This window comes from Eleutherodactylus coqui, chromosome 7 (genome assembly GCF_035609145.1).
Source record: "Eleutherodactylus coqui strain aEleCoq1 chromosome 7, aEleCoq1.hap1, whole genome shotgun sequence".
Classification (NCBI taxonomy): Eukaryota; Metazoa; Chordata; class Amphibia; order Anura; family Eleutherodactylidae; genus Eleutherodactylus; species Eleutherodactylus coqui.
In genome coordinates, this window is record NC_089843.1 from 38,230,827 (window position 1) to 38,302,915 (window position 72,089).

The window sequence follows — 72,089 nt, forward strand, 5'->3', positions numbered from 1 at the left end:
TCTTTCGCTCTGGGACCATAACCTCCTCTCTTTCTCTGTCATGCTCCCTAACATCTCTCCAGACCCACCTACCTACCATACCTACAGGAACCTTAAGGCCACTCACACCCAGGAATTTGCTGAGTCCCTACAGTCCTCTCTGTGCCCTATCTCTCTCCTCTCCTGCCCCAACCTGGCTACCGCTCACTACAACACCGCTCTCAAACATGCCCTGGATGAAGCGGTGCCCCCCATGACCTGAGCCATCTGATGTAGAACGCACCAACCCTGGCTCACACCTCAAACACATTTCATCCGGCGGTGCTCTAGAAGTGCTGAACGGCTGTGGAGGAAGTTGCAAACATCCGCCGACTTTCTACACTACAAATTCATGCTCAGAATCTGCAACCTCGCCCCCCACCATGCCAAACAAGTCTACTTCGCCTCTCTCGTATCCTCACTATCGCACAACCCTAAACGGCTCTTTGATACTTTTCACTCCCTTCTCAGTCCTAAATCTCAGCTCCCTGTGACGGATCTCAATGCTGAAGAGCTGGCTGCCTACGTCATAAAGAAAATTGATGACATCCGCCAGGAAATAACTTCCCAATCCCAGACTAGCCCTGACCCTAGTCTTGTCAGCACTGCATCTAGCCCCTGCTCACTGTCTGTACTCAGAACGATGACAGAGGAAGAAGTCTCCAAATTGCTTTCCTCTGCTCGCCCTACCACCTGTGCTATCGACCCTCTCCCCTCACACTTCCTCCAATCCCTCTTCCCAGTGGTCATCTCCCATATAACCAGTATATTCAACCTCTCTCTGACCTCTGGCATCTTTTCCTCTTCTTTCAAACACGCCATCATATCCCCACTGCTAAAGAAGCCGACTCTTGACACGACTGACGCTGCCAACTGCTGACCCATCTCTAATCTCCACTTCATCTCCAAATTACTAGACTGCCTACTTTACTCCCACCTTGTAAGCTACCCATCAGAGAACTCTCTCCTAGACCCCCTACAATCTGGCTTCCAACTCCAACACTTGACAGAAACTGCCCTTACAAGGGTATCAAACGATCTACTGACAGCCAAATCGAGGGGCGATTACTTCCTACTGATCCTCCTCGTCCTCGCCGCAGCATTCGACACTGTTGACCACAAACTCCTCCTCAGTATGCTTCACTCCTAAAGGACACTGCTTTCTCCTGGTTTTCCTCCTACCTATCTGACCACTCATTCAGCGTCTCCTTTGCTGGCTCTACCTCCCTCCTCTTCCCCTTGCTGTTGGGATCTCCCAGAGCTCGGTCCTTGGCCCCCTCCTTTTCTCTATCTACACAGCCCCTATTGGACATACCATCAGCAGATTTGGCCCCCAATACCACCTGTATGCTGACGACACCCAGCTATACACCTCTTCCTGTGACATCTCTGCACCTTTCCTCCAAAACCTCACTGACTGTCTGTCCGCTGTCTCTAACACTATGTCCTCTCTCTACCTATAACTAAACCTCTCTAAAACTGACCTACTGGTATTTCAACCCTCCACTAACCGCCCTCATCCTGACATCTCCATCTCAGTGTGTGGCGCCACCATAACTCCCAGACAACATGCCCGCTGCCTTGGGGTCATATTTAACTCCGATCTCTCCTTTCCCCCTACATCCAATCTCTTGCCTGAACATGTCAGCTGCACCTCAAGAACATCGCAAGAATCTGCTCTTTTCTCTCCGTGGACACACTAAAAACGCTTATTGTTGCCCTCATACACTCTCGGCTCGATTATTGCAACTCATTGCTGATTGGCCTCCCCTGCACCAGACTCTACCCTCTCCAATCCATCCTGAATGCGGTAGCCAGGCTCATCTTCCTGTCCAGCCGCTACTCGGACGCCTCTGCCCTGTGCCGGTCACTGCACTGGCTGCCCGTTAAATACAGAATTCAATTTTAAACTCACTCCCTTTATCCACAAAGACCTCCACAGCACAGCGCCCCCTATATTGCCACCCTCATCCCAATCCATCACCCAGCCCGGGCTCTCTGCTCTGCTAACGAAACTAGACTGCACACCCCTCTAATTCGAACTTCTTATTCCCCCCTCCAAGACTTCTCCAGAGCAGCACCGGTCCTCTGGAACGCACTACCAAAGGATACCCAGGCAATCGAGGACTCACAAAACTTTAGGTGTGCTCTAAAAGCGCACCACTTCAGGGAGGCATACCGCATTTCCTAAACAAACCCCTCTGTACTCCGCCTGATAACATGCTCCCTGACCTACTGACTGCAATCCTTGCCAGCCACCATCAACTGCCCCTGCAGTCATACCGATTCTGCTATCATACAGCTAAATGTCTGACAATTGTCTCTGTGTATAGCATCGCTCACTCTTCCACTTCGCCATACCGGGCACATCTCCAGCCCCTTTACCTTCTGTATCACCCCATTACTTGTAGTATGTAAGCTCGTTGGAGCAGGACCCTCACTCCTATTGTTTCTATCAATTGATTACTATGTAACCGTGGTTCTGTAATGTTTGTCCTTTTGTCTTTCTGTATCCCCCCTGTCTATGTAAGCGCTGCGGAATATGTTGGCGCTATACAAATAAAGATTATTATTAATAAAGATATCAAGTTGGTAGTCCAGTCCTGCACAGACATATCCTGGCGTAGCCATTGTTATTGTTTGCAATGCAGCAATTCCAATCCATTGTTATAAGCCATCCTGTATCACCGTAGGAGCATTTACCCCAGAAGAACGCAGCCTATTTTGGGCTTAATGACGCAACAATATTTTTGGGATTTTTATCTCCAGTTTTCAAAAGCCATAACTTTTTTATTTTTTACATCGACATGGTCATATGAGGACTTCTTTTTCTGTGTGGCGAACTTTAGTTTTCATTAGCACCATTTTATGAGTTTTATTACATTTTTTTGGAGGGGGGAGATAAAAATACCTCAATTCTGCCATTGTTTTTTGTGGGTATTTTTTAAAATGAGATACATGCAGCATAAATGACAGGATACATTTTTTTTTTGCAAGTTGGTACGATTATGATGATACCAATATTATATTTTTTTCTGTGTTTTTCCACATTTGCACAATAAAAATCCTTTTTTTTAATTAATATTTTTCTTTTTATTGATGCATTTAAAGTTCCACAAATTTGTATTCCTCCATTAACGGAACCCTATGAGGGTTTGTATTTTTGTGTTTTATTTGGTGCTATTTTGGGGTACAAACAGCTTTTTTGATCACTTTTATTGCATTTTTTGGGAGGCAAAGTGAACAAAATAAGCTCCCTTTTGTCTCAGTTTTTTTACTTTTTCTTTTACATTTTTTGCTATGCCGCATAAATGGTGTGTTCATGCTATTCTTCAGGGCGTTACAGATTTTTTATTTTACATTTACAGGGAGGAAGTTGGAAAAAAGGTTTTCTTTTGTTACACATTTTTTAGGTACCTGTAAGGGACTTGATCCTGTGATCATATTATTGCAATGATAATACATTGCAGTACATCTGTGCTGCACTGTATTATCGCTATTGGCAGTGATCATATTTCATGGCAGACCCGACCGCTGGGCAATGGTGTGCAGTTCCCATGGTGTCCCATTAGACCTTTGTTGCAACATTGCGATGACGTAATAGGGAGCACGCTCCCTCTGCAAACTCTTTAAATGCGGCAATCAACATAGATTGTGGCATGTAAGGGGTTAAGAGCGGGGATCAGTTCTCTCACCAATCAACACTGGAGATAGTCGACTTCTGCTGCAAATGGCATGCATGGCACGTAAGTTTACGTCCTATTGCCTTAAGGGTGCATTCACACGAGCGTAGGCGTATTTACATTCGCAGCGTATACTCGCCGGAAAGAACGTTTTTCGGCGATCATGACTATAGCTAGAAAGTTTGTTCCTACTTTTCAAACTATTTTTCGGCTATCGAATATGCGTTGGCGCGTATTTCGGTCGCGTATGTTCTGTTTTCTGCAGGGTGCCATTTTTACGCGCCGTAAAATCGCCTATGCGAACGAATACATTGGAAACTAACGCCTCAGATGGTCACGTATATACGATTGGGCGCAAAAACACACCGTATATGCGCTCATGTGAATGCACCCTAAGTACCAGGCAGCCAGGACGTAAACTTCCATCCTGTGGCATTCAGTTCTTCTGTCTTTCCGTGTCATTCTGGCTCTTGTAGGTCACTTCACGTATGAAGAAATCAGCTTGGCTTTTGCCCGATTTTTGGTGAATCAGCATTCTATAGGAGTGGAAGAGGTTGTGCGCCTGCTGGGGCGGATACACTCATTACGCATAAGGGGTGGAGGAGGATTCATTCATTATATATGAGGGGAGGGGTGCTGAGCTGGAGGGAGGAGGACGCTTCCTGAGTCAGGGGGAGGGTTTTGCACACTGATAAACAGAGCCTGGGCTGCTCCATGCAGTGATAGTGGACTGCTGAGCACTGAGCAGGACAAAGAGACTGCAGCAAACAGGAGAGAGCAGCCAGGAGCAGAGGAGGAAGGTACAGAGCTGGGCATTATCTGCATAGACTAACCCTGTGTGTGCCAGCCCTGGGAGAGCGCCAGGGAACACACAGCCCCCTCCCTCTATTTGATACAATGTGTCCATATCAGTATTTATGTATCTTTTATGGTTGCTACATATTGGCTGTATTTCCATAACACCAGTGTCTTGTGCTGCCTTGTACCCACCAGCCACACACTCGCCTATTCTTCCTCTTCCCAGAATGCTTGCACACTCAGTTTCATGGTTACATGTTTAATCTAAGCCTGTACTTGTAATCAGCCCATTTTATTATGGACCCGCAGGTGTGTATTACGCTCCTGTTGACTGGAAAGCACTGCGGAATATGTTGGTGATATTATATAGTGATAGTAGGGTCCCAGTTGGGGGGCTGTTCAGTCGCTGGTGCCACTTGTAAGGCGAGCTGTCCAGGTAGGGGAGGGGGGAGACCAGGTCCCTTACTACAAGACAAGGGGTTGTTGTATTGGGGGGGGGTTCTCTGTTAAAATCCTGTCCGTCTTTTGTCGCCTCCCTTTGCTATCTCTGCTTCCGACTGAAGGATTTTATTCTTTCTGATTCCTGTGACCTCATTTTCTGTAAACTCAATGGTGTAAACAGCACTGCGCTGTTCTTTTGTCGGTGACGTGTATAGCATGATGTCTGGATTTCTCTTATTATATTTGACCTCTCCTCCAATTTATTATATAAATTTTTTTAAATTTTTTTTTTTTTTTTTTTTTTTTTTTTTTTTTTTTGTGAATTCCATGGTTCTAATCTTAATTTCTCGCTCCGTGTTCCCGGTTCACTAAGCTTCCCATTTCCTGAATATACAAGATTTTTGCGGCTGCCATTAAATGTTATAAAATCCATCGTTTAAGCCGCATCTGTAGTGTGAGAGTGATCAGATATTAATGTCAAGCGTTAACATCTGTTCCCGGCGGCCTGTATACCGATAGAGCAATCGTTAACATGACTGGTGCATCATGATAACTAACAGCGTGGTAGTGCAGTATAATGCATTCAATGTCAAGTTGACATTTGCTACATCTGTAAGGACCTCAGTTTTGTATCTTTGTGCAGCACAAGGGGATGCAGTCTTATCGTGGGGGTTTGCTTATGTAACGCTACCCGGGTGTAAAGTGTAGTAATAACCTATAGAAATTTTTTTTTTTTTTGCAAATATATTTTTGGAATAATTGGCCATTCGGGGTCAGATCTTAAAATGTGGGTAGAGTTGCCCCTATACAGGAGATGCTTCGTCTTTCACTGTTCCCGGGTTAAACCAGAACATGGTATTCAGAGGGGCCTTTGATTGGACCCATTGGCTTCCATTAGTCAAACATAAACAATAGGGCTTCTGCGCCTTTGTGTCAGACAGCATAGCGTAGTTGACTACACTGATGCCGGTAACGAGTGATAACCGCTTATGGTTCCGCTTGCATCTGGTTTTTGAACGTAGAGTGAAATGTGACTTTCATGTCCACATAGATGTAACGTAAGTTGGCTAAACCTGATCATTTCAGATGGATGTATATAGGGGAGTTGGGAAGAATAGCTGCATTGGCCGACTGCTGTCTTAGGCCAGTCTCACACGTGTGCTTTTTACTGGGGTGTTCTGAATGCTGCGGCAGAACTCTCCCATTGACTTCTAACACTGTAATTTGTAATTGCTGTCTGCTCTATTGTTTTTTTTAACGCACCTCATCAGCACCCCTCACACTTATTGGGCGTGTTAAAAGCCAGTGTTGGACGAAGTAAAATGCCGGAAGGAACGCAGCAAAATGCTGTGATCACAATTTACGGCGTTTTGCCGACTGTGTGAGAGTGGCCTTAAGTTACCTCTTTTAAACTGGGCCAAAATCGCTGGAAACTGCGAAAGCTGACCCATTTACAAGCTGCCACCGACAGCTTACTGAATGAGAAGTTACTCACTTGTTGGAGTAGCTTACTTTTTAGCTCCCCTAAAGCCCAGGTGACTATTGACCCGTGCAGGGGCGTAACTAAAGGCTCAGGGGCCCTGATGCAAAACGTGAGCTGGGCGGCTTCCCCCCTATCTGTATCTGTACCCATACCTAAACCATGCTGCACAGAGACATAACTTGAAGCTTCTGGGCCCCAATGCAAAACCAGTAACAGGGCCCCCAAACTCTAATGCTTTATTCATAGTACTGGACCTATATGGAGAAGAGAGGCCTTATGGGCCCCCTAAGGCTCCTGGGCCCGGGTGCAACCGCATCCCCTGCGCCCTCTATAGTTGCGCCCCTGGACCCGTGTGAACGGGCAGGTTATCTATGACTTGCTGATCAGCAAGTTTTTATTTTTGGTGACAATTGAGTCACAAAAAGACCACATCGATGTCCATTCCATTCAGTGGCACAATGCAACATTGTGAACTTCATGTTCTGCAGACCAAACCTTAATATATGCCCTCACCTGTGTTTTATGACCTGTACCTGAGCCTTCCTTGCGTCATATGGCAAAGGTTGGTATGTGTGACAACCCCAGTGCTGAGTCAGACGAGCAATCCTTAAAGTACAGTACGTGGCGTTTTGTCCTTGTATGACCCTTCCTCTGTGGAAGGAAGGGGCGTAGGAGAGGGGGGTTTGCTGGAAGATTACATGGTGCACATTATGTCATTCTATGGAGAACATTACACAATGCCCAGAAGCTTTGTTACTATTTGACCACATGTGTGAGATTAAGTATATTTTAGGACTGCAGGAGACCAACAGAAGATTGCACCAACTCTTCTTATTCACGTGGCGTCTTCTGAACTCCTTTCCAGATTTTGCACATGCAGTAGGGATTGTTTTATGGGAAGCCAATTAATCTATCAGTAAACCCTTGAGAACCTGCTGCTTAGAAAGCAGTTCTCTAAGGGACCTTTCACGCTGGATGGAATTAGGACGCATCTAAATCTGCAGCTTTGGAATTCCACAGGTCTAACTGCAGATTCTGATGCAGAATTGCAGGCTGGTTTTAAGCCATTTTCAGTTCTGCATCAAAATCGGTGGATAGCTGGCGGATTTTGATACAGAATTCACCGTGTGTGAAAGGTCCCTAAAAGGACCTTGGAAAAAGTCAGTGAATTCAGCTGCACTGGAAAGTGAAATCTGGACATTGATCCAAACTTCTGATTCCTAAAGCCTTGAGTATCTGCAAGTTCCTCTATACAAGGTGGTGGGATTCAGTAATCTAGAAATGCAGTGATGGGCAGTCTACTCTTCTACTTCAATAACTACCATATGTGAGGGGCTCAAATGATGATTTCTTGGATGGTACAAGTGCAGCATTCTCTGGCCACCATACATTACTGCATTTTATGTATTTCTCTATAGAGTATTGCATACTACTCCCCATTGGCTGCAGAGATCACATGGGATGTCTGGAGGACTTGGGATGATAGAGAAGGGCACAACCTCTGTGTTTGGGTGTAAACTGTAGGATTCGGTTACCAGATATGAGAGTGACAAGCTGGAGAGCGATCACAGTGGTACTCAGCCTTAAGAGACTGCATTGCAGGGAGAGAGCGCTGCAAAAGGAGTGAGAAAGCAACTGAGGGAGCCATGTGAGACTTGGCCTGGAGATTTTGTGCCTGCTAGAGAGGGCCAGTGGCAGGAAAAAGGATTGAGCCTGAAACTGATAAGCATGGCCTCGTAATGCATCTGAACCTACATTGCTTAAAGGGGTTGTCCCGTGAAATCAAGTGGGGTTATACACTTCTGTATGGCCATATTAATGCACTTTGTAATGTACATTGTGCATTAAATATGAGCCATACAGAAGTTATTCACTTACCTGTTCCGTTGCTAGCGTCCCCGTCTCCATGGTGCCGTCTAATTTCAGCGTCTAATCTCCCGATTAGACGCGCTTGCACAGTCCGGTCTTCTCCCTTCTGAATGGGGCCGCTCGTGCCGGAGAGCTGGTCCTCGTAGCTCCGCCCCGTCACGTGTGCCGATTCCAGCCAATCAGGAGGCCGGAATCGGCAATGGAATGCACAGAGCCCACGGTGCACCATGGGAGAAGACCTGCGGTCCACCGTGGGTGAAGATCCCGGCGGCCATCTTCGCAAGGTAAGTAAGAAGTCACCGGAGCGCGGGGATTCGGGTAAGTACTATGCTTTTGTTTTTTAAACCCCTGCATCGGGTTTGTCTCGCGCCGAACGGGGGGGCTATTGAAGAAAAAAAAAAAACGTTTCGGCGCGGGACAACCCCTTTAAGAACAAAGCTGTAGGGGCTTCAGCTACAGAGTGTGCATCGGCGTACTCCCAACAGACGTCCAAACACTCTGCGCCTATGCTATGGTACCAAACGCACTGGAGATGCGTAAGTGAGGTCGACCCTCAGAAAAAAACCAATTTGTGCACATGGACAGTGACTTAAGTGCATGCCTGACAGGTTAAAAAAAAAAAACATGCATGCTCAAGCCAACAGATTCTTATTCATCCGCCAGTTGCGGATAAGATATTATATAACACTTGCATTACTTCCGGACTGTATGCAGGTGACCACCACTGCTGGGGTTGAGTTATTCAGTAGTACGGTGGGTTCTATGACTGAAGCGTATTGCTCGTTTCTGTGACTTCTATAGGATTGCTATAATATTTCTGCGTACGACACACACCATCCTGTCCCGCAAGTAGTCAATCTGTGTTGTGACTGTTACGTTGTCTGTTTCTACCCATGTCTTTACATTCTAGATTTGCAATCTAGATTCTAACTTCAGCTGTATGCATAGGTGTATCTCGAGTTCTCACCTATCCAGGTCTAGTCTTCCTGAGTAACACATTACTCTAGGTTTACTTGGGCAAAAGAGTTGTACTCAAGAATCTCGGGAGCAACTCGCACGCCGCAGAGTGAAGCCCGTGAAAATAGGACCTGCTTCAGTTCATGCATGCAAATGTGTTACAATCTTTTAACTCGTCCATAGCAAATAATGGATGACTTTTCGCCAATCTTGCAGAAAAATAGAACGTGCTGCATTTTTATTTTTTTTTGTCTCAGAGCATCGCTGCAAGAGGAAGATTTTACATGGAAATGTATGTCTGTGCGTATCGCAATGCACAAAACTTGCATGGGAAAATTGTCCTGAATGTCTTTGGGTAGAGTTACCCCCGATCACAGATTATGGGAGCACTACAAAGGATTGGTAATTTCATACAGTAATCTGGTGGAGCTCCGCATTCTCTAGGCAGTGCTACTACACGTCTAGGGTTATATAAAGGATTCGACACTTTGGCAATGATCCCGGGTTCCTGTACACAATGCATCAGTGCTTCGTTTCATACCTGGTACACTCTGCTTTTATTACAAGTTTTATATAATTCTCAAACCTTCATTCAACTTTTTATATTTTTTTTAAGGTCCTGGGAGTGGCAGTTTGTAGGCAGGTCTGCCATACAGCTACCAACCTGCCCTTACTTGTGTAGCCATTAGATGGCAGCCATACTAGCTGGTAAATGAACATGCTGTATGTTCAACTTCCCCAGATAACTGGGAATATCCACTGTAGGTTTCAGGACATTTCCTCCAATTTTTTTAATCCAATACATAGATTTTGGATGCTTTCCTCGTCCAGTAAGACATTTGACGTTTCCCCGTTGATACTTTATGCCATGCTTAAAGGGGTTGTCTCGCGGCAGCAAGTGGGGTTATACACTTCTGTATGGCCATATTAATGCACTTTGTAATGTACATCGTGCATTAATTATGAGCCATACAGAAGTTATTCACTTACCTGTTCCGTTGCTAGCGTCCCCGTCGCCATGGTGCCGTCTAATTTCAGCGTCTAATCGCCCGATTAGACGCGCTTGCGCAGTCCGGTCTTCTCCCTGGTGAATGGGGCCGCTCGTGCCAGAGAGCTGGTCCTCGTAGCTCCGCCCCATCACGTGTGCCGATTCCAGCCAATCAGGAGGCTGGAATCGGCAATGGACCACACAGAGCCCACAGTGCACCATGGGAGAAGACCCGCGGTGCATCATGGGTGAAGATCCCGGCGGCCATCTTAGTAAGGTAAGGAAGAAGTCGCCGCAGCGCGGGGATTCGGGTAAGTACTAAACGTTTTGTTTTTTTTAACACATGCATTGGGTTTGTCTCGCGCCGAACGGGGGGCCTATTGAAAAAAACCCAGTTTCGGTGCGGGACAACCCCTTTAAGAAAAGAGACGTGTGTTTTCTCGAAGATATAGTCTATATGAAATCCTTGTCTGAAAGATGACTTCGGACGTCGCCACCTCCTGACCTCTGTTTGCCGTCCCCAGGCATGAGTTCACTATTATCAGCGATAGTGGCGATCTCATGGAAAGTATGAAAAAAAATAAATTAAAAAAAAAATCATAAGTGAAGCTTCACCTCACCTCCCCGATCAGAACGGTAAAGGGAGATGAAACGCAAAAGTGGATCCCTCCCTGATTTTCCTCACTGCCGATCTGTGTTCCCCACCCCTGCTCCAGCAAAATGGCAGGCGCAGTAAGGCTAGAGCCACATGGGGTAGATTTTCATCGGAATGTCAGAAAATCTGCAGCGACTTCCCTGCCTCGGAGTCAGCGCCACATGGCACGAAAGTAGAGGCAGGGAAGACCATGGTGGAATCCCCTCCCCCTCAATACGAGAGCATTGAGAGTAGGGGGGGGGGGATTCTGCATCGGCGGGGTCATACAAATTGTACCACCTAAGGCTTCCTGCAGACGGTCGGATCCGGCGGTGAGGATTCTCGCCGCAGGATCCGACCCAAGTGCCTGCAGGGACCAGCGTGTACTCGCCCGCGGCTCCGGCTGTTTAATGTGCAGACCGGAACCGGCAGTGGGTGAATGACATGCCGCGGTTTGTTTGCCGCACGAGATTTCGCGCGGCCAAACTGTGGCCGTCTGCATAGGATTGCGTTTGTTAACGCAATCCTATGCAGGCTTCCAGTGGCGGAAGTCCCGCCGCGGAATTTCCGCTCATGTGCAAGCGCCCTAAATGTGTTTGAAAAAACAACGTCCGGATTTACAGAGTTATTTTATGTTAATTTGACACATTAGATTTCTAAAACTTGGCCTGGTCATTAAGGTGCAAGCAGGCTTGGTCACTAAGGGGTTACAACAAGTGGCTCAGAATCACTTTTGCGTTTCCAATGCTAAGTGGATAACATCTAGGTTGGACATGGTGATCGATGGCACAAATTGAGATTGGACGAACCAATGAAAGGACAAGAAATCTTGGACCAACTACCCCCAAACCTGCTGTAAAACATGTTCATTGGTCCGGTCAATTGCGCCAATGAGATCTCCCCAATTCCACCCTCCCTCAGTCTTGATGGAAATAACACGCCATCTGGCAGATCTTCATTCTGCAGATCTCACTGGGGGTCAAGGCTTGGCTACTCATTGAATAAGTCTCTTCCTGCTTCAGAAGAGTCAGAGCTGGGTTCCATGGTAATTTGGGTTCCCTTCCAATACAGTAGCTCCGCTGAAGCCTCTGAATCTCTATGGTTTTATATATACTATCCTGCCGACAGTAATTGGACAATGAGCGAAGAGTCAAAGTAGTTTATTCCCATATGTTAATACTTAGTGGGGCTCCTTTGGCCCTAATGACATTGCATACTCTCCTTGGCATACTTTCTACTAACACCTGATACACTTCAGCTGGTATTTCCCTGTATTCATCCTGCAAACATCAGGCAAGTCCTCTCAAAGATCCATTCGTCTAGCTACAATGATGCATGTAGCGCCGACTGTTAAAGGGGTTGTCCCACGCCGAAACGGGTTATTTTTTTTTTTCAATAGCCCCCCCCCCGTTCGGCGCGAGACAAACCCGATGCAGGGGTTTAAAAAAAAACGGATAGTACTTACCCGAATCCCCGCGCTCCGGTGACTTCTTACTTACCTTGCGAAGATGGCCGCCGGGATCTTCACCCTCGGTGGACCGCAGGTCTTCTGTGCGGTCCATTGCCGATTCCAGCCTCCTGATTGGCTGGAATCGGCACACGTGACGGGGCGGAGCTACGAGGAGCAGCTCTCTGGCACGAGCGGCCCCATTCAGAAGGGAGAAGACCGGACTGCGCAAGGTAAGTGAATAACTTCTGTATGGCTCATAATTAATGCACAATGTACATTACAAAGTGCATTAATATGGCCATACAAAAGTGTATAGACCCACTTTGTTTCGCGGGACAATCCCTTTAAGCAGAGAGAACGTTCTATGCAGTGATTAAATAGCACTACTCCATCTTCATATCAGATGAATATACCTGGGTGTGGAAGATGCCTGGTGAACGCGTTCTGCGTATTGCACCAACCGTTAATGGGAAGATGAGAAAATACCTCTACAGCACCACCTATTGGAAGGCAGCATTCCTGCAAGTCAATGTCAGACTTTTTAACAAGCATTGCAATAACTGGGAATTGTGAGGCCAACAGTCTTTAGAAGTGGAGGATAATCATACAGACAGCTGTTTTGGGGTGATTGCCCCTTATCAGCGTGCAACAGGTTTTTGGCTTGGCTAGTGAGAGGCCTATAGATGTGGGTAAGGAAGGGTATTGTTCTTAAGGAGAGCACCTAAAAGGTGTTGAGACTTATAAGGCCATGCATGCTCCTCTGGGACATATGCAAATGCTTCTTAAAATGCCTGACACTGACTTGCAGGAATGCTGCCTTCCAATAGGTGGCGCTGTAGACGTATTGTTCATGCGTATATTTCTCAGAGGTGCATGCATGGTCTTAGAAGTATCCTTACACCTTCTGGCGCTCTCCCTAAGGAGAAACAATACCCTTCCTGTGCCAACAGTTAAGTACAATGGACATTCCGTTATGGTCTGGGGATGTTTTATGTGGCATGGTTTCGGTCCGTTAGCTGCAATGAGAAGAACCATGAAGCAGAGGTGTATCTTGACACTCAAGACAATGTTCTGCCGACAACCTGGGAATGCTCTGGGAATGGTCAGTCATGCTTCCAATTGGGACAGCATGTCTTGTCACAGATCCAACACTGTTTGATACTGGTTTGAGGATATGGATGTTCCACGATTGGATCAGACTGCAGAGTCACAACTTCAACCCTACTGAACATCTTTGGGATGAACTGGAATGTCGGGTCAGGATATATAATCAGCATCCATTTACTTTTGAGAGAACTCTACTGACATTTGCAGGATGAATGGAGGGAAATACCATAGCATAGTGCACTATATATTATGAGGATTTGATATTCCACCATATTTGTTAATCCGGCATTAAATGTTTTTTCAGCTTAGAAGATGATGGTATATCAGTTGGGGGGTCCAACAACTTCAATAGATCAGAGGTTAAAAACATGTGTTGGGATAAGTCGTACCATACCCCAAACCACAACTGCTTTTACCTTGGCCGGTATGCCTGATAGGTGGCAATCTAAACTGCAATGGTCATGCCCGCCAAATGTGTTATCTGTATCTCAATCACCCTTCAGGATTCCACATATGAATTCATGCAGCACCCCAATCCAGTGTCTAAGTACAGGGTCCTTCTCTCATCCCTCTCTGCCACACTGGGATGTATGCTCATCCTGAGCCTCCTGCTTCATAAACAGTCATAAATGGAGTGTGCCTTTACATAGGCAGGATTATTGAGGATTGTGCCTTGAAGACCCTTAGTCTCAGTACATCTCTAATCTTTGCCCCTTGCTCTCCCGTATGACGTGAGGTGTTCCTCCCGGGAAGTGATGTATGCATTATTCACAGAGTGCGTCATCCGACTGTTTGCTTTGGAGGTAATCTCTCAGCATGGCGATGTTGTAATATATCCGGATTCAGGTTTGTGCTATTAACTGTTAGTGTCCTGGTTAATAGACTTAAAGGGGTTGTACCAGAATTACAAGTTATGATGCCTTATCCACAGGACAGAGGATAACTTGGTGACTGGTGGGTTCTTACCACTGTGACCCCCAATGGTCTTGAGAATGGGGGTCCTGTAGCCCCATCTGCCTGTCACTTCGATCCCCCCCCTCCCCCTCACACAGTGACATCCGAATGGAGTGCTGGCTTTGTATGTGTGGTCAGCGCTCCATTCATTTTAATGGGGCTGACGGAAATACCCAAGTGCTTGGCTTTCTCTGCAGTCCCATTGGAGCACCATTGCGTATGCATGTAGGGGGTGCAGTAACCCTGCGGTGAGGATGATGGAAGGACACGGGATGCTTGTTCTTGGGACTGGTGGGGGGTCTCAGTGGTGAGAGCTGCCTCGATCACCAAGTATTCGACTCTTCTGTGGATTGAGTTGTATTTCTGGTAGAACCCCTTTAAAGGGGGTTGGGCAGGATGTTTGGATATAACTGAATCCATAGGGGTGGTCCATGAGGCTCAGTAGTAGCAGTTAGCGTTGCAGCGGTGCCACATCACAGGGCATCCTCTGACGTGGTAGCTCAATTTTGTCCTACCAATTGGTCACTCTTTCAGTGCCAGAAACTCGACAGATGTAGCAAAGTTAAATGTGACTCTTAACAGTGTGCCACAATTTATTTGGCCTTCAACTGCTCTACTATGACTTGTGGTAAAGACCCTTTATCGCCTGATCAATGGGGGTTTCACTGTTGCACCCTCCCCCCGATGCCAAGAATAGGGGTCCCAATTCCCCCTCTTGACCTCGCTGCAGGCTCACTACACCTGCCAAAGAAGAGAGTTGAGTAAGTGGTGCAATGGTCCTGTGCAATGGGACTACCGGAGATCGTGGAGCACTTGTACTCTACTCTTTCCATCAACCCCATTGCAATGGTTGGAGCAGTGGCCCTGTGTCTGTGGTCTGGTCAATCTCCTCATAGCTGTGGTAACAAGGGGGAAATGGGATATATTGGTGTTCCAGTGGGGAGACCCCACAGGTCAGACCCTTATCACCTATCGTAACATCCTGACTTAGGTGGGACAGTCCCAATTTCGGCAAATCTGTCCCGCTTTCAGGACGTGGGGTCACCATGAAGGTGATTACAAGCTGGGTGCTGCAGCTCCTTGGCTGGTAATCACTTACTGCTGCTGCGGCCGGATGCACACACTGACGGCAATGTGTGCATCCATGATCTTCCTTTCCTGACCTCTTCTCTTTGGTTCCGCAGGAGAAGGTAGGAGGAGCAGTGCTGAGAAGAGGGGCAGCGGCGCTCTGAATACCAGGAGGAGGTGAGTATGAGTTTCAAGGAGACTCTATTAGTATTGGAGCTACTGTAGGGGTCACTGTTAATACTGGGGTCCATTATAGGGAACACTATTAGTAATAGTGTCCCCCATATCGTCCCCAGTAGTAATAGTATTACTACTGAGGCTGATACAGAGGACACTATTACTACTGGGGCCACTGTGGGAGTCACTATTACTACTGGAGACTATATAGGGGACACTATTACTATTGAGGCCACCCTGCAAGTGGCAGCATACCTCAAACGGACTTGAGGTGTGTTTTACACGTGGCAAAAACTGCTGTGGATGGCCAATGGCGAAAAATTCTCGCTCAAATTACGTAGCATTTCTGCATCCGATAGTCAAAATCCATACCATTCGTACAGATTTTGACTCAAAATCAGCCAGGTATCTGCAACTAATTTCAGACTATGGGGTGCTCCCCCTCACCTCCTCCATAGGCTTCCTGCTGTCAGCACTCCCCGGCTTCTGGTTCCCAGCAGCCTGGTCAGGTGAGGCCACAGGTCACTGGGAACCAGAAGCCGGGAAGTGCTGACAGCAGGAAGCCTACAGAGGAGGTGAGGGGGGAGCGCCGCATAGTATGAGATAAAATCACGTGTTGTGATAAGCCCCGCCCCTGACCACACCCCCTCCCACCTTGACCCTAGGAAAATCTGGTCACCTTAGGATTGGTGATAAGTCACTTGTGCTACGTCCCCTTTTTAAGATAACGTTCTGTGATAACGTATCACAGTGGCTGTAAACTCTGCTATATCTGCACATGACTAATCTGTTTAGTTGCTGTGAGTTCCGTTTCCTACGGTAACACTGAGCCTACCAAAGCACAAAACAGGAAGTGTTGTCATGGGGACAAAGTTAATAAAGGGTCCTTAGGAGTTCTCCTTTGTGTTTTTGCCTGTTTTTGTGAGTAGCCGGGTATACGGGATTGTAAATGTAAAGTTACCAGACTAAATAAAAGTCCTTTTTGTTCTGTCAGGGTAATTGATGACAATTTAGTAAAGCCTCTCCTGGCGTTGGTTTATGGTGGTACAGACTGTTCTCACACGGTAAAAGCTTTTCTTCTCTCGTCTTCTCGTTCTGCTCTAATAATACGATGTCGTTGAGGCGTTTTGTCCCCAGGATTCCAGCAGTCTCCGGTTGCCTCCTCCTTGGTGGGAGTTGGGCCAAGATTGTGTATAAGCAGCAGTGGCGATTTCTAAGCACGGTAATTTGGGGGGTGAATGCGGGCCGGCCGGGTAAATAAAAGCCTGAACTTCTCTTCTGTGTCTCAAAGAACAGGCCGGATGGATCTTTCACAACATAATTAATTTGTTTTCCTTCTCTGAAACACTTGGTGCGTACTGGTTTTTTTTTTTTTTTCTTCTTCCTCCTGTCACGGAGAACTATGTTCTTTGGCAAGCAGGAATATTTTTTTTATTTTTTTTTTAACTTGTTTTCAAAATTTTTCATAAAAATCAGGATGTTTTAAGCAATTAGATTTCTTTTGTCTCACGTGGGACAAGAACATAAACTATGGCTGCATCAGATGCTCTCTGATCAAGGTATTTTACCCCTAGAGGCATTGCTTCTACCTTGGCAAAGAATTGCTGTAAGCAGACGCCATACGGCGGCACACTGAGTGCCTACGGCTCTATAGTCTGCATCTGTAGGGACTCTGTGAATGACGCCTGAGGGGGAATGGAAAAAAGATTTCAGATTAAAGCAATCCTCCAGATTGGGATGCAGTTTTTTAGGTAGCCAGGATGGCTGCCAGCATTTTCATATTGTACCATCCTGTAATCACATGAGCAGTGCTGTCAATGAACTGTGGGTGAGTAGGTAGTCTGAAGATGGCAACGGCCATTTGAGCCACCTAAAATCAATCCGGAACTGGCAGAAAGAAAGGACCACTGGGTGGTGTTGGGACCCTCCAGTAGGTTCAGGGATAGGGGCTCACCTGGTTCCTGGATGAACTCTGCGCTCATAGTGGGGAGGGACCTCTCTCCTGTCGGTGGTCAGCTCTGGTATCCGGAAGTGTGTCCGGTCGCACTCCTGCATCATAAGGCAAAGTGGCTAGCGGTGGGACACAGCGAATGAGCCGGCCATGATGCTGATTACCGTTTGTATTGGAATACAATGTTTAACTGTTTTTGGTGGTTATCTCCTAAGTGTTGCATAGGTATAATAAAGTCCTTTAGGCAACAGCTGCAAGCGCTCCGCTCACCCTCCATTACAAGGAAATCTCTTTAAATCTCAGTAATTGTCCGAGGTGTATACAAGTCTAGACTCTCCACCTGCGTGAATCCCCATATCAAGTCCTGAGTATCGCAGTTGGACACATTCTAACGATGGGAGCGGCATGACCTAAGAGTAGCCACTGACATCTTTTGTTGATCTCGATGATTTGGGAATAACCCAAAACTTGCTGATCTTCCCCTTATATTCCATAGGCCATGTGAAAGGATCTGTTAAAGCACCCAACTGTCAGCCACATCCTCTCTGTAACCACTTCTGGCATGAACTATGCCATACTTAGAGCCAGTGCACCTCTCTATAGTGCCTGTGTGCCCCAGATGTTCTCACAGCCCATGTGACTCACCGCAGCTAATCATAGCCCAGGCTATTACTCTATGGAGAGACTTAAAGCAATTGCATTACAAGACCACTAGAGGTCGCACTTATGCAGCAAAAAAATATAACTGTAACCAGGAATATTGAATGAACATAACAGACATTGTACAAAATCCTGTGAGCCTGTTACTTCTGAACCCATCTACATGGCACACCCCTTTACAAAGAAAATCAGGTATATGTATCACCGTCATAAGGAGATGTTCACACAGCCCAATCCAACATAGATTCTGCTTTAATAACTGACATGTCAGTAGTTGTGTGTGTACTGTTGTCTATCAACCCCCACGTTGATGTCCAATCCGTAGCAGAAAATCAAAGTCGTGAAGGTAATGAGACGGGTCATCATTCCAATGAATGGGATGCAGAATCTGCACTAAAACCCGCAGGATCAACAAACCCTGAACTGCAAAACTGGGTTGTTTTTCGTACTGTATGACCACATAAATGACTCGTAATCATGATATGTTTCTCTAATGTTCATAGAGGTCACATGATGGCCCTACAGATGTAGCTGCTCCAACCCCCGTGTAGTGGCCGGTGCTCATAGTTGCAGGCTAGGGTCTCGTTGAAATAGAAACTGTCTGCAATTACAAGTGCCGGACACTAAACAGCGATTGGCGCAGCGGATTCCACTCTGACCCCAGGGGGACTGGCTCAAACAGCGGACGCTACCTGGAACCCCCCCCCCCCCCCCCCTTTTTATTTTTTTTTTAATTCTTTCAACTTACTACATTGTAGTTCTATAACGATGCACAAGTTACATTAATGATTGCTACACTTGTACATCTACAGACGCTGTTGTGGAACCTCCGTAAGAAAAATTGTTCAGACAATGATCCAAAACTTATGGACTTTTTTGATGGACTGTTCTACGTGACTTCAGGATTGCGTTCCCCTTTAATTTGGTCATTATTGGTTATTCTTTCGCTATAATTGGAAGACTGAAATCTTTCTTCTTTGTTTAGGACAACTAAAAGAAGAGCTTGGACGGCATGCAAAGTTGTGACATATCTTCAGACAGCACTGATGATCCTCTTAGTAGTAGCCCACGGAGAACCCGACAGCCGCGAATAGTGATTATTGGGGCGGGGCTTGCAGGCCTGTCCGCTGCAAAATTTCTCCTTGAGAAAGGATTCTCGGATGTTACGATCCTTGAGGCATCTGATCGAATTGGAGGCAGAGTTCAAAGTTTAAAACTTGGTGAGCATCGATTGCTTTTTATGGAATTGTCCTTTTGTGTAGTTCTGTCTGTTATCACCGATGATTATGTATTGTGCAATGGGATCAGTGACGGATTTATGAGGATGGGGCCGCCTCCCAAATGTAGAACGGGTGGAAAGTCCATATTCCATCTCAATAACCAACTACAATGAGAAGGGGGTTGAATGGAGCAGTGGCTGACCGGACGTTATGGGACTAATTGGAGGAGGTCTATGTACTGAGACCACCATTAACTGTTAGTGAAGGGGCAAAAGTGCTTGGCTGGATGCAGGGCCACATTTTTCAATCCGGCCCTCAAAGTTTTAGACTCGCCTCTATCAACCTATCTGAAAAGAGTTTAAATTTTTTTTTAAATGTCTGCGCTCCTCATTATCATTTTAGGTTGAACCCTTAAGGGTTTTTTCAGCACTAAACTGTTTGACATATGATCAGGATAGGTCATAAGAAATCGCCGCTCTGGATCACTGCCAATCAGCTGACTGACGAGGCCACGTCTATTTAGTAAGCACTGCGACCTCTTCTCGGGCATGTGACATGATGATTCTCCATCACCTGGCCTGAGAGTAGCTCACACCCATTAAAATGAATGGGACTGAGCTGCATTACCAGGCACATCCACTATATAATGTCCGGCGCTGTGCATAGTATGAATTGCAGTGACAGGAAGACTCCTCGAACTGCTGCTGTCACTTCAGTTAGCAGATCATCTTGGATCCTTAGTGGTGGACCCACACTGATCAACTCTTGATGACCTAGCATGACAGGTCATTGGTAGTTTACTCCTGGAGAACCCCTTTAAAGAGGAGTTTCAATCTTGGCAATTTGTAGCAAAGAAGGCAGTACTCATCTATATGTAGTGGCTGGGAGTACAGAAATAGTGGGATGTGCTGCCCCCTGGCTGGTGCAAGTGGGACAGTTCTTGAGACAAAAGTAGGACTCGTACCTATCAGATTTTTACGGCCCATCCTTTGGACATGGGAGTGCCTCTTTTAAGCGGTTAAACTATGTATGATGGTGATGGGCAGAAGGTATTTTGCAGTCATGTATGGTCTCAGCCGTTGTCCTTATGGCTTAATGATGACTTTCTTGGTTCTCATTAGAACACGCTACATTTGAACTGGGAGCTACCTGGATCCACGGCTCACATGGCAACCCCATCTATCATCTAGCAGAAGACAATGGCTTACTGGAAGAAACCACAGATGGCGAGAGAAGTGTTGGGCGCATCAGTCTTTACTCCAAGAACGGAGTGGCTCACTACCTCACCAGCAGTGGGCGGAGGATCCCGAAAGATGTGGTTGAAGAATTCAGTGATGTTTATAACGAGGTGAGGCCTTCATAATCTGTGGCCTGATGTTGGGCTTTTGTGATCTTTCATATTCGTGGCTCCCAATATACCAGCCCCATGTAGCAGTGCCGGCCTTGGGTTAGATGGCACTATGCATGGATTTTTTTTTTTTTTTTTTGTATCTTCACACACCACACACTATATATAATGCACTGATGGGCAGCCTGCTTGTATTCTGCTTGTTCAGAATGCAGCAAGCAAGATGGCAACATACCCACACTAGAAAAGCTCAGTTCTGTTAAAAATACTGTACCAGAACCAAGCTCCTAACATGAATACAGCGCCAGAAGTAGGTTTAGTACATAAATACAGCACAAACCAAGCTCATCATAAATACAGCACCAGAGCCAAGTTCAATACATAAATATTGCATGACCGAACATCAGTACATTGATACAATACCAGAACCAAGCTCCTAACATACAGTAGTGGAATTAAGTGGTTGTGTAGTGGGGGAAACTGATGGGAAGGCCATTCACATAGCTCCACAAGATGCTGCCACCTAGACCGAGATCCGGCTGGGTGGACCTAAGGGGCACCAGAGGAAATGAATTAGTGGTCCATACAAATGAATATTTATATTTCCTATAACCGCAGTGTGGTTGTATCGCTGTTTCATTCATGGGCATGACTTAATCAAGGAGGAGATGCAATGACTATGGCTGTCAGATGTCAATGCGCCAATAGAACAAACGCGTCACTCGGCATCGCCTCAAGAATGTTCTTTCATGGAAATCTCTTCCATCCGGTTATCACTGCAGCGACTTCAGCCTCTGAGTAATGCAGTGCCTCGTCCTTCTATTAGGAGATGTCACAATGTGTTTGTCATCATGGGTGCATCCACATATAGTTGTCATATTAATGAGCCTGAACATCTCGTCACGCCGTTTAATCCCTCGGTATATTTCTGTCTGACCTTTTATGTGTAAGTTAAGAGATTTTCTTCCGGCATTGTATGAAATGGGATAGATGTGACTGAGTAATGGCCAAACGCATCTTCAGTGACCCCACTTGTAATGACAGGGGATAATTATGTTGGCCTGGTGGCTCCTCTAGTACCCTGATAACATATATATTACCAGTGTAGGCATGTTCTAGGTGTGTGGTTGTCGCTTTTTTTTTTTTTTTTTCCTTGAACCCCTTTCCATGGTGGGACGTATATAAACATCCTCAGTTGGGTAGGAAGGGGTTCCTGTTAAATTATGCAGATTTACATCCTACGGATGGCATCAAGCCTGTGCCATCTGCAGTGGGGGCCAACTGTGACTGACAGCCACTCATGTACATGCCATGATGATCATGGTTCATGGCATAAGGTTAAGAGGGAGGGTGCTCCCTCTTATGTCACAGGCCCACTGCCATGAAATTAAGGAGCGACAATGGGCTTCTATTCTGTAGGAAAATCTACCAGTAAGACTGGTGGCACAAGAATGGATTTGCATTGCGGGATCCGTAGTCCGCATCCACACCAAATACCGTTTGGAACAAGCAATGCAAAAGCGCTTCTTCCTTCTACATAGCAGAAGAAAAATCGCAGCATGTTCAATTTTTGTGCGGATTCTGCACGGACAGCTTCCATGAAGGTCAGATGGCTTCCATTGACTTATCTGCAATCGACATTGCGGACAGGTCGCGGGTACACGTGTCAACGCCTAGCAATTGCTCCGGGGGAAAAAAAGATTGGAAAAAAAAAAATCTGTACTGCGCTCGTCCAACTACGTTTGCCGCGTCCATCCACAATACAAATTTAAACAGGGACGAGCGGACGCCAGACGGGGACAGGGCCAGATTCGACTGCAGGCTCCCACATGCAGAATCTAACCCATTTGTGGGCCACCAGCCTAAGGCCTCATGCCCATGGCCAGGTCTGATTCCAACAGCAAAATCAGACCCAGTGCCAGCCAGAGGCTGTATACCCACCTGTCCAGATCTGCAGCGCCTTTTTTTTCTTTTCATGATTGCTCCAGGTAAACCCACCGTACCTCTCTGTACAGTATTTGCTTTCTACAAATTTGCGTGTAACACTCAATGTGTCCTTTTACCTCTACAAACGAGATCTGTTTAGGCCTCCTCTAATCTAATGTCGATGGCCGTCCACTGATTACATAGCATCACAATGGGCGACTATTGGAAACCATCATTGATTGTTCTGGCAGCTGCAGTGCTTACAAATCTCTTATGACTGTTTTGCTCTCCCTTTGCCCACACACATGGTAACGCCCCACGCATATAATCCCTACTGCTGCTATACAACGTAATCCGTATTTCCAGCAGTCTGTTCTTCATGAGCAGGTAGATGAGTATTACCTGCAGTGACTCATTGTATGGAAGTCATTCTCCAGTAAGGCTCCTCCAGAAGCGAGCAGGTTGGCACACTCGCCACTCTTCTACTCCCGAGACTGGTTAAATGTGGGTAACGGAATACACCGAAGCAATGAAGACATCTGATATTGTCCTTTTGTGTAAGAGGCAGTCAGTAAGCACGGAGCGCTTGAAGTTACCCCGCTGGGAGCGTCTGTATTTCCAATCTGACCTAATCGTCTATGCAGAATCAATTTCCTGGCTGGGCACACGCGGCCGTGACCGGAGAGTAAATGCTTCTTACTGTTGTGGCAGTAATTTGCTCTATACGTGGCACACAATATAGATAAATGAGAAATTAATGAGTCCATTCTATTAAGATGGCCACACTGGCTTCTTGGACTGCCTGAGACACTGTATATTATAGTATGCATCATTAGTCTGACACAGCTGCTTTGATTGGCCAGTGCTGTCCACGGGAGCAGTGCCGGCCAGTCAGATCAGCATGTAGCATCTTAGACTACCAATGTGCATCAGAGAAGCAGTTTGGCCACCTTTTGTTTCTCTAGGCCTGGAGGGTCGCTTTAAAGGGCCATAAGAGCTGAACTGCAAGAAGCTATTGTAAGACGTCCTTGGATAAGATCATATCTCTTCTGCTCCTGATCTCAGTGGTGGCCAAATCTGGCCTTCAATCTCAAACTGCATGTTTTTGAGTCGGTAGAGCTGTACACTAAAGGTTCTTTTAGATGGCCAATTATTGGGCACAAACGCTCCTTGGCCCAACAATTGGGCCATGTAAAGGGACCAGCAATCAGTCGACAAAGGAGCGAACCCTCATCGAATACTCGCTGATCGGGGTGCATTCCCCACAAACAGGGAGATGAACAGTCATATTAGCGCTTGTCCATCCCTGTAAGCCAGTTCTCGGCTCGTGTAAAGGGAAATGCAACAAGCGTCAATCTCCATGCATACTGATCAGCGATTGTTACATCCGACAGAGAATTCTGATAGTGTATAAAGGCCATTATAGTGACATGAAAAAATGTAGTGGTTGTCAACCCTGAAGCTGAGGTGACCATATACAATGGACAAGACGTGGCTGAACCGGCCAGTTTTGGCAGTAATGGCTGATAATTTGATGTATAAAATGTCCCAGGTCTTGCCTGATGACAGATGACTGGGAAAGAAGTCTTGGGTTGTACACGTTCAAGGAAATGTGCTACTATCCGAAAGGTCTGACAGTGGGTTATTCCACTCTCCCAGTGCCGACTTTAGGCTAGGTAGTACCTTGTATAGCTTTTTTTTTTTTTTTTTTTTTTTTTTTTGTGCCCTCCTGTCATAAGCTGGAAAAGATGTGTGTAAAACATGTATGTATATGTTATAGGCAGTCTGTCTGTATTATACTTGTATAGAAAGCATCAGACCCACACCAAACCAAACTCCTTACATAAAGCAAGCCCCAGAACCACCCTCAGTATATGGGTACAGCACCAGAACCCAGTTGGGTACATTCATGTAGTAGCAGAACTAAGCAACTGTCTTCCGGGTGCACCAATCGACTGTGGCACCTCAGAGGGGAGGAGACTAAGCCAGGAGGAGTTGTCTAGTGCCATAAAATTCTATAGCTGGGTGGACCCAAGTGGTAATCTCCTCCTACATCTACCAGGTTCCCCCCCCCCCCCCCCCCTACAAGAGTCAATCTATGGGATTTCTTGACTGACCCAACATACTTTAATATCTGATGGCTATATTCCCTGACATGCCCTACACATGCATGCTCAGCCAAGGATATACCATTAATACCACAGTCCTGGAAAACCCTGGATAGTTTGGCAAATACCCAAGAGATCTTCTATTTCTTTAATTGCTCCAGCTAATTGATGTGTATGACATTCGGAGGTTATTTATGAAGTGGAAGCATATATGTAGTTATTTTAGTTGACGTTCATTGGGTTTGACCTCTGCCACTCCTCAGATGTCCGGCAGTTGTGCATGCCGTGTGTTGGGTAATACCAGGCTTGGTTACTGTCATTCTTAATATGTAATGATCTGTGGCTCCTTCTGCTTTGTTGGGTCTGCAGGGAATAGTAAAATGTAATGAGAAATGAAGATTAGCGGATGGCCTAATTTTTATTAATGAAATTCCTGTGATTAATGGAAGATCAGAAGCCGATGGTGACTGCGGATGAGATGATTCCCAATTAGTATGCGCCCACGCTGTCGGCACAGGTTGTCCATTGGTATTCAAGGCACAAGCTGCTGGAAATGAAACGTTATACATCAGAAGGTTTCTGATTCTTCTAGGCGGACTGTCCAGTGTGGGTCATACAATGGCTTTTCTGACAAGGTCTAGGATAGGAAGCATGTTTATTGCTTGGTTGCTGTAGGGAATTGAAAGTGCATGGGAGTTGTAGCTTCCTGCAAGTTGGTAGCTGGGAGTCATTGCTATGCAGGAAAGGACATTGAAGTATGTCGGTAACTCCTGCCATTGTATACCTATAATGGAGAGCTCTAATGTGATGGCCATGGAGCCGAAGGGCTCGTCCACCCTGGCATTGTCACGTATATTTCACAAATGTGAAAAACATGTTAGGCATGCACAATATGTACTTGTCAACACGAAAAACATGTTTTTACTGTAATTGTTAAATATCAATGTGTTAGAATTCGGTGGAGGGAAAGCTGGGAATTCAGTTTTTTTTTTTTTTTTTGACAGGGCGTATGCTAATGGCTCAGAAAAAACATGTGCGAAACATGCATGGTTTTCAATCCCCAGTCATTGTTATAAGACTTGTCTAAAGAGTCTAACATTGATTTGCAGAAATGCTGCCTTCCAATAGGTGGCACTGTAGTTGTATTGTTTCATCTTCCCTATGGGCCATGTAGTAGACCATTTAAGACTACAATGAATTGTTGGTGGATATAGCCTGGCAGGTGTCTTGTCAACAATACTTTAAGTTTTGTTTTTGGACCTTCTCACAAATAGACCTTGTATGCCATGGGTCCCTATGGCTCCATACTAGCACAGCACTGTATTAGGGAGACTTTTTTTTCTTTCCAAGTTGCAGTTTATTCTATAGATCATTTATGTGAAATTGGGGAAGGAGAGGGGGTGGTTAATGAAGCGAAAAGGCTAAAATTGTAGTTCTTCGCGGAACACTCCTGGGAAAGGGAGACCATGTGGCGGCTTCAGGACTCCAGACGTGAGGTTATTGCAGAATATTTTTCCTTTTCTCCATATGATGGTTTTAATGTTTCCGAGTTGTAGGTCCAAAGTTCTCCTGTTAAACCCAGTACCAGGCAGCACGCCCAGCAGAGGCTGGCTTGGTGTGTGCACCTGCCTCTGATTAGGCATTCAGCCGAGATGCCAACCAAGATGCATCCGAGCACACTGTTCACTGCTTTACCATTGCTCTCCTGCCAGGTGACCCGACATCCGTTTTCTCTCCACCAACCACATGATCCACCCCTCTTTTGGGTTGAAATACTTCAAATCAAACAATAATTTTAAGCCAGCAAGTTGTGATATCATTATGAATTGACATGAACTCCTTGCAAACACCATCATAATCTCTGCCTTATTTTGCCCCTCCCACTATCCTAGCAGTAGGTACGCCCCCTTATATATGACCCCCAATAACTTCTTCTGTGGGTGCCATATTCTGACTTCCTATAACTATTACGCCCATTTCTATGATTCTTGGCACAATTAGTTGAAGCATTGTGTCTTATTTGCCTCCTTCTCATCATATTGTGGAACGCAGCACAGTACGGTGTTTGGTTTCGCTCCGATCTATAATTTTGAAGTGTCTTTCCATATTTCCAAACTTGCAGAAGTCCTAAAATGAGTTCTGTGATGCGGAATGTTCCGCAGAGTACTTGCATAATCTTCTGGAGGTGAGGATACCATATATTTTATAGTGGTGAACCGATTTAAGCCTCATTACACTTTTGCTATTGAGATGTTTAACCAATGTACTTTTTCCCATTGACTGAACAGATAGAACCCTCAGGGGCCTGAGGTGGGAATGTAACCTTCACCGGCCTTCATGGCTCTTCTGAAGAATTCATTATCTTACAACTTCATCTTTGTTTGAACAAATCTATTTTTGTCTTATTTCTTTCCAGAGTTAAAGGGGTTTTCCGATTATTTTTATTTTTATTTTATCCCCCAACTTCCTGATGTCGTAGAAATATGAAATTTGGCACCAGCATAGATTATCTACAAAATAGGAAAAGTAATTGGGTCCCAACTCGATTATTCAATTCTAGCGCAAAAGAATTGGCTTTGAAATTTTACGTACGGAATCTAATTCTCTCACTTCCCAATGTCATAGAAACTTAAAATTTGGCACGAGCATTGAATATGTCATAAATAGGAAAAGTTAATGGGTCCCAACTCGATTATTCAATTCTATGCGCAAAAGAATTAGCGTCCAAATTTTACGTATGGAATCTAATTCTCTCACTTCCTGATGTCCTTTTATATAAAGGAAACGTCGCATGGTTACCTCCACGTGGTGTTTCCAGGGTAACGCAGAGAACTATGCAAAATGGTGAACATATGTTTTTCCGGTATCTCTAAAGTAACCACGACTTCATAAGATTTTCCGTGTGAACACGAGAAACACCAGTACCAAATTAACTTGGGCGAAGCCGGGTATATCAGCTAGTTAATATATATATTTTAATTTTTTTTTTTTTAGAAAACCCCTTTTTTAATTTTTGCAACATGTTAAAATGTTCCTAATTTATCTAATGTTAACCTAAAGTTATTTACCCTTTTTCTTCTCTGTATATCAACTTATTGTACACGTACAGAAAATATGTCTTGGAGATAAAGCAAACCACTGTGTGTGCACTCAGTGACCTTACTCCTCCCCAGGGCTCTGGCACAAGTATGACTGCCAGAGCCAGGAGGAGTCAAGTCATGAGAGAGCGCACGCAGCGTCAGGCCAGATGGGAGATAAGTCTGTGCATGAGTGGGTGCTGGTAGGGGAATTGTGTGGACATGGGCCCAGGGAGACTGTGTCTACCACTCACATGCTGGTTCAGTGGTACACAACCAACAATGCCACTGTGAAGCCCCCAATAATCAGGAACAATATGTATTGTATGCTTGTTCTCGGCAGTCTGAGCCTGCACTGAACCATAGGATGCTAAGTCTCTTCCGTGTTGTCTCTTCTGCTCCAGGTCTATAACCTGACTCAGGAGTTCTTTCAGAATGGAAAACCAGTTAATGCAGAAAGTCAAAACAGCGTTGGCGTCTTTACCCGCGATGTGGTACGGAAACGCATCAAGGATGATCCTGACGATTCGGAGACCGCGAAGAGGCTGAAACTGGCTATGATTCAGCAATACTTAAAGGTAAAGGGACAGGACGCTCTTCTCTGCTGTGTAGAAACAATATGGGGAGACTTTATGGCTTTAAATTTGGACTGCTTGAAACTAGACCAGGCAGATCCATCAAGTTTTATTAGTGTTGTACTCTGATACATTTGGCGCGTCACGTTACACACTTCAATCTCCCAGATATACGGGCATACAATGTAGCTAGCCTTATGCGGCACTCGATAGACTGGTTACAGAAGTCTACACATTTTTCAAACTTATGTCCTAGAGGCAAACTTACTACATCCTTGGACTTCACTCCCTCCTGCAGACAGGATTCCCTAACCTTCCACAATGGGCTAAACACTCTACTGTGGCAAGAGATGCTATTGCTGCATGGAAAATAACTTTTAAAAGTTAATAGATTACCGTTCAAACTAACAAAACACATGGATATAGGGGGGACAACGGGGGTTTAAGGTGGGTCAAGAAAATAAAATGTTTGAACTATGGCGTAAAAAAGCTATTGAGAAGGTTCAACACCTCCATCGTGAGGAACTTAGATAAAACTTTTGAGGAATTGTGGGAGGTGTACGACCTACCCACGGCACACTTTTTATCATATACACAAATTTGGGACTTTTAAGTACTAGACTTGCTGATGCCTCTAGAGAGGCGATACTTAACCCTATTCACCTAATCGTACAAGTACATACGCAGGGACACTCCATCTCTGATCTTATCACTTTTTAAGGAGGGATAGGCTGAACCAGATGATACCTCATTGTTCAAAAAGTGGGCACGAGGACTCCATAACCTAGATGATATCTCCGAAGCTGGTGAAGGGTTGGACCTCCATGAGAAAGGTTTCTCGCCATTTTTCCTTTGTTATAGCCTATTTCAAAACTATACACTGGCGATATACGGCTTCAATATCAATATAACAGATGCTGAATGATGCTATTCCTCAATTAATAAAGAAATAGAAAAGACATGATGACACACTTAGTATTCCACCTTATCTATTGATTTAATGGTTTATTGGTAAACAGTTGGTAAGCTATGGTTTATTATATACAATAAAGGAAACCTGAAATGCATGATGCATATATCCAGAAAGTATTGAATATGTAAGACGTACTATTCTTGTTTTGTATACCACTTTGTCATAAGTGTATATAAAGAGTTGGGTACTAGAGATGAGCGAGCACCAAAATGCTCGGGTGCTCGTTACTCGGGACAAAATTATCGCGATGCTCGAGGGTTCGTTTCGAGTAACGAACCCCATTGAAGTCAATGGGCGACCCAAGCATTTTTGTATATCGCCGATGCTCGCTAAGGTTTCCATTTGTGAAAATCTGGGCAATTCAAGAAAGTGATGGGAACGACACAGCAACGGATAGGGCAGGCGAGGGGCTACATGTTGGGCTGCATCTCAAGTTCACAGGTCCCACTATTAAGCCACAATACCGGCAAGAGTGCCCCCCCCCCCCCCTCCCAACAACTTTTACTTCTGAAAAGCCCTCATTAGCAATGCATACCTTAGCTAAACACCACACTACCTCCAACAAAGCACAATCACTGCCTGCATGACACTCCGCTGCCACTTCTCCTGGGTTACATGCTGCCCAACCCCCCCCCCCCACCCGCACGACCCAGTGTCCACAGCGCACACCAAACTGTCCCTGCCCAGCCTTCAGCTGCCCTCATGCCACACCACCCTCATGTCTATTTATAAGTGCGTCTGCCATGACGAGGAACCGCAGGCACACACTGCAGAGGGTTGGCACGGCTAGGCAGCGACCCTCTTTAAAAGGGGCGGGGCGATAGCCCACAATGCTGTACAGAAGCAGGGCGATAGCCCACAATGCTGTACAGAAGCAATGAGAAATATAATCCTGTGCCACCGCCATCAGGAGCTGCACACGTGGGCATAGCAATGGGGAACCTATGTGCCACACACTATTCATTCTGTCAAGGTGTCTGCATGCCCCAGTCAGACCTGGGTTTTTAATTCATAGACACAGGCAGGTACAACTCCCTATTGTGAAGTCCCTGTGGACCAACAGCATGGGTGGGTGCCAGGAAGCCACCGGCGGCACATAAAAATATCCCATTGCATTGCCCAACACAGCTGAGGTAGTAATGTCGTGCTTAATGCAGGTGGGCTTCGGCCCACACTGCATGCCCCAGTCAGACTGGGGTTCTTTAGAAGTGGAAACAGATGCATTTATAATTCCCTGTGGACCCACAGCATGGGTGGGTGCCAGGAAGCCACCGGCGGTACATAAAAATATCCCATTGCATTGCCCAACACAGCTGAGGTAGTAATGTCGTGCTTAATACAGGTGGGCTTCGGCCCACACTGCATGCCCCAGTCAGACTGGTAATATGTACCTTAACAGTAACCTCGTTGGTGGTAATGTGGTGGTGACTGCGGACCTGGTAGCGCGGTTTTATGTAGTTGGTTTTCGGAATGTGGCCAGGATTAAGTGGGCCGTGGCGGGGGGATGGTGGTGGTGCTCTCTTGTTGTGTCGTTAAAGGTGAAATTCTTGGACTGCCACCAGACGGACCAATGCAAAGGTATTTGCCAAGAATGTTTTCATTGTTGGAGGAGGAGGGGGATGTTTTGGAGGCACTATGTGTCCTCTACACGTGTCCGTGGTTATATGCACCTTAACAGTAACAGCGTTGGTGGGAAATGGCCTCGCCGCCATCATGTCTTTGTGAAGCCTCTGTTTCCACACCCCAGTGACATACCATTAGCAGCGGTATAGGCAGAGCCCACAATTATTTACATTTCAGCGGTAGCATTAGGGACAGGCTCCACTAACATATCACTAGCAGCAGTATAGGGGGAGCGCAGTCTTAGTTCTATTTCAGTAATAGTAGCACTCAAGACAGGCCCCAGTAACATTCCCATTGCAGCAGTTTAGGGAGATAAGTCTCTTTCACATTTCAGTAGCTGCAGTATAGACATTTATGTAGCTAAAGTGTAGGCCAACCCCACACACCTTTCTGTACCATGAGTGCAGGCGAAGAACATAGAAATTACCATGATTACACTGTAGGTGAGGGCCCAAAAAAATTGGTGTACCAACAGTACTAATGTACCTCAGAAAAAATTGGCCATGGCCAACCAAGAGGGCAGGTGAAACCCATTAATCGCTTTGGTTAATGTGGCTTAAGTGGTAACTAGGCCTGGAGGCAGCCCAGTTGAACGAAAAATTGGTTCAAGTTAAAGTTTCAACGGTTTTAAGAGCATTGAAACGTATAAAAATTGTTTAGAAAAATTATGAGTGAGCCTTGTGGCCCTAAGAAAAATTGCCCGTTCAACGTGATAACGTGAGGTTTCAGGAGGAGGAGCAGGAGGAGGAGGAGGAATATTATACACAGATTGATGAAGCAGAAATGTCCCCGTTTTGGATGGTGAGAGAGAACGATGCTTCCATCCGCGGGTGCAGCCTACGTATTGCTTAGGTATCGCTGCTGTCTGCTGGTGGAGAAGAGAAGTCTGGGGAAATCCAGGCTTTGTTCATCTTGATGAGTGTAAGCCTGTCGGCACTGTCGGTTGACAGGTGGGTACGCTTATCCGTGATGATTCCCCCAGCTGCACTAAACACCCTCTCTGACAAGACGCTAGCCGCAGGACAAGCAAGCACCTCCAGGGCATACAGCGCTAGTTCAGGCCACGTGTCCAGCTTCGACACCCAGTAGTTGTAGGGGGCAGAGGCGTCACCGAGGACGGTGCTGCAATCGGCTACGTACTCCCTCACCATCCTTTTACAGTGCTCCCGCCAACTCAGCCTTGACTGGGGAGCGGTGACAGTCTTGCTGGGGAGCCATAAAGCTGGCAAAGGCCTTGGAGAATGTTCCCCTGCCTGCGCTGTACATGCTGCCTGATCTCCGCACCTCCCCTGCTACCTGGCCCTCGGAACTGCGCCTTCTGCCACTAGCGCTGTCGGATGGGAAGTTTACCATCAGTTTGTCCACCAGCGCCCTGTGGTATAGCATCATTCTCGAACCCCTTTCCTCTTCGGGAATGAGTGCAAAGGCTCTCCTTATACCGTGGATCGAGCAGTGTGTACACCCAGTAATCCGTAGTGGCCAGAATGCGTGTAACGCGAGGGTCACGAGAAAGGCATCCTAACATGAAGTCAGCCATGTGTGCCAGGGTACCTGTACGCAACACATGGCTGTCCTCACTCGGAAGATCACTTTCAGGATCCTCCTCCTCTGGCCATACACGCTGAAAGGATGACAGGCAAGCAGCATCTGTCCCCTCAGCAGTGGGCCAAGCTGTCTCTTCCCCCTCCTCCTCATCCTCCTCATGCTCCTCCTCCTCCTCCTCAACGCGCTGAGATATAGACATGAGGGTGCTCTGACTATCCAGCGACATACTGTCTTCCCCCGCCTCCGTTTCTGATTCCAAAGTGTCTGCCTTTATGCTTTGCAGGGAACTTCTCAAGAGGCATAGCAGAGGAATGGTGACGCTAATGATTGCAGCATCCCCGCTCACCATCTGGGTAGACTCCTCAAATTTTCCAAGGACCTGGCAGATGGCTGCCAACCAGGCCCACTCTTCTGTAAATAATTGAGGAGGCTGACTCCCACTGCGCCGCGCAAGTTGGAGTTGGTATTCCACTATAGCTCTACGCTGCTCATAGTCTGGCCAACATGTGGAGCGTAGAGTTCCACTGTGTGGGCACGTCGCACAGCAGTCGGTGCACTGGCAGATTAAACCGATGTTGCAGGGTCCGCAGGGTGGCAGCGTGCGTGTGGGATTTGCGGAAATGTGCGCAGAGCTGGCGCACCTTTCCGAGCAGGTATGACAAGTGGGGGTAGCTTTTCAGAAAGCGCTGAACCACCAAATTAAACACATGGGCCAGGCATGGCACGTGCGTGAGGCTGCCGAGCTGCAGAGCCGCCACCAGGTTACGGCCGTTGTCACACATGACCATGCCCGGCTGGAGGCTCAGCGGTGCAAGCCAGCGGTCGGTCTGCTCTGTCAGACCCTGCAGCAGTTCGTGGGCCGTGTGGCTCTTCTCTCCTAAGCTGAGTAGTTTCAGCACGGCCTGCTGACGCTTGCCCACCGCTGTGCTGCCACGCCGCGTGACACCGACTGCTGGCGACGTGCTGCTGCTGCTGACATCTTGATTGCGAGACAGAGGTTGCGTAGGAGGAGGAGGAGGGTGGTTTAGTGGAGGAAGCATACACCCCCGCAGATACCACCACCGAGCTGGGGCCCGCAATTCGGGGGGTGGGTAGGACGTGAGCGGTCCCAGGCTCTGACTCGGTCCCAGCCTCCACTAAATTCACCCAATGTGCCGTTAGGGAGATATAGTGACCCTGCCCGCCTGTGCTTGTCCACGTGTCTGTTGTTAAGTGGACCTTGGCAGTAACCGCGTTGGTGAGGGCGCGTACAATGTTGCGGGAGACGTGGTCGTGCAGGCCTGGGACGGCACATCAGGAAAAGTAGTGGCGACTGGGAACCGAGTAGCGCGAGGCCGCCGCCGCCATCATGCTTTTGAAAGCCTCCGTTTCCACAAGCCTATACGGCAGCATCTCTAGGCTGATCAATTTTGCAATGTGCACGTTTAACGCTTGAGCGTGCGGGTGCGTGGCGTCGTACTTGTACTTGCGCTTGCGCTCAAACTGTGGCGCTAGCGACGTCTGGACGCTACGCTGAGAGACATTGCTGGATGGGGCCGAGGACAGCGGAGGTGAGGGTGTGGGTGCAGGCCAGGAGACGGTAGTGCCTGTGTCCTGAGAGGGGGGTTGGATCTCAGTGGCAGGTTGGGGCACAGGGGGAGAGGCAGTGGTGCAAACCGGAGGCGGTGAACGGGCATCGTCCCACCTTGTGGGGTGCTTGGCCATCATATGCCTGTGCATGCTGTTGGTGGTGCCTCCCCAGCTGATCTTGGCGCGACAAAGGCTGCACACCACTGTTCGTCGGTCGTCAGGCGTCTCTGTGAAAAACTGCCACACCGTAGAGCACCTTTACCTCTGCAGGGTGGCATGGCGCGAGGGGGCGCTTTGGGAACCAGTTGGTGGATTATTCGGTCTGGCCCTGCCTCTACCCCTGGCCACCGCACTGGCTTGGCCTGTGCCCACACCCTGACTTGGGCCTCCGCGTCCTCGCCAGCGTCCACGTCCTATAGGCCTAACCCTACCCCTCAGCATGCTGTATTACCAGTGATTTGATTTTCCCAGGCAGGAAATAAATTGGCGCACGCCTGCTGTTAAACGTAGCTGGCTGCGTATGATTTCTTTACGTTCTGCACCCACCACACACGTACCCAGAACGCTGAGGACTGTCAGAGGCAGGCCAAATAGAATGTTTCCCTTTTTTTTTTAAAGAAAAGGCCCACTGACTATATTCAATCAATAATATATGTCTTCTGGCCCTGCCTACACAATTCTGTCCCTGTAGTATTACTGCAGGGCGCAATGCTCTGCACAGCCGATTTAAAAAAAAATAAAAAAAATGCAACACTGCTAACAGCAGCCTGCACAGTTCTGCACACGGTAAATGTGGCCCTAAGAAGGACCGTTGGGGTTCTTGAAGCCTACACTCACTCCTAACACTCTCCCTGCCTAACCACCACTTCTGTCCCTGTAGTATTACTGCAGGGCGCAATGCTCTGCACAGCCGATTTTGAAAAAAAAAAAATGTGCAACACTCCTAACAGCAGCCTCCACACGGATAGATGTGGCCCTAAGAAGGACCGTTGGGGTTCTTGAAGCCTACACTAACTCCTAACGCTCTCCCCACAGCAGCTCCAACACAACAGCACTTTCCCTCAGCTAACTCACAAGGCATCTGAGGCGAGCCGCGAGAGGGGCCGACTTTTATACTCGGGTGACACCTGATCTCGCCAGCCACTCACAGCAGGGGGGTGGTATAGGGCTTGAACGTCACAGGGGGAAGTTGTAATGCCTTCCCTGTCTTTCAATTGGCCAGAAAAGCGCGCTAACGTCTCAGAGAGGAAACTGAAAGTAACCCGAACATCGCGTGGTACTCGTTAAGAGTAACGAGCATCCCGAACACGCTAATATTCGCCCGAGCATCAAGCTCGGACGAGTACGTTCGCTCATCTCTATTGGGTACATGTAAGAACATTCCTACTTTATAGAAATCGGTGTATATTTGATGAAACATGCGAGCAGACAATGTATAGCTAGGCTTAAGAGGCCAAATGGTACCATCCAATTTATACTTGTATATCTGAGTCACAAATGCCACATATGAATGTAAAGCAGATGTATCACATGTTACAAATGTAATTCTTTTAACTATGAAAATGCAAAGAGGGAAATTCTGAAACTAATTTACCCCAGACTTTAGGTGCTAAAAATTTGCAAATTTTTGCAGAAGTGCAACATTTTGGGACTTTTCTGGATTTTTTTTTTTCCTATGCTCGCCTTGCCACTCTTGTAAAGTGGGGCTTGGTGTGAGGGAGCTGGGGAGCTCGTCAAATTCACTATAGTGCAAATCTACATCAGATTTTACAATACCTGCTGTAGATCTCAAAGTGGTGTATGGCTGCCACAAAAGTAATGTATCCATCTTAAAGGGGTTGACTCACTAGAAACAACCCTTTTTCAGAATGCAGCCCTTGGGTTCTGCTCCCAGATCCCCTAGCAAAACGATTGACTTTGCTAGGACAAGTTGGGCTGAGCCAGGCCATTTGCCTGGGAAAATGTAGTACTAAAAGACCTCCAAGTCCACCAGGACCAAGATCCATTCTTAACAAGCAGCTCTGTTATGCCTCAGAGGGGGAACTCCTAAATTGGGAACCCCGACCATATGATGTGTGGATATCCATGGCAGCTATAATCTCTACTTCTTGGTAAAGCACCACAGATTGTGCTGGAAGTTGCATGTGATTTTTCTTCTGTCTTTCTACCAGGTGGAAAGCTGCGAGAGTAGTTCACACAGCATGGATGAAGTTTCCCTCAGCGAGTTTGGGGAATGGACCGAAATCCCAGGAGCCCATCATGTAATTCCTTGTGGCTTCATTAAGATCATAGAGCTGCTGTCCACCTCCATCCCACAGTCTGTCATCCAACTGCACAAGCCAGTCAAGTGCATCCACTGGAATAGGTCCATCTATAAGCAGATAGAAGGGATGGCTGACCACAACAATGACCAGATGGAGGACAAAGGTTATCCTGTGTTTGTGGAGTGCGAAGACTACGAGTTTATCCCTGCAGATCATGTGATTGTGACGGTTTCTTTGGGCGTCCTTAAGAAATACCATGAGACTTTATTTCGTCCTTGCCTTCCCGAAGACAAAGTGATGGCTATTGAAAAGCTTGGAATCAGCACCACTGACAAGATCTTCTTGGAGTTCGAAGAACCTTTTTGGAGTCCTGAATGCAACAGCATCCAGTTTGTTTGGGAAGAAGATGCAGAATGTGAGAGTTTAACCTATCCTGAGGAGATGTGGTACAAGAAGATCTGCAGCTTCGATGTGCTCTATCCTCCTGAGAGGTACGGTTACGTACTGAGTGGTTGGATCTGTGGCGAGGAAGCATTGATTATGGAAAAGTACGATGATGAATCTGTTGCCGAAACCTGCACCGAGCTGCTGCGTAAATTCACAGGTTGGTATTTTATTTTTGGGTTTTCAGAATTGTGAATTTTTTTTTTTTAAAGCCAGAGCACTTTACTTTTCCAACCACCTTAAGAATCAACAAGGAAATTGTGTGTTCTCACTCTCCTCTAGAAGCATTGCTTCTAAACACCAATATGGTTTCCCACCATGGCACACTGTGCCTACAGGTGAGTGGTATAAACTAGTAGGGACTGTTGTACATGTAACACTGGTGTAGGCCAGGCAGAACTCTTCACTGGGGCAGGTTCTTTTAATAATTGGGACAGTAATTTAACCCACTGCAGCCCATCAGCCACTGGATAGCCTTTTGGTAAAATAGGACTCTGGATGAATGCTCTCTGATCACAGCCAGAATAAGGACACCACATTTTTGTACAGGTCAACTATTAATAATGTAAACCATTTGTACAGCAGGAGATAATGGCTCTCACTGGCTACCAGCAGTAATGTCGGGAGACACTGGCAGACAGTCTTTTTTTTTTTGGGGGGGGGGGGGGGGAGGAGTATGTACAGTAAGGCTGGGTTCACACTAGGCGTATTCCCGTCGGAAATCTCGCGGTTTGGCCGCAGCAAAAACCGTGAATTCCGCCGGGAGAACCGCCGCGGTTTAAGCCGCGGCGGCTTTGAAGCGGCCCGGCCGCTTGCTTTTCCATTGCGGCCGGCGCTCCATAGAGGAGAGCGCGGACGCGACGAAAATAAACAAAAAAAAAAGTAAATAATAAATAGACATGCTGCATCTTTTGAAGCTGCAGCGGCCGGAGGCGTGGTTTCAACCGGATTTACCGCAGCGGATTAGCCGTCCCGTGTAGACGAGATTTCTGAGAAATCTCATCCATATGGCTGGCTAATCCCGAGATTAGCGGCTGCGGGCGGATTTGCTGCGGGCGCCCTGTGTGAACCCAGCCTAAAGCTGTGGCTGCAGCGGACACCTGACTTGTGCCAGGTTGTCTACCCAAAGTCTCCGCTGATACCAGCCCTGGGCTCCAGGACTGGTAAGTATGCGTCTTTGTTTTTTCTTTAAAGACCAGGCTCAGCAAGTGGATGTGGTTTTGTTGAAATGCGAAAACCCCTTTTAAGCAAAAGTTTGCTTTCCATCGCCCTGTACTAAAAGTTGTATTTTTTTTTTTTTTTTTGATACCATTTTGGGAAACCTAAATCTTTTAGTCTTTTTGATAACCCTTTTATTCAATTTTATTTATTTTTTTACTCTTTTGTTAAGTCCTTATGGGGAACTTGAACTTATATTTTGATCACTTGTACTTTATTTACTTCAATACTAAAAGATTGCAGTATAGTCATTTTCAATGTTGCCTATCAAGCCCTGCTATGGGTAGGACTTGAAGGGCATCCCTGCATGACAGCTCTGGGAGCCTTCAGTAGGCTATGGACTACGATGCTAGCTCATGACCACCCCTATTTACATTGGGGGTTGCCAATAGGGTGTGAGAAGTCACCCCCCCCCCCCCCCACCGCCTTTGTTTTCCTCTGCTGACTGTTTAGATGCTGGGGTTAAAGCTGGTCACATATTTAAAGAGTTAACTGTTTCGATCAGGGCCAACTCTGATTGCAGCAGTTACCAGTAGCTGTTAGAAGCTGCTGATAGCAGCCGCGTTTGGAGCATACTCTGCTTCCAAGCCCTCTTCATGTCTGCTCGACAATTTACATTAGGTGGTCGTAAAGTAGTTAGAGCCAGTTCCAGGGAAAACTTATTTCACTGGGGTGCGATGGCCATAAAGTACCAACGTGGTAAGATCATTTTATTGATGAAATCTCCACTCCGGTCCCCCATTGACCGATGTTGTAACCTGCCAAATCAACCCAGAAGCTTTGTCTACTCATTCCTATGACCAATGCCATGTGAGTCCCGTAGGAGGGAATGGAGAAAGTGACTCCTGTTCTGCTGTAGGCTTCCACATGACCCAGGCTGTGCCTTGTTGAACAGGGGAGCCAGAATGGATATCTCATCTGTAAACCAATCGGTAAGTATATTAATTGCCCTGGTGCGAAATTGACAGTGGCTTTTTAATGGCATGACTGGCAACAAGCCTAGTAGAGTGGCAAACAAATAGTAGTTTGTGACAACAGGTCTTGCCTGTTGCATGGAGCAAAGCGATGTGAACGTAGAACTCCAAGATTCCTAGGTTGAACTCCAAACAAATGACTCCAGTGTTCCAGATCTGATGCTAGTCCATGTGGCTGTACATTAATGATGAGCTGTCTGCCATCCAGTGTGACGTTTCTGTTGGGATTTACGAGTATCAACTTCACTCATAATGGCTGGAACTGACAAAATAATTTCATGGCACTCTGAAGCTTTCCTACGGGAGGCTGGAATGACTGTACGCGATGAGAAGGTCTTCTAGTGTTTGAGGCTGATACATTATAGAAAACAATTGTCTGAAGTGCCTCTGAGATGGTGCGATGTTTCACTGCCTTCGCTTTTATGACGAGCCAGAGCTCTTTTGTGCTGTTTTTTCCTTGAGTTTACTAAATTGGAGCATTTAGCTTATTGAGCCTACCCTCCTGCAGTACGGAGACGGTGACTTGGGAGTTACAGTATGTGATGAGTGAAGCCGTGCTTTAAGATGAGGCTAACGACACCCTGTAGTAAAGCAATTATGAGCAAGCTTAGAACAGGATTTCATGTTTTTAATTGGGTCCCATGAAGCGTATTTTCTCAGTTGGGTAGAACTTGGCGTATGACAATGTGATTTAGCCAAGCATGGGGAAATGACGACTCCTCTGGGCATGTCTTGACCTTCTTGGCTGACCTACAGTGTAACCATTAGTCCACTGAATGAAAGTCTATTTTGCCTACTGAGAGGCCATATTAACGATGGTTAAAGGGATTGTCTGGCTTCAAAAATCAACTTTCACTGTTAGGGAATCTTTCGGGGTCCCACATTCACAGCCTCCTCCTGCTAGCCGGAGCAGAGAGCAGCTAAAAAGAGTACCTCTGTCTGGAGGACTGACCTGTCCCTGTGTAATCAGGGCAGAATATTTAATTTCAGTGGAGACTAATCCTTTATTCCTCCTGTAGTGCTGCAAGGAATTAGATCTTGTGTTGCCCAGTTCTGTCCAAAATGGCCTTTGCTGAAAGCCCCATCTGATCAGCTAATATTCGGGGGCATTTCTAGCAAACGTGAATGTCCAGAGTACATACAGTCCCTTTATTGCAAGATTTAGCTAATTTAATGAGTGACTGCTTTCTTGGCAGATTTTATGCAAATAGGGGTTGGATAATTACTTCCACAGCGCCACCTATAGGATGGTGACTTAGGAGTCAATGTTTGGTCTTTCAGCAGGCTTTGCCAATATGTCTAAAGCTGTATTTACAGGATCGAGTCCAATAGTTGGTGCTGTGAAGGTACTTTTTCATCCCTGTTTGCATATCTTTTTTCCCAGGGAGCATTGCATGACTTATAAATGACTCGGCACTCTCCACATGGAGAATGTTAATCCTCTTTTAATCGCAAGAATATTTTAGAAATGGTATATGCTGACGTGTAATGGTAAAATGCCTCAGGGTCTGCCTTAGCCCATGCTGTAAAGTTCCCCCACCCCCACTAAGGTAACACTTATAAGCAAACTGCAGTGTCATAAGTCTCCCAAGATGGTGGTGTGGTGCCCACCTGTGGAGGAGTTGGTGACTGGGTCGGTGGTGGCAATGAATCTACTGCTCCCCTCCTGACCGTGGCGGCAACCCATAAGTAATTTAAAATGGGGAAAAATTACAGTTTGGGATGCCACAGATCGAAATCTGCTCCAGGCGAAATAAGTAAAAAATTGATTAATTAAAATAAAACGGGTGGTAGTCCTTTCCTCAGGTGTGATACCTAAGTGCTGATGGTGTCGTGGTGAGAAAGGTACTCCAAGAATCGGGAAGAACCATTGAAACACTTTAGTCGCGGAAGCGACTCTTTAGTAGCTGACACTTTACACAATGGGCCTTGTACTAGTTCCTGAGATGGAGGATCCATTCATACATAGAAGTAACATCTGTGTGCTCAAATAAAGAAGTCCAGAAACCACATGGGCACAATTTCCAAATACAGGCAACTCTTCTGTACCCTAGGCTTCTACTTCTGCTTCAATTTTTCTTTACTCTATCTTTTTCCTACTATGAATTCCTTTCTTCGCTATATTACTTTAAGCATACCAATTCTCTTTTCTTTTTCATGCTACTGGTATACAAGCTATTTATTTTCTTCTGTGATTAATACATAAACCTGGGTTTCTTCCTTTCCTTTCTGGTCTGTATAACCTTTCCTTTCTGGTCTGTATAACCTAACTCATGCTTTCTGTCTGCCTTTGCAATGCAGACTGTCCTTCTGGTACTCACACTTCTGTTTTCTCACTGCACTGTAACTGGCATTAGCTCTGGTCTTTGCTTCTCTGTCTACTGGCTTGTTCATAACTCAACTCTGTCTTCATCAACTGACTGTCTGGCTCCTCCCACATTCCCGGGGATTGTGCAGACTGCAAAAACTGATACACTGCAAACTTTGAGGTTCTACTTTTCTATTCTCTCTAAATTCTCTCAACCAATCCACAAGAAGGGGATATTTTCTCATCTTGGGTAACAGAAGGAAGCCGTTCTATCTACCCACTAGGGTACAGTGTGGGTGATTAGACAAAAATATGCATGAAAAATAACATTCAACATTTCCAAAGCAATGTGCACACATTCCAATAAAACAACCGCATTGACTTCTGTAGTGGGACACTACAGTGGCACTTTCCGGCCCTTAGTGACGGTGTTCAGTTTAATGACAGCAGAATCTCCGGCATCAGCAACTGTGCAGTAGAGAATGCAGCTTCCACCATCGTGGAGAAGTATGGATTCTATGGTTTGTTTACACGGGCGCCAGGAAGCCTTGCAGTACGAGCCAAGGAACAGGCAGACACCTCTTACAATTTCTTATCCCATTCTACATCTCTTTTTGGGGCTGCTGAAGCTTGCTCTGTAAGCGTACACCCCTCCTAATGCAAGTATCTACTTGAGCACAAGATTAGAAGATATCCAGGACTTGGCACTGCGTCTCACAACAGAGTTTCCCGTGTAATACAATATGTGTGCGCTAGCCGTGTTTACTAGTCTTCAGTTTCCAGAGTGTCCAAATGAAGGTCAGGAAGACATTGATTAAAATAACTGGGATAGTAAGGGGTTAATTGCAACTATGCGACAGGGTAATAATTCAGTAATAGTCTATGAAGGTTAACCCCTTAATGAAATGTTTTTTGGTTTTTTTTTTCCTCCCCATTTTCAAAGAATCACAATTTTTTTTTTTTTTTTTTGGCTGTCTGAAAGCTTGTTTGTGGGATGGGTTCAATGGCACCATATAATGTACTGAAACTCTTACCTCACTGTTGCCATCCTCTGATAGCCATGTTATCTTTCCTGCTACCTTATCTTGTTGCTACCATTTGGAAGTGCATACAACTTTATGATTTCTTCTTATTCTGTGTTTTTTTTTTTTAAACTCTCACCATGCATGGTAAATGCGTTACTTTGATAGGATTTTTAGACGCAGCAATACCAAGTTTTTTTTGTTTTTTTTTTTAATTATAAATATACTTTGAAGGAGAAAATTATATTCAACTAATTTTTAAATCCCTTAGTCCACATTGGGGACTTTCACTTGCAATTGTTCAGTGCTTATGGAGCATAATATAGTATTGCATTGTGCCGCTTTCTTCCAGGCAGTCTATCGAGCCACAGGCATGGTTTAATAGGCAATGAGCCATGGCAGCTCTCAGAACCTTCAGAAGGCCCTAGGCTGCCATGGTAACTGAACGGCATCTTGCAATCTCCTCACAGGACACCATTCGGAACCCCTGAGTGCTGATTGGGGCATTTAAATGCCACTGCCAGTTCTGACAGTAGAATTTTAAAGAGTTAGTTACCAAATTGACATGGGCACTGATTGCAGCTGTTATGGGCAGGTGTCAGCTGTCTAGACAGCAGGCACCTGCCATGTATGAAGTGGGCTTGACCCCCTAATCCCACTCTTTACAAATCTCACGTCCCCATTACATAAATAATTTTATTTTTTTACTGATTTTGCTGATCTGAATTTGTCTTCTAAATTCCCTACACCATATATGCCAATGCAGGGCTATCTTGGCAAAAGATAAGGTAAGTGTTCAAAGGAAAGGGCTCTTGGTTGAACAGAATATTTCAGCCAAGGAGTATGTGTAATAAAGTGTGCTATCCACTTATCTGATCATATAGGAAACTGTAGATGACTCCACCTGCATGTAGCTGCGTTATGGACCTTGACTTTAACTATGCTTTTTTTTTTTTTCCCCACACTAGGGAATCCAAACATTCCAAAACCTCGGCGTATTCTGAGGTCCTCTTGGGGCAGTAACCCATACGTCCTTGGATCTTATTCCTACACTCAAGTTGGCTCCAGTGGAGCAGATGTTGAGACGCTAATGAAACCACTGCCTTATACCGAGAGCTCAAAGACTGCGGTAAGTAGAAATTAGGGTTTTGTTTTTCTTTCACATACTTGTAGCCATCGTTAACCCTTTCCAATCCAACTTGTATCCTGGTTTTCTTAGGGGGCTTACTCTTTTTCTGCCATTATAAAATGGAGCTATCTGCTGGCTAAAGCCAGTACTGCATGAGGTGACATGTTAGATAGGCTTTGACAGCAGAGAGGCTGGCAATATGCAGTAAGAGAACCCCGACGGATGTCTTCTAACATCAGAGCTGTACAGCCTTAAATCATAATGTCTTTAGATGTCAGACAGTGGATTGAAAAGGGTTAATGTGACCAATTCATAATGATAACGCTATTTACTTCATTGTAGTTATAAATCAATGCCAAGTTGACATTAGCTACAGCTGTCTTCACAATGGTGGAATCAAGGAGGAATGAGCTCAAGCTTGTGTGTTTTTTTTCTTTTTCTTTTTCTTTTCTTTTTCTTTGCCTATTAGTAGGGTTATTTTTGACATTTAACACCCTCATCCAAGGCTAAGAAATTCTTTCCTCCTCACTGAAGTGTAGGGTATAGGTTGAATTTCTCCTTCTAAACCCGACTGGCCTAGAACACCTCTGATATCCATCAAAATCTTAAGGACTTTCATTTGGGTCATCTATAATGGCTCCATATCGGTTTGAAGACCAAAAAAAGTTATCGTGGCTACAGGCTCTAGCCCGATCCTGGGGGCACATTTGAGCATGCCAAAAAGATGGTGCAGGTCTCTATGACTTAGTTTTGAGGTAACTAAATGGCCTTCTGGTTTGGGAGAGGTGGTTGCAAACCATCTTAAACTTGCGCATGGGTTTTTAATTCCTTAAGTCCTACTAGCCAACCAGGTGAGGGATCACTTTTGGTCTCCTTGCAACTCGCTACTTTTGAGCTCAACTGAACTAGATAACCCTGGGATGTCATACTATCTTTTGAGTTGCTCAATCAAAGGTGCCAATTTAATGGGTTCATTTACACCCTCCAGCTTTTCCCATAAAAAAAAATAGGGTGGATTTTATCTGATGACAATTGCACTTTAAGGTCAGCCTAGGGGCCACAAGTGACAAGTACTGCCTTGAGCCCCCAATGCATCCAACTACAGCGCATTCCGATTAATGGTCCGTTTCTACTGGATTTCCATGATAGTTATCCACAGTTTCCAACTTATGACTCTTCATCTGTTGGAGAAACTCCCAACTCCCCTGATGGCCTTTGCCTGTCAGGACATGCTGAATGTTGTAATATATCAACCGTTTTTGATCACCACTCTGGGAGTTTGTGAATCGTAGATTGTACATATTTTATGACCAATCTACATCAAGTTATAAAACCATGGTCCATCAGGTGTTGATGTAAATTATGACTTTGGTCTTTGACATCCGCCCTGACAACACTGTCAGAAGTACAGCTTTCTTCGGTTCCTGCTATGTGCCAATTTGACTTCTACACATACATCTTCCAGCATGCTGGTACTTTGCTGTCAACTTACTTTTTTTTACCCATCTTTTTCTCTCAGCCCATGCAGGTGATGTTCTCCGGTGAGGCCACTCACAGAAAGTATTATTCCACAACCCACGGTGCTTTGCTGTCTGGCCAGAGGGAAGCGATTCACCTAGCCGATATGTACCAAGACTTCTTACAATGCAACAACTGAGAGTCTCCATTCTACAAGCGTTGACTCTCGACTACCAGTGTGTGTCCATCTTTTTTTAATGTTGAGTAGAAAAACATTTTTATCCTTTTTATGAAAAAAACAAAACAATTCTAACTATTTAAATGAAAAACGAAAAAAGACAAGTCTGTAGCAAATTCATGTACTGTATTTGTAAGGGGAGGGTGCTCATCTGTCCTTTGTATCGTCTTTGTGTCATTGACATCTTGCACACCTGGTGCCTTTTTTTGGATTCTTTTCTTTTCTGTATTGTAAGTGCCTTCTATTAATAATGCTACAAAAAATCCAATAAAAACATCAGGATGGAAGATTCTTCTGCCAAATTAAAAATTGTGCGTGTGCTCCTCGTATTTTGCGTAACAAAAAGAATACAGTTTAAAAAAAGTTGCAAAGTATTAAGTATACTTTACTGGTAAATGTACCTAGAAAAGTGGTAACGTTGGCTCATCCTTTGGGAAATGCCTTAAAGCAGTTGTCCAGGGAGGCAAAATCCTCACCTGGACCTGCGGTGTCAGAACCTCCTAATTCCAGTCTTGTTTCAAAACAGGTCACATGATATGGCCCCTCTTTGCAAGTCATGTCATTAAATAGCTGGCAATTAGGCTCATTTAAAGGGATTGTCCAGTTACCGCACCACACTTCCCTGTTGGCTGCAATTACGTTTAAAATGACAAAGAGCAGTACTTGCCCCTTCTCTGCCTGCAGGAATCCAGCGTTGCAGCTCTGACGGCCTCCCGGTGATGTGGAAGATGTCATCACAGGAAGTAATCTGACTGCTGCAGTGAATCAAAGTCTGTAGGGTTACTGCTCTGAACGCTTGGCATCATGGTGCCCAAAATAGGAGCTCTGATGCCAAGAGAATGGCCGGTAATGCTGAATCTTCTGACTGTAGCAGTTAGGTGACTATCTATGAGCACATTTTCCACAATTATCACAGGGACTACAGTAGGGCTACAGCACTGGAACTGCATGACAGAGGAGAGGTAGGTACAACTTTTTGTTTTAACGTAGTTGCAGCTATATGGGTAATGTTGTTCGGTAACCGGACAGCCCCTTTTATAACCAAGCCAGTCCCTCTCAATCTCTACATCGGCCAGGAAGATAGATTTTCTTCCCTAGAAGGAATGCTTCCTTACACCTCTCTGTATATACAAAGTTTGCCACTTTCATATGGAATCTAACAGAAAAGAACTTCTGTACGCAATCAGAGTGCTACTGAGATACATGTGCATGAGCGCTTAGACACTTTGTATGAGCTTCTCACTCTGATTTCAGAACGGCCAATTCATTTCATCGTTGATCAGTGGGGTCTCAAGAAGTAACTGATCCTTGGTGAACCCTTCTAACATGCCATTCTTGGCACTGCAAATCAGTCTTCCAGCAAGGGCTGATATCAACAACTCAAACTCTATAGTGAATCAGAAGAGCAAATGCCAATCAACAAGATTCTGCTTTCAGCCCTGTGCCAATGGTTGATGGGTGACTAGTAGAGATGAGCGAACGTACTCGGTAGGGGCGATTTTTGCAATCGAGCGCCGCGATTTTCGAGTACTTCACTACTCGGGTAAAAAGTACTCGGGTGCGCTGTGGGTCAGCGGGGGGTTGCAGCGGAGAGTGGGGGTGGGGGGGAGAGGGCTCCCCCCTGTTCCCCGCTGCTACCCCCCCCCCCTGCCCCACAGCGCCCCCGAGTACTTTTCACCCGAGTAGTGAAGTACTCGAAAATCGCGGTGCTCGATTGCGAAATCGCCCTTACCGAGTATGTTCGCTCATCTCTAGTGACTAGACTACGTGTTTTAATCTGGTCCTATGGACTTTGGTAAACCCCATAATAAAGGCGTTGGCTACTAGAATTCTTTCTTGTATAGATGTTCCATTTTATGTGGTTGGTAAATAAGGTTCTTTGCCCACATTTTATCACAATACCTGATTCTATCTTCTATCTTAAAGCAACCTTATGTAGATGGGACCCTATACTGACAGACTTGCCCCTTTTTAGGCCTAGTCCTCCAGGTGCATTCAGGGAAACGGATTCAATATAATGTATGGATCTCTTGGCAAACAAACATAGATAATGAATAAAGAAATTTAGAGTCAAGAGAAAAACAAAGTATACCCTCTCTGGGTTCTATGGTTTTTACACATCAGGACATCATTTAAGAAAAAAATCTGGTCCTTTACATAGTCTTAAATTGGCTAAAACCTACCTCAGATGTTGAACATCACTTGACAAATTACACCATATCATTAGTTATTTAACACAAACTAGACCAAACTGCAGAAGCAGTGTGTGAAACCTCAAGTACACACTATGAATCAATAGCTTGTAAAACCACCGTTAGCAGCAATAACCTAAATTCATCATTTTCTGTCTATTGATTAGTCTCTCATAATTCTGGAGGAATTTTGGCCCACTTGTTACAATGTTGCTTCAGGTCATTGAGGCTTGTGGGTATTCATTTATACACAGCTCCATTAAAGGAGATGTCTTGAGGAAGCAGTGATTTTTTTATTTTTTTGCCCAGTCCACCTAATTAAACATACATTACTAATTACCCCTGTAAATGACTTTCCTAGCTGGTTTGTACTTACCGTTCCAGCATTTCAGCAACTTATAAAAGTTTCCCCAAGATGGCCGCCGGCTCTTTCCCCGTCGCTCGCTGCAGCCCGACGTGCGCGCTCCCGAGACGCTGCCAGCTGTGTCTCCATGGCAACCGGACGCCCTGCAGCCGCCGACCAGTCACCCACCGCCAGGCAGCAGGTAACCGGCGCTAGCCCCCGGCTCCCCAGCGCTACGCTCCCGGCTTCCCAGCCGTAGACCCTCAGCCCAGGTGAAGGCCCCGGAGCCCAGCGCTAGGTTCCAGAGCCCAGGTGAAGGCCCCGGAGCCCAGAGCTGGGCCCGGGGCCTTCACCTGTCAGTGAACATCACCCCCGACCCATCACTTACCCCCCTGGCCCAGCGCTAGTTCCCCCGGCCTAGCGACAGCCCCCCCATCGCAGCGGCAGCCCCCCCCCCCATCGCAGCGACAGCGACGACAGCCCCCCCCCCCCCCGGCGCAGCGGCAGCCCCCCCCCCCGGCCCATCACTTACCTGGACGGCAGGACAGCTGGACGGCTTCTCCGGACAGCTGGGCGGCTCTGCACCTTCCTCTAACAGAGGAAGGTACAGAATGGCCGCTTCAGCGCGCTCCCGAGCAGTGACAGCTCATCTGCGCATGCGCAGAAGAGCTGTAGCGGGGAGCACACTGAAGCGGCTCGTGCTGAAAGGAGAAGACCGGACTGCGCAAGCGCGTCTAAAAAAGCAAGCTGCCGGCGAATTTAGACGGAACCATGGAGACGAGAACGCTAGCAACGGAGCAGGTAAGTGGAATAACTTCTGTATGGCTCATATTTAATGCACAATGTACATTACAAAGTGCATTAATATGGCCATACGGAAGTGTATAACCCCACTTGGTTTCGCGAGACAACCCCTTTAAGGTCCTGCCCCAGTATTTCAGTTGTGTGAGGTCTGGACTCTGGCTGAGCCATTGCCACAGTTTGGTTCTTTTTACTTTTCAGCCATCCCGATATGCTGATATGATTTGCTGGTGTGCTTGGCATCATTGTCCGGTTGCTAGACCACATTTTGGCCAAGCTTCAGCTTTTGGTTAGATGGCCTTACACTGGACTATAGAATACTTTGGTATGCAGAGGAGTTCATGGTCAACTGAATGACTGCAGGGTGTCCAGGTCCTCTGACTGTAAAACAACCCCAAATCACCCCTCCAAGGCCATGCCTAACAGTTGGGATGAGGTGTTTGTGAAGATATGCTGTATTTTGTTTTTTTCCAAATATGGCACTGGGCAGTATAGCCAAAAATCTCCACTTTGGATTTGCCTGCTTTCTCCTGGCAACCTGTACTTATTCAGTCTTTTTCTGATTGTACGGTGGGAAACTTGAACATTTTAACATGTTTGGCATCTGAGAAGTAGCTCTTGGGTTTTCTGCAATTGCGCTGAGCATTCTATGGGCTGACCTTGTAAATTTCCTGGGCTGTTCACTCCTAGAAAGATTGTGAACTGACATGAGTATTTTCTACTTTTGGATAATCTTTCTCACTGTAGGAGGATAGACTCTATACTGTTTGAAAATGGTCTTAAAACCCTTCCCAGATTGATGGGTAGCAACAATTGCCTCTCTAAGATCAAGGTTGGTGTCTTTCCTCTGTGGCACTCTGTTAACACATGCCTGAGTGCTCCAAACCAGCAAAATACCCCCCCCCCAAAAAAAAAAAAAAAAAAGTTTAGAGGTGGTCATACTTCCTGCTGATCAATTACTCAAAGGCATCTGATTAGCAGCCTGTGAGTGCTACCTACCCTCTTAATTTCTATGGAAGCAGTACGGTTGTATTTAATGTCCCACACATTGCTTCTGCATTTAGTTTTTGTTGACTAATGACAGTCTAATTTGTCATGTGTAAAAGTTCATTTGAGGTTGTATTTACTTAACTTTAAGGCCTTCTGGGAAGGTGCGTTGTCATGATGGAAGAACCAGTCACCTGTTTGCTTAGCACTCAGTGCTATGTGAGCAATTATTGAAGAAGAATGGCATAACACCTTTGCCTCACTCTCCGTATGCCCCCATCTCGCTCGGTGTGCCTTGAGCAGTAGAAAAGGAAACAGAATTTCTCAGTTGTTTGTATGAATCAGCCACCTCAAAAAAGGATAAAAACTGAACAACTTGTTTAAGGGGAAAAAAAATTTAAAATTACTGGAACCTATAACAACCTCCCTCAACATCAGCTGGCATACCACCCCAGAAGGGTTTTTGTAGACATTCAACTGGCAACAGAAGCCTGTACTAGTAATGCCCCATCCACCAGTGATTTAAGCACCAGATTGCTGCTGATCCATAACCTTGACTGACAAGGTAACCACTTAAAGGTGGCGCTAGAGAGGTGGTCTGCACTCTTTTGGGGAAGAGCTACTTTGGATCCCCCCCCCCCCCCCCTCAGGGTGCATTGCCCTAAAAACTCATCAATTAGAGCTCCATAAGGCCTCATTCACATGGGCAACACGACATCGCCACGAGAAAATCGCAATGATATCGTGATTTTGTAGCGCTACAAAATCACGTGACTTTGTAGCACCACATGCGTGGATTTTCAGGTGTGTGTGGGGTAAGGGATGCTTGAAATATAAGCCCTAGCTGCAGAAAAAAAGTATACATCACCTTAGAAGCGCTGTCTGGGGCTTCACTGCATTTTCCCGGTCCCCGACACTGTTCTTCATCTCTTCTGGTCGGGAATTGAAAAATCCCCGCCTCCTGGAAGCATTGGCTGTGATTGGCTGATGCTTAGCCAATCCGAGCCAAAGCTCGATGAATGGCTGTGATTGGCTAAGTGTCAGCCAATTAAAGGCAGCGATTTTTCAATCCCCGCCAGAAGAGATGAAGAAGAATAGTACCGTTGAGAAGATGAAGTGGAGCTGACAGCGCTTCTGAGGTAATGTATACTTTTTTTTTCCCCCTGCAGCTAGGGCTTTGGTTATGGCTTTGACAGTAGGATTTTGTGTTTTTGTGTGATGTGATGCAACAGAGAGGAAGGCTCCATAGGGCAACATGGGCTACAAAACCTCACAAGTTGCGTGTATATCGCAGGACTGGCGAGGTTTTTGTGTCGGGATGTCGCTTACTCCAAAGCATCGCATGTGTGAATTAACCCATTGAAAAGCATGGGCTGAACAAACACCTGATTTGTCGCATTGTCGCCTGTGTGAATGAGGCCTATTAAGAATCAGGATCTTCTGTCTACACCAGTGTCCTCAGTCCTTAGAATAAAAACAGTTGTGCACGGCTGGTCTAGAGCAGTGTTCCCCAACTCCAGTCCTCAGGGACCCCCAACAGGTCATGGTTTCTGGATTTCCCTCAGTATTACACAGGTAATATAATTATTGTCACTGCCTCAGACATTGTCACAGGTGTTATTACTATAGGATATCCTGTAAACATGAGCTGTTGGGGGTCCCTGAGGACTGGAGTTGAGAAACCCTGGTCTAGACCAGCTGTGCACAACTGTTTTTATTCTGAGGACCATATTGCCATACTGAACCACTTCCAAGTGCCAAAAGGGTATCCCCAACTGAGATATACATGGTATATCCTAAGTATATGCCATAATAAATCAAAGTAAGTTCCACTTCCAGGACTCCCACCTATTTGGAGAATGAAAGGGGGAGGGGGGGACCCTCCCTCCTCAATCAGCAGTCCAGAGAGGAGGAGATAATACAAATGGCGCTCTCCATTGTAGATGTCAAGGTAATGGCCTGGCATTTCATAAGTCCTATAAATTACAGTGTAGAGAGCTTCATGTATATACAATGCCTCTTACTCATCCACTCATTTCTGGAGTGCCAAAGTGGTCGAGAGACTTTTCTAATATATAGGGAACCCAGACATTGCTACACTGTGCCCCCTTAGTACTTGTCCTAATATATAGGGGACCCATACATGACTACACAGTGCACCCTTAGTACTTGTCCTAATATATAGGGGACCCATACATGACTACACAGTGCACCCTTAGTACTTGTCCTAATATATAGGGGACCCAGACATGACTACACAGTGTACCCTTAGTACTTGCCCTAATATATAGGGGACCCTTAGTACTTGTCCTAATATATAGGAGACCAAGCATGGCTACACAGTGTACCCTTAGTACTTGACCTAATATATAGGGGACCCAGACATGGCTACACAGTGTACCCTTAGTACTTGTCATAATATGTAAAAGACCAGACATGCCTACGCAGGGCACCCTTAGTACTTGTTTTAATATATAGGGGACCCAGACATGACTACACAGTGCACCCTTAGTACTTGTCCTAATATATATAGGAGACCCAGGCATGACTACACTGCACCCTTAGTACTTGTCCTAATATATAGGGGACCAGACATGACTACACAGTGCACCCTTAGTACTTGTCCTAATATATAGGGACCCAGACATGACTACACAGTGCACCCTTAGTACTTGTCATAATATATAATAGACCAGGCATGACTACACAGGGCACCCTTAGTACTTGTCCTAATATATAGGAGACCCAGACATGGCTCCACAGTACACCCTTAGTACTTGTCGTAATATATAGAGGAGACCCAGACATGACTACACTGTGTACCCTTAGTACTTGTCCCAATATATAGGGGACCCAGACATGACTACACAGTGCACCCTTAGTACTTGTCCCAATATATAGGGGACCCAGACATGACTACACAGGGCACCCTTAGTACTAGTCCGAATATATAGGAGACCCGACATGATTACACAGTGCACCCTTAGTACTTGTCCTAATATATAGTGGACCCATAGCACTTGTCCTAATACTGTATATAGGGGAACCAGATGTGGCCCCCCTCTTTAGTGCTTAGTAGAAAACTTTTGCTGTTGTGACTTGCTGCACATCTGATGCATAGCCAGACAGCAGCTTCTGACACATTCCTAAGGGAACTTAACCCATTCCTCATTGGCAGTGGCTTCCAGAACACTAATAATTTTGGGTTCACTGCCTTCCAAAATCTTCCAGGACTTCTCCTGACACCCAGCTTTGCGATGCTTTGGCTCATTGTCCTGTTGGAAGATCCAATGACACCTGAGCTTCACAGAAATTATGACATTTCCTGATACTTGATTAAATCCATATTGTCATCTACATGTTGTAAGTTTCCTTGGCCAGAGAAAGCAAAGGAAAACAAAAGCATCACTGAGCCACCGCCATGCTTCACTGTAGCATCACTGAGCCACCGCCATGCTTCACTGTAGCATCACTGAGCCACCGCCATGCTTCACTGTAGCATCACTGAGCCATCGCCATGCTTCACTGTAGGCAGGGGGCTCTTTTCAGTATATGTTTCATTCCGTATTATTGTACCTTGACGCCATTGGAAGTTAGGGGTTTGACAGGGCTTGGATGGAGGAACACCCCTATCACACCCCTAGATTCCGATTGGCTGATGTCAGTAAGGTCCTAGCAGCAGCATCTGTATAGTTTTTTTTTTTGCCAGGCTGCACGGTTAGGGGTTGCTTTTCAGGTCAGACTTACATTATTATCTGTAACATGGAAGCATTATGAGTTAATAATGTAAGCCTGACCTGAAAATGAACCCATAACCCCTCTAGCCTAGCAAAAATCGATACAGAGAATACCGTTCCCCTTCCATGTCCCCTGGCCTACCGGTAGCTGCCACCTCCGCTCAGTGTCTCATCCCGCGGCCGTGGGAGGAATCCCCCTGCAGTGAAGGCGTGCCTCCAGTCCCTCACTGCTCCGACTCTGCTGCCGCCGGTATGTTCTGGCATTGTCGCTGCTCCCAGCGTTTCTGCTGGACTTTGGGGATTTTAGGTGGCAGTGCATCTCCTTCCTCTGCTGCCTCTGCATGTGTTGCCGCCACCGCTTAAAGCCTGTGCGCTGTCATCCTCCGCCGCCACTGCCTGTGGATGTCCTTGCGGCAGGACAGCTCACAGTCTGGCCGTTGTCATTCCCTGCTGCCGCTGTATCACGATGTCCTGCCGCGCCCACCGCTCCCAGGCCGCTGTCGTCCCCTGCCGCTGCTGCCTGTGGATCTCCTGCTATGGCCGGCGCTCCCACGCTTCACGATGTGGAACACCCTTAGTGCCCTGGCAAGACCTGCACCCGACCCAGCTCCGCAGCCAATCAGGTGCAGGGGGCATGCAGGGGGCATCAGCGGGCTGTCAGTCTTGTCTCCACCAGTAGTTCCGGTGGCGACAAGATACAAGAATACCTTTTCATTCTTCCTCATTCAGACATACCGCTCATCCAGAGGCCCGAAAAGTTCCAGTTTCGTTTCATTGCTCCACAAAACAGAATCCCCAAACTTCTGTGGCTTATTTATATGGCTTTGGGCATATTGGAGCAGCTTTTCTTGTACTTTTGGGTCAGTAGTGGTGTCCGGCTTGGAATTTGGGCTTGAAGTTATTCAAAGTTAAACTTTTGACTGTTCAACATGACAAACTGTGGAAATGCCTAAAGCAAATGGGAGTCTCAGAGCATCTGGAAGAATTGATAAGTTCACTTTATGAGAACCAGGAAGCCAAAGTCAAGACTGCCTTTGGTAACACTGACTGGTTTGAAATGAGGAAGGGCATTTGCTAGCTTTTTGCATCCCTTTCCTTGTTTGTACAAGACAACGATCTCTTCTCTGAACTCTTTGGACCATTCTCTTGACTGAGTTATATATTTTGAATATGCAGTCAAACATCACAGTCATCAAAGCGCTAGCTGTCAGCGTTTTTGATGAGATTTATCTCAAGCTCATCTGATGCAACTAATGAAGCCCTTGATTAGTTACATCAGGTGTACTTGAGACAACATCTGATTTACAAATGCATGCTCTTTTGAGGGATTCTATTTAGGGAGTTGAATAGTTTTGATTGCAACTGTATATGTTTCAGTACATGTTTGCAATTAGTAAAACATAACATAAAAATGAAGACACTACTTGCCCTTTAAGAAGCAATTCTAGTTTGAATTGCCCTTGGAATAAACACTATATACTCTACTGGATAAACGACGGCTATTACCGATGCTATGAGACTTATTTACAGAGGCCTCCATTAGTGAGAAGGCGGCGTACGCAGCTCTGACTATGACACTTGAAGTTTGATTTTTTTTTCACTTAAATAGCGCAATTTAAATTAATTTCTTCACAAAGTGCAGAACACTTACACTACAGGTCTTAATGGTGTGTGTCGTACTCCTGCATCCCGCAGTCTGCCTGCTAGTTATTTTAATTGAAAGCTTTCACTTCTACTTTTAGATCCAGTCCTGGCCTGATTTTAAGTTTATTCTGTGTCTCCAACCACAAGCAGAAGATTATAAAGCTATTACATTATTGCTGCTTTTCATAATCATGGTGATTTACTTAGATGCTTAAAATACATTGCCTGATAGTGTGCATTAACTAGTCTTGGAGGTCTGGAGCCTTTATATTAAGTGCCGGGGAACTTCAGATTCAATGGGACTTAATACTGTATTTCAAAAACCCTGTTAATATTACAGTACTGTCAGGAGCATTTTTCCATCTGGCCCAGATCGGCAAGCAGACATCTTCCAGCCATGACGCACCTTTGCAGAGTTTTCTACCTGGGTTCCTCATATTTATTTCACCTCACCTGAGAGACTCCACGTCTCCTCTTATGATAGCCCAAATGCCCCAATGATAACAACAATTCATCCATAAATGATAAATAGTAACATAGTATGCTGGGCTGAAAAAAGACAATGATAAGTAATGTATGTACACAGTGACTCTAGCAGAATAGTGAGTGCAGCTCTGGAGTATAATACAGGATGTAAGTCAGGATCAGTACAGGATAAGTAATGTATGTACACAGTAATCCCACCGGCAGAATAGTGAGTGCAGCTCTGGAGTATAATACAGGATAAGTAATGTATGTACACAGTGACTCCACCAGCAGAATTGTGAGTGCAGCTCTGGAGTATAATACAGGATGTAACTCAGGATCAGTACAGGATAAGTAATGTATGTACACAGTGTATCTACCAGCAGAATAGTGAGTGCAGCTCTGCAGTATAATATAGGATGTAACTCAGGATCAGTACAGGATAAGTAATGTATGTACACAGTGACTCCACCAGCAGAATAGTGAGTGCAGCTCTGGAGAAGGGTGTGTGCTTGTGAGCTCTGCTGAGATCCAGAGGGTGTGGTCGCCTAAGGCACAGGAGCAGAGTTTGGCCCAGCAAAGCGTGCAGTTTCTGGGGCTTCCAGGAGCAATGGAGCCCCTGACCTCCTCCCTCCGGCTTCGGTCGGGGGGAGGGAGGGCAGAATCCCAGGAGGGGAAGAAAGCCAGTCGGGGCAGCAGCAATGTCACCCCGACACCCCGGGTGGATACGGAGTCCAGGAGGACAAGAAGCCAGGCTAAAGAAAAGCAGGTCAGTGCCAAAAGGGAGCCTGTGAGTTGGGGCGAACGCCAAAAGGGAGAGCCTGTGGAGGAGCTGGCATCCCGCATCGCCACCCACATGCGGGACTATGAAAAGGCCGGGAGGGAGCTTGTAAAGCAGCGTAGAGAGCTCCAGGCTGCCCGCTGTGACATGGAGAGAGCCTCCCGTGGCAGGAAAGTGGCAATAAGCCTGAAAATGAAAGCCTGCGAAGAAGCAATAGAAATGTATGAGGAGGAAAGGGAGAGGATCCTGAGGACCAGCGGTCCCTTTCGTGAAAAGTTGCTTAATGACAGGCAATTCTCCCAGATGGCAGCCAGGAGCCCTGGCAGCAGAAAAACTGGGGAAAAATACCAGCACAGCAGCTCGGAGGAATCGGAAGCTTTGGGGGGGCAGGCGGCATGCTCTGCTGAGCAGCAGTCCTCGCTACAACCGGGCACGGGCACCAGCATCCCGGCGGAACAGGTTTGCCTGCCCTCATCATCAGATGGCAGTGATCCAGAGGGCAGTGACTATGAGAGCAGCAGCAGCGGACAGGGGGCGCTGTTGTTGCAGCAGATCATGCTGCAGGAGTCCCCTGCAAGAATGCAGGCTATGCACTTCGGTGATGAACTACCACCAGAAACGGCAGCGGGAGGTAAAAAGACAAAGAAAAAGAAGAATCAAGCTTACATCCAGGAGAGGTTCGTTTACGTAACCAAGCATCCTGGCCTGGCTGCAAAGTCAGGCCAGGGGGCTAACCCTGGGCTCCTAGACCCGGCCTCTGTTGTGAGTCCGGTGCAGGGGACCAGGGAAGAGAGGGTTAATGCGACCCAAAACTCCAAGCCCGCTTGTGCCAGTAGTGGGACTGGAGGAGTTAAGGAGGCAGAAAAGGTCGGTGAAAAGGTTAAAATGAAGGGTCGTGGCCAGACCGGAGGCACTGGCACTGTTGGTCGCAACCCAGTGGGAGGGGGAGCCGATTCGGCGCCAGGTACCATCAAAAAAGATGGCGGCTTGGCTGTCCCCCCTGTGTCTCTGAAGTGCCTGTCGGGCGCTGAGGGGAAGCAGTGGGTGGTGGTCGGGTCGGCCAATCCTCCCACCCATCCCGGATGTCCCACTGCAAATCCCAGAGTCGCTGGTGTGGGCGGAGCTTCAGCAACAAAAACTCCTATGGAATTATGCACGGCGGATACGGTTTTGCAGCCTCAGTCGGCTGCTGAGGTCGGGGACTTTCCCTCTGGGGAAAAATTAAAGAAGCAAAAGGCAGGTCCTGGTCAGGAGAAGGGTGTAAAAGCTGGAAAGAGTGTGAATGTGAGTACCTCTGTTACCCCTGCTGCTACTGCGGCTGTATCTATACCTCCAAATGTCCCCATATCCCCAGGTTCATTGCCTGCTGAACAAGCAGGTACGGTTTCAGTAGATGGTCGGGGGGTGGGACAGGATCCAGTTGGCCCTCCAGCGGCGACAACATCTGGCAGAAGTTATGCCAGTGTCGCCGCTGGGGGGAGGGGAGAGGCGTCCTCCTTGTCTTCGGGCTCCGGGGACGGTGTCTTACAGCGGCGTCTCCTGGAGGCTTTGAGGAGAGGGGAGAGCTCAATGACTGTAGGAGGTAGAGTTGTGGACTTGTCTCTTTGGGTAGAGAGACATGGACTTGGAGCCTTCTGAGAGCAAAGGGGGGAGACCGTATGGTCCCTGCCGACAACCGGGCAGGACATTGGCCGTAGGAACGTGGCTCGTCTTCAGTGGAGAGGCAGTGATGGATGCCCATCGAGGGGCAAAGTGGTTGAGCTTCTGCTGAAGATGGGCTTTAGGGCGCAGGACATCTATGCCCTTATCCACCCCTACGGCTCGTCTGAGTTCGACATCAGCTTTGCTCGCCCAGAGGGCCTTGAACTCTTCTGGGGGAACTATGAGCTGATGAAGGACGAGCCCGGCTGGCGTGGTTTTACTGCGCAAGTGGTAACCCGCCAGACTGGAGTGAAGAGAGTGACCGTTTTGACCCGTAATGAGTCACTCTCTTGTTATGACATCATGACTTGGCTCAGTCGGTACGGTGAGGTAGTGGATATGCCGCAAAAAAACAGAGATGAGCACGGCATCTGGTCCGGAGCCTGGACATTCATGGTAAAACTAAAGCGTTCGGGGAACTCGGTGGCCCACATACCATCTGCGGCTTTCCTCGGTAGGGATCGCATTCTGGCCTTCTACCAGGGGCAACCGAAGCTCTGTCACAAGTGCGGCGACCCCACACATTTGAGTGCCGCCTGTAATGTCATCAAGTGCGCTCTGTGTGGCGAGGTAGGTCATCTTGCGGCATCTTGTGCGGAGATAAGGTGTCACCTGTGTGGTGACCTCGGTCACCCATTCAGCCGCTGTCCACGCTCTTTCGCCAATGCGGTCATGGTCCCAACGGAGGAGAGCCATGAGGTTGCCTCTGCAGGGGAAGGGACCAGCAGAGGCGGAGGAGTCCAGGAGCCTGTGAAGAACAAGCATGTTGGGGCTGCTGCACTAAGGCGCCAAGAGAAGCGCAGAAAGAACAGAGAACTGGTGGAGACCCAGGTGGCAGGTGGGTCAATGCTGGCACCTGTTCTGGATGCGACTCGTGTGGCTGAGGCTCCAGGGGAGGGCGAGTTGGATGAGGAGGTCAGAAGGATCCAGAGGGAGAAGGCTGCCACTTCTTCAGATTCCTCCCGCTATGAAAGTGTGGATGAGGATGGCAAAGAGTGGCGACAGAAAAAGCGAAAGCAGGGCACCGGGGAAAAAAAGAAAAAAATGCGGGAAAGAAGAACTTCCCCTATAGTGGCCCAGGTGCAGGAAGGTAAACCAAACTCGCCTCTTGTTGAGCTCTCCAACAGGTTCCAAGCTCTCTCTTCTTCAGAGGAGGAGGTGGAGGGTGAGGATCCTGGGGCAAGTGTGCGGCCTACAGGTGGCGTCGAGTCTTCCTCTTGTGAGCGTACAGTAACCTCCAAGGGGAGGGCTGGCCCGGTGACAAGGACAATGAGGTTGAGGAGCCCCTTGCCATGGAGCTTTCGGTATCAAAAAAACGTGGCAAGGGGTCTTCCTCAGACCCTGAAGTGAAAAGGGGTGGGAAGAAGAAAGCCATTTAACTCAATCATCAACGATGGCGGCACCCACTCCGTTGACTCTGGCATCAATTAACGTTGCCAGCATTAAGTCAAATATGGCGAGATTTGCGGCCTTTGATTTTCTCGGCCGTGTTGAAGCCGACATTTTGTTTTTGCAAGAGACCAGGCTGCCAAATTTAGCAGCTATACATAAAGCAAAAAGGGAGTGGAGGTCCGGGCCATCCTACTGGTCTCTTGCGGCCGAACCATATAGCGGAGTGGCGGTTCTTTTTACCGCAGCGGTTGAATGCCGACGGGTTATTGAGTTAGAAATAGGGAGGTGCCTGATCCTGGATGTTCTCATGAAGGGACAAGAGCTTCGGCTAATCAACATCTACGGTCCCCAAACCAAGCGGAACCGCAAGGATCTCTTTATGAGGATCAAGCCGTACCTTTTCACCAGTCGGCAGGTGATCTTTGGGGGTGACTTTAACGCAGTCACAAGGACCCGTGACAGGGGAGGCTCCCTAGGCAAGCTGACTTATGATAGCGTCGCGCTTAATAGCATAGCTAGCGAAGCTCGCCTGGTGGATGTCCACATCCGGCACACCCCAGGCCACGCGGGTTTCACCTATTATAGAGGCGAGTGCAGGTCTAGAATAGATAGGTTTTATTTGAAGGAGGAAGCCATCTCTTCACCAGTTTCTGTTGTTGAGGTGGAATTCTCCGACCATTGTCTGATTTTGTTTTCCCTGAATGTTGCAGAGACCCCCCAGATGGGTAGAGGCTTATGGAGGCTGAATTCATCACTCCTGGAGGAAGCAGAGATAAGACAGTCCTTTGAGGATTTTCTGCAGAGCCAGGTACCATTACTGGATCTTTGTAGCAGTAAGTCAGAGTGGTGGGAGATGCTCAAGATCAGGGCGGCAAGGTTCTTCCGCCAGCTCTCTAGCCTCAGGAGCCTGAGTAAGTACCGTCTTTATCAGGGCCTGAGGAGGAAACTCGAACATCTCGTCTCGACTGGAGGTAGCCGAGAGGACATCTCCAGAGTGAAGTCTTTGCTCAAAGGGTGTCAGTATAATAGGCACGCATCTTTGGTTTTTGAGAGGGACTTCGGGAAGTACCACTCGCCTGACCCTTACAGAAACTGCAAGATGTCAGTGAATCGTAAAGTTGTCACTGGACTGATCGACGGTACGGGATCTCTGAACAGGTCCAGATCAGGGATTCTGGAAGTCATCAGATCCTTCTACTCGCACCTTTTGAGAAAGAGGGATCTAGATCGAGATGTGATGTCGGCTTTCCTGGCTGAAGCTGTTCCTGAGCCAGGGGATGACATCTCCCTTAATGTTTTGACAGAGGAGATCAACATAGAGGAAGTTAAACTGGCGATTGATGGGCTTGCGCTCAAAAAATCGCCAGGACCGGATGGCTTAACATCCGAGTATTATAAAACCTTTAAGGACCTCTTGAGTCCCCTCTTGACTGAGGTTTTCAATGAGTGTCTCTCCTCGGACACTCTCCCAAAGTCAATGAGGAGGTCGGCTTTGATCCTTCTGTCAAAGGGTAAAGACTCGAGCCGTATTGAGAACTGGCGTCCCATAGCGCTTCTCAATACGGACAGGAAGGTTCTGGCAAAAGTGCTGTTTAATCGGCTGGTCAAGTTAGCACCCCGGCTCCTCTCGGGCGCCCAGCATTGCTCTGTTCCAGGCCGTAGCACCTTTAGTGCTGTTCTAGGTGTCAGGGAGGCAGTGGAGCAGGGTAGGGCTGGTCACTGGGAGGGGTACCTGCTGTCCTTGGATCAGGCCAAAGCGTTTGATCGGGTTAATCACGAGTACCTCTGGTCTGTTCTTCTGAGATATGGCCTGCCAGTGGGGTTTGTCAATTGGCTCAGGACATTGTACGCGGGGGCTGAGACTTTCCCGCTGGTGAACGGTTGGGTCGGTCACCCATTTGAGGTTGGGTCTGGCGTCCGTCAGGGTTGTCCTCTGAGCCCCTTGCTGTACGTGTTTGCCATTGATCCCTTCCTTAGGAGGATTGATGGTGGGCCTATGGCGGGGGTCGGAATGGATCGGACGGTGCCGGAAGCCACCCTCAGGGTGGCAGCGTACGCTGATGACGTCACCGTCTTTGTGTCCTCGAGGGGGGAGGCAGAGTACGTGATGTCAGAGGTGGATCGCTACTCGGAAGCATCCGGGTCCGGCATCAACTGGGATAAGTGCGAAAGTCTCTGGTTAGGAAGGGGAGATCCTACATTTGGTCTCCCGGACACCCTTCCAGTGCCCCAGGACTCGGCTAAAGTTCTCGGCATCAAATTTGGCCGGGAAGATTACCCCATGCAAAATCGGGTGGTCAGGCTCGATGGTGCCACTCAGAAGGTGGCCCAGTGGAAGGGTTGGTCTTTGACCCTTCGGGAAAGGGTTAACCTGATCAAAACATACCTGCTCCCTTTATTCATCTACCTGGGCAGCGTATGCATTTTGCCAGAGCCTCTCTGGACCCAGGTCTACAACCTGTTCTTCCTAATGTTGTGGGGGAACAGGTTGAACCTAATTAGGAGAGATGTCACATACCGCACGAGGAGATTAGGGGGGTTATCTATGGTCAACCCCGTGGTGTTTCTCGTAAACACCTTTGTTAAGATCAATATAGGCAACCTCTGGCAAGAGAGGGCTCCTCCGTGGGTATTCTCCTGTTGGGGATGGCTTCGGCCTTTCTTCCAGGAATGGGAGACTGGAGGGCGAGTGAAGGATCTTCGCACGCCGCACGGGCATCTTCTGGCTTACGCTACCGTGGTTCTGAAGATGATACGTCGGTGGGGTCTGGGGATGTGGGAGATCAGAACTCTGTCGAGGAAACTCCTCGATAAGAGGGTTCTGTTGACCCATTTCCAGAAGCCCCTGGCGCTCAAGGACTGCCCAAGTCGGGACCTGGAGGGAGGGTTACGTTTATTGAATTCTGACAGGATCCCCTTGAAGTTTTGGGACTTGACTTGGCGCTGTTTCCACGGGGGACTGTATGTAAGGGGCAACTTGAAGAGCAGGCCACTGGTGGATAGGGGTTGTCCCCGCCAGGAGTGCAGCGATGTGCTGGAAAGCATGGAGCATTTTCTGCTTCAGTGTCCCTTTAATACAGAGGTATACAATCAGGTGGGAGCCTCCATTGGTTGGCCCAGGTTGGCACGCCTCTCGTATGCGGAATGGATCTATGGGGCATTCAGGGACCTTGGTGGCAGGGACCGGTGCACTTTATTCTTAGTCAGCCTAGTGGTCAGGTTTCACATTTGGAATGCACGGTGTTTAGTCTCGACGGAAGAGAAAATCCTCCCCACGGATGAGGTGAATAGGAACATCCTGGGTGACCTGGTGAAGGTGCGCTCTCTGGATTATGAGAGGTCGGGCACGACTAAGGCCTCTCTCCTATGGAGAGGGTTTGTATTTTGTTAGGGACAGTCTTCTTATTGTTAGGGTCTTTGTAGGGACAGAATAGGGAGAGGTAGGGACAGTTTCTCTGAGGGTAAGTTTTAGGGAAGGAGTAGGGACATTGTAGGGACAGATTAACTATAGGGATAGTTTTTTTTTTCTATTTGGTCGGTGCCCGGCTTATCATATCCAGTCCTGGTGGAGGGCTGAGTGTGACACTAGTAGAGTTTTTGTTTTCGGTCAAAGATAAAGTATGTACGGCTGCAGGTAACTGAACCTTAGGCTTTCGGGTATTAATATGTAGTGTTGGTTTGTAGGTATGTAATATAAGATATGTTATATGTTTTGTTTTGTATATAGGGTTAGGGGTTATAGATAGGTTGGGTGGGGGCTTATTGGGGGGAGGGGGGATTTATGCCTCAGCCGTAGCTTGACACGTCCCGGACAATGAACACTGGGCACGGACTGTTGGTGCGGGCGTGGCCCTCAGGCTGCGGCGGGCAAGGCGTGTAATGCGGTGCAGCTTGGCCCGTCCTGGACAAAAACATTGGGCACAGACTTGGGATGCAGGCGTGGCCCCCAGGCTGCACTGTATGGGTGGAGTGCTGGGTGTGTGGTGGCGGGGAATTAGCTCAGGAATAGTTGGGATAATTGAATTCATTTTAGTTTTGTGTGCATTTATATATTTAAGAAAAAAAAAAAGTATAAACAAAAAAATAAATAAAATAAATTAAAAATAAAAAAAAAAAAAAAAAATACAGAATGATGGTTTACTTCAGTTATATTGATAAGCTTTATTATGTGTTTTTTTCCCCCTCATTTATGTGCTGTTTATTTTGGTTTGTTCTTAGCTTATTATAATTTGGACCGAAGCAGGTCTGGATTAGGTCAGACTGGATCCCTTGAGTTAGGGTGTTAAATATAGTTTTATTTTGTCTCCTCCCCCAAACCCTTAGTTTAGTATCCCGTTTTTTCATGTTTTCTTCAGTTACAGATTCTATAGGTTGTGATGGTTTGGATGGTGTGTAGTGTGTGTGCGGTATTTGTAGCCTGACCAGAAGGACCGTTTCGTTATAATTTAAGGACAAGTTTTGTTGACTGAGAGCCGGACTTTTGTATTTAGTATTAGCAATTTGTATTTGGTCATTGTCTCTGTGAGCCGTGAGGCGGGTTTGTTTTGTTGCTGTTATGTTTTTTTAATTTTATAATAAAAAAGATCTACAGGATGTAAGTCAGGATCAGTACAGGATAAGTAATATATGTACACAGTGACTCCACCAGCAGAATAGTGAGTGCGGCTCTGGGGTATAATACAGCATGTAACTAAGGATCAGTACAGGATAAGTAATGTATGTACACAGTGACTCCACCAGCAGAATAGTGAGTACAGCTCTGGGGTATAATACAGCATGTAACTAAGGATCAGTACAGGATAAGTAATGCATGTACACAGTGACTCCACCAGCAGAATAGTGAGTGCAGCTCTGGAGTATAATACAGGATGTAACTCAGGATCAGTACAGGATAAGTAATGTATGTACACAGTGACTCCACCAGCAGAATAGTGAGTGCAGCTCTGTAGTATAATACAGGATGTAACTCAGGATCAGTACAGGATAAGTAATGTATGTACACAGTGACTCCACCAGCAGAATAGTGAGTGCAGCTCTGGGGTATAATACAGCATGTAACTCAGGATCAGTACAGGATAAGTAATGCACATACACAGTGACTCCACCAGCAGAATAGTGAGTGCAGCTCTGGAGTATAATACAGGATGTAACTCAGGATCAGTACAGGATAAGTAATGTATGTACACAGTGACTCCACCAGCAGAATAGTGAGTGCAGCTCTGGAGTATAATACAGGATGTAACTCAGGATCAGTACAGGATAAGTAATGTATGTACACAGTGACTCCACCAGCAGAATAGTGAGTGCAGCTCTGGAGTATAATACAGGATGTAACTCAGGATCAGTACAGGATAAGTAATGCATGTACACAGTGACTCCACCAGCAGAATAGTGAGTGCAGCTCTGTAGTATAATACAGGATGTAACTCAGGATCAGTACAGGATAAGTAATGTATGTACACAGTGACTCCACCAGCAGAATAGTGAGTGCAGCTCTGTAGTATAATACAGGATGTAACTCAGGATCAGTACAGGATAAGTAATGTATGTACACAGTGACTCCACCAGCAGAATAGTGAGTGCAGCTCTGGGGTATAATACAGCATGTAACTCAGGATCAGTACAGGATAAGTAATGCACATACACAGTGACTCCACCAGCAGAATAGTGAGTGCAGCTCTGGAGTATAATACAGGATGTAACTCAGGATCAGTACAGGATAAGTAATGTATGTACACAGTGACTCCACCAGCAGAATAGTGAGTGCAGCTCTGGAGTATAATACAGGATGTAACTCAGGATCAGTACAGGATAAGTAATGTATGTACACAGTGACTCCACCAGCAGAATAGTGAGTGCAGCTCTGGAGTATAATACAGGATGTAACTCAGGATCAGTACAGGATAAGTAATGTATGTACACAGTGACTCCACCAGCAGAATAGTGAGTGCAGCTCTGGGGTATAATACAGGATGTAAGTCAGGATCAGTACAGGATAAGTAATGTATGTACACAGTGACTCCACCAGCAGAATAGTGAGTACAGCTCTGGGGTATAATACAGCATGTAACTAAGGATCAGTACAGGATACGTAATGCATGTACACAGTGACTCCACCAGCAGAATAGTGAGTGCAGCTCTGTAGTATAATACAGGATGTAACTTAGGAGCAGTACAGGATAAGTAGTGTATGTACACAGTGACTCCACCAGCAGAATAGTGAGTGCAGCTCTGGAATATAATATAGGATGTAAGTCAGGATCAGTGCAGGATAAGTAATGTATGTACAGAGTGACTCCCCCAGCAGAATAGTGAGTGCAGCTCTGCAGTATAATACAGATGTAACTCGAGATCAGTACAGGATAGGTAATGTATGTACACAGTAATCCCACCACCAGATTAATGAGTGCAGCTCTGGAGTATAATACAGGATAAGTAATGTATGTACACAGTGACTCCATCAGCAGAATAGTTATTATCTTAGAAGACACAACTCAGCAGTCCTGACAGAAGACAACAACCTACCACCACAGAGATCCAGTGGGCTGAAGGAGCTGTGGCAGGAGCTGAGCTGTGTGTAATGTGTGTGGTGTAGTAGAGCTGTGTGTGATGTGTGGGGATCATAATGCATGTACCATGTAGCAGAGCTGTGTGTGTGTGATGTGTGGGGGTAGTAGAGCTGTGTTTGTCTTTTGTGGCAATCAAGCTATTGTGAGTGTGCCATCAGAAACACTGCTACTATAATGTCCTAATAACCACTAGTATACATATACATATATAAAAGCATGACTTGTATGTACCATTTATACTCCTACATTGTATTGTGTCTCCTGAGTAAATTCTTTACCTGTTTGCTGATAATCAACTTTATGCCACTTAAAATTGTTACTACTGAATAAAAATAGGATGGAATCAGTATAAGAAAGGACAAAGCCCAGATCATCCTTCTGGCGTCCCGCGTTTACAGCTTGTACCGAGGGGCACATTGTACAGCGTATTTCCAACTGATGCTAAAGATACAACAGCATGCAAATGCATTTTGTAGCTTTTATTATCAGATTAGCATTACAATCCACAAATGGACTATGCTGTATGCTCTATTTTAAGGGATTCATAAATTCAATCTAGTTTTCCCGTGAAGCCTGGGGAGATGCGGCACTGTTGTATAACATTAGTTCTGCTATATTAGAACTTGGTGGTTTGTTGAATTATTCTCAAGATAAAAAGAAAGAAAATATTGGGTCTCATCAACAGGGATCTGAACGGGATAGAAACAGAAGCCCCTGGGCCCAATGCAACGTACCATATGCTATATAGAGCAGGGGTCCCCAACTCCAGTCCTCAGGGACCACCAACGGGTCATGTTTTCAGGATATCCTATGGTAAGAACACCGCTGGCAATGTCTGAGGCACCAACAATAATTACATCACCTGTACAACACTGAGGAAATCCTGAAAACATGACCTGTTGGTGCCCTGAGGACTGGAGTTGGGGAACGCTGATATAGAGTATAATACAGCCCTGGTATCTTCTTATGTAGCATATCCATTACTTCCCCCAAAGAATAAGATGAGAAATGGAGAATTCCAAAACTTAGGTGGCTCCCTTATAAATTGCAGTCACCAGGTGTTTTTCTTACCATAGAGACCCCCCAAAATTGACCCCCTAACAAATCAAAGATCATAAACTCCCTCAACTTCATTCCAGTTCAACTAGTTAAACCACCAAGGACTGATAAGATCTGAGATAAAATCCATAGGGCTATATCAACTAGCAGAGAGCCATGGGGTCCATTCATTCTAGTGATGGTGGTGGTCTCAGCCCATGGATATGTTAATAACCTCTCAATTACACAAGTGTCTTCAAACTTCACTTAACCTTTAGCATTGACACTAGGTAATCTGTTGTTACATGACACAGAAGGAGACTTAGTATTCATTTCATCGTTATGACATCATCACTATCATAATGAGATCATTGTCATGACATCATCATCTTACATCATTATAATATCATCTCATACCATTATGACATCATTATTCCTGTTATCATTCTCATTACCAATATGACATCATCATGATGACAATGAAATAATTATAGCATTATCTCACATCATATGGCATCATCATCATCATTGTGACATCATCTCACATCATTAGTTGGCAAATACCTCTGTGCTTGAGCTAAAACACTTGAAGCGCCGCTCCAATTGTGGGGCAAAATTCTGTCCCGACATTGGAGGGTAAGTGGGGGGCACATTACTTGTAGTTAATTATTTTGGCTGTCGTTTGGTTCTGGTTTTGCGTCCTCTTTTTGCTGTCGCCATCTCTAGGTTACCTAATTGTCCATAGTGCATTGGTAATGTTAGGACTGCCAATGTACTTACTATATCTAAATTGTGATTGCCCAACACTGCTTATGTGATTGGTGCTGGCCAATCACAGAGCAGTGCATAGTGTAGTTAGAAAATGGCAGTGACCATATCGGCTGCCCCAGAAAAAGGCACCAAGAACCAAAACTAGAGATAAGCCATCAATGGCTAATTGGCTGCAGTAAGCTGTCCAGTAAGCAGTTTGCTTGGCCAGCTTTTGCTCTGTATGGAGTAGGAAGTAGATAGCATCGTACATTGTTCATTTTCCTGGTGTGGTATTGGAAGACACTTCCTATTGAAATGAATAGGACTCATCCTGCAATACCACTCCAGACCACTGAAGAATGTACGGAGCTATCTGCTTCCTGCTCTGCACAGGGTTACAGCAGCTCAGCAAACATTTGATTGCCTGTGGATAAGTTACCAATTATTAAGTCCTGGAAAACCCCTTTAATGTTGAGAATGGCCTCCAGCCTTGTGTAAGGAATGATTCTTCCAGGAACATTGCTTTGCCTTGAGTTATTTTAAACTTAATGATATTGAAAATTCGTTTCCCCTGATCCACATTAGCTTATTACAGAAAGGAATGCCGGAGGCTTTATATAAAAGAATTCCAAACCATTGATGTTGTGAGCAGCCATTAATTCCCCAGCAGCAACTCACAGCATCAAATGCACAGACTTGAAAAGGATCTTTTGATACGGATACAAAGCAGAACAGACTGTGAGCGCCGACACCAGCCGGCACTTATTATAAATCTCCTTTCATGCATCGTCCACCAAACGATACTGAAGAACCCGGTCAACACGAGAGGAAGAGCTGAAGCAGAAGCATCGCCCCGTGCCCCAAACCAGACGGTTGGATACATATTTCAGCATGGTATGTGAGCTGCTGGATGGTTGTATCATCGGAATGTTGCTACCTGCACCGTTCTGACCAGACTGTTAGGAGGTGTTGGGACCAGTGGATGCATGAGGGCACACAAGGTGACCGGGGTCAGGACGCCCCTTATAGACCACTAGTATAGAGAAATGTCTGATCATCCGACAAGAACGTGCTGCTCCAACTGTTTTGTTGTCCGCCATCCAGAGACAGGTGGCGCCATTGTTACACCCCTGTGTCTGTTGGAACCATTTACAGGCGCTTGGCTGAAGGACATTTGGTCTCATGGCACCCATTACATGTACGGCCTCTGACACCCACCGTCGCCTCCGTTTTCAGGGGTGTCATGAACGATGAAACTGGACGCTGCAAAGTGGAACCGGGTTGTCTTCAGTGATGAATCCAGGTTTAGTTTGGGCGCTGACAACGGCCGTGTTCGTGTTTGGAGACTTTAGGGCGAGCGCCTCATTCCTGCCTTTGCTGTGGAGCGGCACACTGCCCCCTGCTGGTGTGATGTCTGGGGAGGCCATCGCATATAACAGTCGGTCACTCCTTGTAGTGGTATGAGGAACAATGACAGCTCAGCGATATGGTCAGGACATCCTGCAGCCACAAGTGTTCCTCTCATGGCAGCTTCCAAGAGGCATCCAGCAGGATAATGCTCGGCCGCACACACAAGGGGGTCACAGGAAGCCCCCACAACATTGTCACACTTCTGTGGCTGCCCGGTCACCAGATTTATCACCAATAGAACATGTGTGACATCAACTTTGACAGCCTAGAGGCTCAGTTACAACAAATGTGTACCGATATGCCGCAGGATACCATACAGAACCTCTATACCTCCATGCCTGCCCGTATCGCATCCTATATCCAGCCTAGAGGTGGTACAACAGGGTACTAGAGCCTCCATGCCCGCCCGTATCACATCTTATATCCGGGCTAGAGGCGGTACAACAGGGTACTAGATCCTCCATGACGCCCATATCACATCTTATATGCAGGGTAGAGGCGGTACAACAGGGTACTAGAGCCTCCATGCCCACCCGTATCACATCTTATATCCAGGGTAGAGGTGGTACAACAGGGTACTAGACCCTCCCTACAAGGGGTCAGTTTTCAGCAACTAATGACCCATTTGCTCTGATATTGTAATCACCTACTCATATCCACGTTACAGCCACACAGATAAGTCCATCCCATCAGACAACGTCTAGGGGGGTGAATTGTTTTTACAATGAGTGTGTTTGCTAAAACCTTTAGCATGATTGCAGTTATCAGTTTGACCTTGACCTTGCCAGTTAATGGCAAGACTTCACTGCAACCAACAACCACCTGCTGTTCTCTGTTCTTCCTGCTCTGGTCCCTCCTAAAAATCAATTGTCAGATAACCAACTGCACATAAAGGAGTTCTACAGCCCCCCAAATGTTTTGAAGCCTGCCTACAGTGCCAGCTTTAGGTTAAATGGCACTCTGCGTTGGATATTTCTTGCCACCATAAAACAACTGTCTTCTGTTCATGCAGAAAGCAGCATGATAGCAGCATACCCGCACCAGAACAGCTCGGTGAACAAATAATGTACCGGAACCAACATCATAATATAAATGTAGCACTAGAACACAGCTCAGTACATAGATACAGCACCAGAATCAAACACCTAAAATATACACAGCCCCAGAACCAAGCTCATAACATAAATACAACACCAGAACCAAGCTCATAACATAAACGCAGCAGGAACTAACTGCAGTACATAGAAACAATATCAGAACCAAACTCATAACCTAAATACAGTAGCATAACTAAATGACAGTGTTGCAAGGAAGTCGATGGGCACCTCAGGGGCACTGATGGGCACCAGAAGGGAAGAGTCAGAAATAGGAGGAGGAGGATTCATTTAGCTGCCGCACAGTGGAAGAGGATCATCATGCGAGCAGACCTAAGCAGCGAGAGTGCCCCCAGCCTGGTACGCTTCTACAAGCTGGTGGCTGGCTCCCTATGACACCACACAGGTCACATTGCTAATACTGGCCACACCTGCCAAAAAATAAGCATACTTACCTAACCCAATCCCCCATTGCTCCCATTCCGCCTTTACCCAGTCCACCAGTGCTTTCCTTCCTGCTGCAGCAATGAAGTCACTACAGCGGTCACATGTCGCGTTGGCAGGACATTATTGCTGCTGCAACATGAAGCGGAAAGCATCGGGTACCAGGCACCAGTGGATTGGGGAAGGTAGGAGATTCAGTGAGGTGAACGGGACTTTAATCTCTTCCCACCATCCCAGACAGGTTTCAAAACTTTTTAAGGAGCTGGAGAACTCCTTCAAGTCCTGGAACCAGCAGAGTAAGTACCAAGATCCTAATCAAAGCTTCAAGTATTGGGTCCTGTATGTTATGGCTTAAATCTATATCTATGCTGGGAGTCTGAAGTTCTGTGTCAGAAACCCAAAGCTATGACTGCTATGGAGATCTCTTAGGAAATGAATCAGCACAGAATGTTGGATCCAAACACAATATCATAAGAGTCGGGGATTCACTATGAAATCAGACTGAAGGTAATTCGAAAAATGTAGGAAGCAGAAGATAGCCCTTTGTGGCCTTCAGAAGGATGAATATAAGAGATGAGCAAATTAACTCGTTTCGAGTAATTACTCGATCGAGCTCCGCGATTTTCGAGTACTTCCGTACTCGGGTGAAAAGATTCAGGGAGCGGGGGGAGGCGTGGCGAAGCGGGGAACAGAGGGGAGCCCTCTCTCTCCCCCCCCCCTTCCTACTCCCCGTTGCAACACCCCACTCACCCACGGCGCCCCCCGAATCTTTTCGCCCGAGTACGGAAGTACTCGAAAATCGCGGTGCTCGATCGAGTAATTACTCGAAACGAGTTTATTTGCTCATCTCTAATCTTCATCCTTCTGAAGGCCACAAAGGGCTATCTTCTGCTTCCTACAAAAAGGGGCGTGGCCGAGTAGGTTCGCTCATCTCCAATGAAGATGTGTCTGAGTAGCAGCCCGAAGCTATAGGCCACTTCAAAATGTCTTTTATGTTTGTTATGTGCATTTATGTTGTCAGCGATTCCTGTATGCATGGAGTGTATGTGGTGCACCTCTGCAGTGCTGAAAGTGTTAACTGCCTGGTATGTGAGATGTCTAGCAATGTATCGTTTTGTGCATCTGACCATGCTTTATATTAACACTTTCCAATCCACTGTCTCACATCTAAAGACATTATGATTTAAGGCTGTACAGCTCCGATGTTGGAAGATGTCTGTCAGGGTTCTCTTACTGTATATTGCCAGCCTCTCGGCTGACAGAGCCTATCCAATGTGTTACCTCATGCAGTACTGGCTTTAGCCAGCAGATAGCGCAGTTGTATAACAGCAGAAAAAGAGTAAGCTCCCTAGGAAAACCAGGAAACAAATTGGAATGGAAAGGATTAATGTTTGCAGAATGTGAGTGCAAGGGAGTCTGATCTTAGTCAGTTAGCAAGAAAGTCAGTCAGTACTTGGCCTAGTCTAGCCTGAACCAATCTAAGA

The 72,089-nt window shown here is 46.5% G+C and overlaps 1 protein-coding gene across 3 annotated transcripts; it reads left to right on the forward strand.

The window, feature by feature from the left end:
* Positions 1-4,373: 4,373 nt before the first annotated feature.
* Positions 4,374-45,566, forward strand: SMOX (spermine oxidase). 3 transcript variants are annotated; one of them, XM_066572936.1, is made up of 9 exons: positions 4,408-4,501; positions 15,567-15,627; positions 16,765-16,849; positions 19,224-19,458; positions 20,580-20,806; positions 28,322-28,495; positions 36,374-37,070; positions 43,401-43,561; positions 45,081-45,566. In XM_066572936.1, exons 4-9 carry the CDS (start codon positions 19,251-19,253, stop codon positions 45,216-45,218), a joined length of 1,605 nt encoding a protein of 534 aa, XP_066429033.1. In that variant the 5' UTR covers positions 4,408-4,501; positions 15,567-15,627; positions 16,765-16,849; positions 19,224-19,250; the 3' UTR covers positions 45,219-45,566. The 3 variants fall into 3 exon arrangements, with proteins under 3 accessions (XP_066429030.1, XP_066429033.1, XP_066429032.1); XM_066572935.1 differs by lacking the exon at positions 16,765-16,849; XM_066572933.1 differs by lacking the exons at positions 15,567-15,627; positions 16,765-16,849 and having other exon boundaries at positions 4,374-4,501.
* Positions 45,567-72,089: the final 26,523 nt, after the last annotated feature.

Coding starts and splice junctions, on each gene's coding strand:
- SMOX (XM_066572933.1), top strand. CDS start 19,251: ATGCAAAGTTGTGACATATCTTCAGACAGCACTGATGATCCTCTTAGT. Junction 28,496..36,373: donor TGATTCAGCAATACTTAAAG/GTAAAGGGACAG, acceptor TCTTTCTACCAG/GTGGAAAGCTGCGAGAGTAG. Junction 37,071..43,400: donor GCTGCTGCGTAAATTCACAG/GTTGGTATTTTA, acceptor TCCCCACACTAG/GGAATCCAAACATTCCAAAA.